At 32.0% G+C, this 62,422-nt stretch overlaps 3 protein-coding genes across 4 annotated transcripts; 2 read left to right on the top strand and 1 right to left on the bottom strand.

Annotated features, from left to right (window-relative positions):
• Window positions 1-8,134: 8,134 nt before the first annotated feature.
• On the top strand, window positions 8,135-47,539 carry LOC143062575 (uncharacterized). The gene is made up of 12 exons (XM_076234237.1): window positions 8,135-8,210; window positions 8,579-8,656; window positions 10,874-11,030; window positions 11,960-12,011; window positions 14,371-14,380; window positions 27,614-27,643; window positions 27,982-28,059; window positions 32,425-32,581; window positions 33,430-33,481; window positions 45,842-45,929; window positions 46,998-47,154; window positions 47,440-47,539. The coding sequence occupies exons 1-12, from the start codon at window positions 8,150-8,152 to the stop codon at window positions 47,486-47,488; spliced, it is 969 nt and encodes a 322-aa protein (XP_076090352.1). The 5' UTR covers window positions 8,135-8,149; the 3' UTR covers window positions 47,489-47,539.
• Window positions 37,908-41,053, top strand: LOC143064848 (uncharacterized protein KIAA1958-like). Its single transcript, XM_076237984.1, has 4 exons — window positions 37,908-38,360; window positions 38,876-39,133; window positions 39,681-39,827; window positions 40,169-41,053. The coding sequence occupies exons 1-4, from the start codon at window positions 37,958-37,960 to the stop codon at window positions 40,969-40,971; spliced, it is 1,611 nt and encodes a 536-aa protein (XP_076094099.1). The 5' UTR covers window positions 37,908-37,957; the 3' UTR covers window positions 40,972-41,053.
• A 5,438-nt stretch (window positions 47,540-52,977) lies between the features above and the next one.
• On the bottom strand, window positions 52,978-61,813 carry LOC143064854 (uncharacterized). 2 transcript variants are annotated; one of them, XM_076237996.1, is made up of 4 exons: window positions 61,752-61,813; window positions 60,397-60,483; window positions 58,175-58,331; window positions 52,978-53,083 (listed from the first exon to the last, which is right to left on the bottom strand). In XM_076237996.1, exons 2-4 carry the CDS (start codon window positions 60,467-60,469, stop codon window positions 53,044-53,046), a joined length of 270 nt encoding a protein of 89 aa, XP_076094111.1. In that variant the 5' UTR covers window positions 60,470-60,483; window positions 61,752-61,813; the 3' UTR covers window positions 52,978-53,043. The 2 variants fall into 2 exon arrangements, with proteins under 2 accessions (XP_076094111.1, XP_076094113.1); XM_076237998.1 differs by lacking the exon at window positions 61,752-61,813 and adding an exon at window positions 61,656-61,716.
• Between the last annotated feature and the right edge of the window lie 609 nt (window positions 61,814-62,422).

Genomic DNA, 62,422 nt, shown 5'->3' with positions numbered 1-62,422 from the left:
GCCAACGTAAGCCCAGTCTTCAAGAAAGGAGAAAGATACAAGGCATAGAATTATCGACCAATATCTCTGACATGCATCTGCTGTAAACTCATGGAACACATAATAACTAGCCATATTATGAATCATGCAGATCTCCACAACATTCTATATCCATTACAACATGGATTTCGTAGCAAAAGATCATGCGAAACCCAGTTAATTGAATTTGTGGATGACATCACCAAGAACATGAGCACAGGAAAGCAAACAGATGTTCTCATTATGGACTTTTCGAAAGCCTTTGATTAGGTTGGTCACAGTCTCCTAATGCATACACTGGAACACTATGGTAACCGAGGAAATGTAAATAAGTGGATCGCTAGCTTCCTGTTTAATCGAACACAAGCAGTAGTTGTTGATGGAGAAAGTTCATCCCATATTGATGTAGAGTAAGGAGTACCCCAAGGCTCAGTACTGGGGCTGCCACTATTCCTGTTCTACATTAACGACATGCCAGATGGAATTAAATCTACAGTCCGACTATTTGCAGACGACACAATAGCTTACCTTACGATATCATCGGACAAAGATTCACATGATTTACAACTAGATCTGGACAAACTTGGAATATGGGAATCAAAATGGAAAATGTCATTCCACCCTGACAAATGCAATGTTCTCACCATCAGCAGGAAAAACAAGACAATTGCTTCATACAGTCTACATGGTCAAATTCATGAGTCAGTCAGCAGTGCAAAATATCTAGGCTGCACATTTACATCCGAACTCAGATGGAATGACCACGTAAATAGCATATGCAATAAGGCAAATCGAACAATTGGTTTCCTAAAAAGAAATTTAAATATAGGATCAACTACAGTGAAGGAGAATGCCTATAAAACATTGGTACGTCCAATTGTAGAATATGTCAGTCCTGTATTGGATCCATACCTTAAGACAGAGACTGACAGACTTGAGATGGTACAAAGAAGTGGAGCTCGCTACGTATCTAACAAACATCATAACCACTCCAGCGTTAACTTGATGCTACAACATCTGAAATGGACATCCCTAGAACAAAGAAGGAAATAAGCGAGACTCACAATGCTATATAAAATAGAAAACAACAAAGTGGCCATGTCAAAGGAAGGTCGTCTAATACCACCGAAAAGAAGGACACGAAACATGCATGATAAATCCTTCCAAGTACCATCAGCATCCTGTGATTACCGAAAACACTCATTCTTCCCAAGAACCATCCGGGATTGGAACGCTCTTCCTCCTGAGGTCGTATCAGCACCGTCAGTCGAGGCCTTTAAAGCCTCGATGACAAAGCTGAATTAAATTTCTTAAATTTTGGGGGAGGGGGGAGGGGTGGTCGAATATGCGCACCAAACCATGGCAGAATAATCAGTCCGTTATTTGTGGCCAGTACCTGGCAGAAGCAGAAGAAATGACAATGTAAAACAATTCAAACCAGAAAACTAAGTTTGGATAACACTCATTAAAATTAACATGATTAAGATCTATTGGTCAGTTCTTCAGAGCTCTGATAAAGTTGAAATTTCTGCATGATAGGACTTTGAAGACACATGACAGGTTAAAATCGGACAGAACAAAGTTGGATGGCTACGTTTGAGAAGACTTCTAAGCACAGTTATCTATCATCAGTGGCCGTTATTTGATAAATATTTTATGTACGTGTGAGTTTACGAGTTAGAATATCTAGTTTATGCAATTATCGAAGTTGTACAAAAAGTAAATTGGGGCCATGCCGATTTATATATATAAGTGAACAGTAGCATTTTGCCAAATAAACATTAAACTAATTTACATCATTTATTTTCATATTCATGGACCATTAGTATGCAAAAACCAGTACAAGCTCCTAATGTTTTGTGTATTTACACGAACTTTCCTAATTATCGTATACAAATATGAATAAATAAAATGTGCTCTAAGACTTGTCTCTGCAAGTGGCGTCTCTAATGAATAACAGGTTGTAGCTATTTGATAATTATTTTAAGAATTATCGAATGAGTAGAATTAACATACTAGAGTAGCTGACTGAATTTAAACATCTGAGGAATTACATAATATGCGGTTGACATAGCGACAAATGAAGTCATGTTCTAAAGGTAAAAGCACTTCAAATCTGCCTTATCTCAAGTACTTAAATAATGTATATATATAGTACCATAACCCAAATTCCAATGTGTCCGAATCATTTCTACCTGGTTGGCCATATCTTTCATGACTTTAACGATTTACAACCTAATATACATTTTTGATAAGTTCTTGTAAAGTATTAGGGAGTAAAAGAAAAACTGTATGAGGAATGAATGAAATAATGATTTGTTAAATCAATATCAGAAACAAACTGGTTGGTGGTAGGAAATAATGTTTTATAAAGAAAAATGTGTTGCCGTATTGAGGAAAGGAAAAGTTTATCCGTATACGTAACAACGAATGTAATCTCTTGTATAGGATTTCTTGACTTTTCTTTAAAACTTCCATTGACAAAATACCTCCATTTTAAGACTAATTTGTCAAATTTTTAAAGCGTCGATCTTTCTTCAAAACACTGCCGTTCGATTTACATAACACTATACTATGAGTATACATTTAAACAATTGTTCTCAACAAAAAAAGAGTAAAAACTCGCCACATTTTCAGCAGTTTTTACGATGTATGGTACTAATTGTTTGTTCTTATCCAAGACATCCTTAGTCCCTTTAAACTTTCTTAATTACTTTTTAAAATGGCAGTTTTATAATCTGATTAACATAACTGGTAGAATACATTTGTTCACTCTGTCGATGCAACAGGACTCACTCTGTATGAAGTTCATACTTCTCATTGTTGTCTGCCATCTTTTGTTTATCTGTACCTGGATAAGTTTTGATTGACTGATCAACTGCTTTTCGCATGTTGCAAGATCTTAATTGATACACAACTTTATGATTTTTTAATTTAATTTTAGATTGAACGAACGCGTTGATTTTTCTGTCGTAAATTGTGCATTTAACTTTGGTCGAGCACACGAAGTCAAGTGGGAAACGCAAACGACGGAAACAATCCAATTTTGGGGTGCATTAATTGTTAGTCTATGCATTTTTCAAATCTATGCAATTCATAGCCACAAAACAAAAATCACAGGTTTTGTTGAGGTGTACAAATCGAGAATGTAAAAATATTCAAATACGAAATGTACAGACATGGATTTCCATAATAATTCAACATTTAGGAGAATTTACATCAGAACAATGACCAACTTATACAAAGTTTGTGAACTAACATGTGTTCAAAGTCATGATTATCAAGTTTTCTTGGTCACGATTTAGATAGATAATCAGCATTACAAAATTATTCATGCGACCGAAGTTGTAGAACTTTTTCGTATGGAACTAAATCCCACGTTTCTTTGTAGTTTGAATGGTATTTTGTTAACCTATGGTCATACGAAATCGTTGTTATTGCCATTAGATTACGGACTTTTCGTTTAGAATTTTCCTCGGAGTTCGGTATTCATGGTATTTGTTTTTTTTTCTTCTCATAACAATCATTTTATTCACGTTTCATTGTGAGCGCGTACAAATAATGATTTTTACCTAAACTGACCACTCTTACTTTTTGCTTGAATATATTTATTAAGAATTTAGTATATACTTAAGACCATAAAAATACTCGCATGAAACACAAAAGAAAACAAGACCGCCGAAAGCTCTTTCATGTTACATTTTGTAATAAGTTTTAATACTGAAACGTTTTTATAAATATTGATGATTAGTAAGCGGATGTATATATACAATTCATTACATATCATTAACTTTGTTGCTTTGCGAATAGTTCACTATGTTTCAAATATCATAGTTAAGTCACATTGTTATCTTTGTTAATCTAACATTTTTCAATAGGCACACATTGCGCTCCTTCCTTAAATATTGTACTTGTTCTTGTGCTGTTATGAATCCCAGTTTATGGCAAAAGTCAGTAAGAACCCGTCTAAATGGCATATATATATTGAATTGATAAACAACATGTCAAATATGATTCTGCTCATAGTAACAAAAAGTGGCGGAAGATACCAACGGACATTTAAAACTCGTAAGTCGAGAGAAACTAGTTTCAATTTTGTGGGAAAATACATTATGTGATACAAATTTTACCCTTTCCTATTGATACAGTGACAATAAATTTTGAGGTGCTATATACTGTCTTGATTCTTTAGCAGTCTCCAACGTTTAAATAGCTCACCGATTTAGACTAGCCACACCTGCCCCAGGAAATTGATTCCATTTGTCCGGATTAGGATACATTGTTTTTCCGGCTATCTTCTCCTACAGTTTTTGAGATACATCTTCAGTATTTTGAAGGATGTTCATACACATAACCGAGATGTGCATGACTGCATGACTTTGAAATCTTTTAAATATTTTGAAAATGACAGGAAGTTGGACTTTTTGTACTAGCTGCATAAAGAGATCATTGTTTGTCTCCTCCTATACAGTTACATCATCATACAAAGTGTTAAATTTATAATTTCCTAGCTATGGTCGGAGGGGCATTTATAATTTCCTAGCTATGGTCGGAGGGGTATTACAATTTATTAATAATAATAATTAATAATTTTATGTTGTGTGTAAAGGTCACTGCTTGTCAAATCTAAAGTATATGAAACTATAGTCATGCATATGACAGGGCAGAAAGAGGGGATAGTCAATAGATAGTTATTTAATAAATTAATACGATATAAAGGCAATATTAACTAGATTTGTAATTGCTAGCAATAACGGTTGGCACCCTCGCCCCCTTATTGCCAGGCTAGCGGCAGCCATTTTGAAAATTTCAAAGTCAACGAACGCTTCTAGACATGTTTATTAACATTGTTGTAAAATTTCATCTCGTTTGGAGCATTTTGAAATTTTTGAAATTTTTGCTGTTTCCATGGTAACAGCTACTATTTCCAAATTCCCAAGACAGGTGCCACTTTGGGACATGCCACGTAATATATCAATAAACTTTTAATAGATTTGATCCTATATTCCTTTAGAAAATAAAGCTTTAATGTATTTTCCCATAGGGGCAATGTTAAACTTTCGCCCTGTTTCCATGACAATGGCGGCCATTTTAGAATTTTAAATATTGTCGGCACATCAGGGCATACCAAGGAACATTTCCATAAAGTTTCATCCAGTTGGGTCTTACAATGAAAGATTTGGAATTTTGATTTTTTTTCACATTTTATCAGTTTCCATGGCAACGGCAGCCATCTTGGACCATTCAATAGCTTCATATGGGGGGGGGGGGTCCTCATTATAGTAGAGTTCCATCAACATTGACCCAATTGATTCCGAGAACTAGCGTGAACAAAATGTGTGGAAGAAGATTAATAAAAATAATAATAATAAAAAAAGAAAAGAAACGTAGAATAACAGTATGTCCCCCCAACTCCGTTGAGGGTGCCATAATTAATTCTGTCAATGAAAAATATTTCGAAAGGACACCAGCTGGGATCTGGCTCATATAAACAGAAGAAGACAGACAGTCACATCAGAAAAGACAAAGTATACAAGAGACAAGAGCAAGTCAACAGAAATATACACAAAAAATAAGATTAACTGAACAAACCGAGTAAAACAAGAAGGTGAATTTAGATTAAAAACGAAGGGTTTGTTGTTCCTGTGTCAATAGTGACAGATGTCGTGTTGCTGATACCAAGTGCAAATCATGTACCCAGTTATGTTTAGCTATAAGTCACATTACATGACGAAATAAACGAGGAATGCAATACAGAATTGTCCTTAGAAGAATATCTCATTCGCATATTCAAAGAATTGATGATAGTTCGAAAGGTTTGTTTGTCTGTGCCAGTAGAGTAGAAAAACTGTGCAAATACATTAAATGTATTCACAAAGAATTCATGGCTTCAATGAACATTACATTGAAAAGCAAATCTGAGAACTTAACATGTTTGGATTCGATACCTTAGCTTCGTAGAATACAGTACAAATAACGGTACATTGCCGGCTAACCTGCATGTTCTACAAGGGAATTGTCAAATTGATTGACACATATTCTGTCCACAGCTAAAGAGGGTTTTCAGAAATACTGTAAAACTATTATCTTCAACGTTTGCAGTCCTTATACAACATCCTTTGCTTTTGAATATTCGGTTTGAACCTTCCTGATGAAGGTAAATCAAGAAAAGCGACTCTGGCGCAAGAAATTTATAACGTGCTGTTTTCATTTTTTACAACACTGAGTCGATACCTTTGCTGGTGGACTACTAGTCCCCATCATCTCAGTAGTCAATACTTCGACACTGACACGAATTATAACAAATCATTTAAAATTGCACGTCTATAAATTTTGAAATTATACAGAAACTAAGGTTTGAATTCCCTCATGCAAAGTTGGCCTTTGATGGATTTGGCTGTTTTTTTTTCAAATATTCGACTTTGAGCGTTCCTTATGAAGGTAGATCAAAACAAGCGCTTTGGACGCATGAAATTTATAACGTGTTGTTTTCATTTTTTACGCGCGTAGTGTAATTAACCATATATGGATTCTAAAAAAACTTCTGTATAATACTAAATCTCGATCTGTCTCTGTAACATATTTATCAAAACTTTTGATTTCCCAATCCTGTATACCAGTATAACCCACGTGAAACAAAAAAAAAATCGTCTAAAAGATAAAATCCATAATGTTTTACGGTATAAAATTGGTAGCATACGCTATCCATTTATTACTTTGTGATATAACACGACATATATTGTTACAAATGATCAGTATGCTTGAGTTTCGTATTTACAACATATTTGTTGAATTAGGAGGTAGACCTTTTCAAAAAATTGTCGGCAGCCCTATGGGAACGAATTGTGCGCTTGGCCTTGCCGACTTCTTCTTATTTTTATAGAGTCGGAGTTCTTTCAGACACTTGTGAAAAACAAGATCAAAGAAGCCAGATATATCATTTAATTTCACATTCAGATATATTGATAATGTTCTTTCCACTAACAATCCAACTTTCTGACTGGGTTTTATAAATATATCTATAACTAGAAATTAAACAAACAACAGAGACAGCTTTCTCTGTCTTATGTTTAGACTAATATCTCGAATTTGAAATATGCGGTCATCTCAATACCAAAATCTATGACAAACTAGACGATTTTAATTTGAAAAGATCAATTTCCCCTATCTTAGTTGCAATATACTAACTTAACCTGCATATGGTATATATATTTCGAATCTCATTCAGTATTCAAGAGCTTGAAGCTGGTACTCAGACGTTATAAAACGTCACTAGTGTCTGAGCAGAAAGTTGATGAGCTAGGGTTATGTCAAAGAACGTCTCGTCCTTTTTTTCGAAAGTTCATCTGAATATACTAAGACCTTGTTGATAAATATTCTGTATCAACTTCACAAATAATACAAGATGGTTTTTGAGTATAGATACTAGGTATTGACGTTGTTGATCATCTTAACAACGTGTTGTAAAGTCCTTTTAATTTGTCCTTGTAAATTTTTGACTTTTCCTGGTTAGCCCCTTTTTTGGTGACATCTTTTGGACATTGTTCGGTACTTTTTTTTGTATTCTTGTCTTTCATTTTTGCTTATGTTCTCTATGTCTTTGTTGGTAATTTTTTTGTACAGTGATTAGGATTATAACTTTGACTGCTATGCCCTTTTTTGACATTTTTTACCTATCTAGTCTAATTGGTTTGTTCACAAAATTTTTAATATAAATATATCAATATATTATAATTTTATGCGACTGTCATACAAGTGAGAGGTTTAGCTAGCTATAAACCATGTTTAATCCACCATTTTCTACGTAAGGAAATTCTTGTACCAAGTCACATTACTACTCTAACTGTATTGAAGCTATAATAGTTAAATTGTTGAAGATTTAAACACTGCATTATCTTTTATTTGACCTTTGCTTACACTATACAAAAACATGTTTTCTTCAAATATCTAAACCAAATTGTTTTTGTTTTCTTTAAATCTTTTCAGTTTTTTTAATAATGAAGTTTGTGACTTCAAATTTTCGAATCAAATGGAAATGTTACCGAAATGAAAAGAAGCTGTGCAATGATAACCACCGAGAAAGGCATGACATATTATATTCTGTAATCCAATCTGAAAATGGTCAGGATAAATGGCCAACTGGGCCAAACATAGATTTAAGCCATTTGAACCTGTACTGGACATGTCTCAAGGTAAACAATTAGCATAATTAGCATAGATAAAACCTGTCTGGTGGTATATATAAGGGTAAATGATCAATAATAAGTGTACTTCACAATCACTCCTGAAAAAAGGTAAATATTCTAACTATTATAACTGTATTTTGTAAATAATAAGTTCTGATTAGAAGAAATGACAAAAAAAAAAGATAGAACAACTTGCAATAAAGTATTGAAGTTGACAATTTCTCTTAAATTTATTTCATCGTTCTTGTCATTTATGATGTTTGCTTGGTGTTATTGTATTTAAACTAGTGATGGCAACGAGTACTCGAGTTTAGTCATCGGATACTCGGTTAAGTGCATTTTTAATTCATTATCATTAATCTTTTTTTCAACAGTCACTATGAAGATTGCATTCGCCCTCTTAGTAATTTTACCTATGGCATTTTCCATGCCAGAAAAGAGATTAATTCTTGGTAAGTAATTTCTTTATAACCGTCAATCGTCATATAGTACATCAACCAGGCGTCATATTAAATCAAATTCACATACGTTCAACAAATAAATCCCAGAACGAAATCAGAATGGTTCGATTGATTTGTATTTTAGATATCTAATCCCTTTTTATTTATTGAAAACACAACTAGGACAGTTCCAAAAAAATTCTATCACTATTACATCAAATCAAACAAAATGTATTGCATAATATTTTTTGACGCATTTTTGACACCGTAATTCTATTTTTTCCATATCTAAGCAATGTAAGGCATATTAGGGCTAATTCTTATATAGTTAAGGAAAAGAATTTAGATATAGAAACACCATTTTTATTTATGTGTGCGTTTGGTCTAAACGCATCTATAATGAAGTAACATATCTTGTGTCTATGTAATGAATTTACCCTCACACTTATTGAAGTCTTCAGAAGCATCATGTATTAGTTCTATCTCCAACCAAATTCCATTCCAATAGAAAAGCATTCACCACTAGTCAGTGATATAATTCAACGATACGTATACTTGTTTTCAAATCTTTGTACTTTTTTGTCCGATTTTTATTGAATATAATATAGATATTTCTTCAGACAGATACACAATTGCAATATGAGAATATAGAAAAAAAAATAAGGAAAAAGAAGTGATGCTTTTGCGACTGATATAATAAGCAACTCCGGTTTTTGGTCTTTCAAGGCATTCAGAGATAAACAAGCTTACTAAACAAGAAATAAAATAAAAAACTTACACTAAACAAATGATATTCCTATAGTTTTTTTTATATAAAATAGTTCAATGCAGAAATAAAACAGCAAGAAAATAATAAAAAAAAATGAACCAATCTTTGTTGAAAGTAATTTTAGTTTACATTTTAATCAAATTAAGAACTTCCCTCAAGATAAAAATTATAAAACTTTCACACAACATATGATAAAGGCAACAGTAGTATACCGCTGTTCAAAAATCATTAATCGAAAACAAATCCGGGCCACCGCTCGAAATCGAGGGAAAGACATAATATAAACTGGAAACTACGGAAAAACATAAATATTTAACTGCAACAAAAACAAACGCCAACATACATTGAACGAAATATTTCATAACAATTGCCATATTTCTGACTTGGTACAGGACATGTTAAGAAACAACGGTGGGTTGAACCTGGTTTTATTGCTAGTCTAACCTTTTGCTTATATGACAATGTTAGAAATACGGCTAAAATGACAATATTAGGTGACAGGAATACAGTATCAATAAATGCAAGAACATTTAGGACGGAGAAATACATAAATCATAATATAATAGTACCTTACAACATGTAAACCGCAGAATAACAACGGACACCTCCCATGAATTCCCGACAGTACACCGTGACACCACTATAGAATTATAAATTGTGCGTCCCACGAATGTATCAACACCGGAAAAAGAGACGTTTTTTGGTTACGTTTATTCTATCAAATCTAAATTCCTACAAACAGAAAAAATGAAATTGAATTGTAATAGCTGATTGATTATCTTAATGTTCACATAAATGTGGAAAATAAAAATAAAACTCAAACCCACCAGTCTTACAAAAGAAATATTTCAACTAAATATATAGTGCATGTTGGATGTTTGGTATGAATATCGAGACATTTTGTTTAGCAATACGAAGTCACATTCAGCAAAATAGTCGTTTTCGGAAAAAGGTCACGTTCTTTATCGTGCAGACTAGACAACTTTTATTTGTATAGGAAGCAGTTAAACTTACTATGACTCCGATTAGGGTATAATGCTTTCGATCCCAGTAACTATTATTATTTTTTTTTAATGATAATGATGATTAGATTAAAAATAAAGATACATTTAAATTAATATTAAGATCCAACCAGTATTTTTATATGAAACTAAGGAGCTATGATATTGTGGACGACTCGACTATAAACGAAAGAACAAAACAGTGATAGTACAAACTTTCACTTGCACAACTGAACGGCTTTTATTTTTATGACAACCTGAGAATCTGACTTTAAGTTTCGGTATTAACTTTACTTATCATTGTTTTTTTAACGTCCTTTTTTTTTTAGTGTTAATCATTGTAATGTACAGTTGTTATCCTATGCTAAGCTATAACTTATACTGCAACTATCCCGTTGTTTGTACACATACAAGTAGCAATGCATCATACTGAAGGATAATGTGAAAAAAAAATTTCAGATAGTTTATTGCAAGGAGCTGAACTGAAAACTTTAGTTGATGGAATAGTTGGACAATTGGGTTCAGATGCCAGTGAACAAGCATGCGAAGCCGAATGCCACACACTCATCCAACAAGATCATCTTCTTCAGTTTGGATGTCCACTTATATGCAAAAGGTACTGTTAAATGTATTATAGAATTTAAACTGTGACAGCAAATTCGTTGGACTGTAAATTTGGTAATCATCCCAGCTAAACGGGTACTTATTCCAACGGGAAAAACCAGCTAATTATATACGATGCAGTATTAATTATATAGCGATATTGTATAACTGGAAAGCATGAACAGTTATTTGTAGTTTTCGCCAAAATAACTTTCACGCCGTAATTAATTAGAATATGAGCAACTGTCTATTTTAGTTTCGTTTCAAAGAGAAATACTTTGTTCATAATGGCAATTATTTAAACGTTATTTTACCACTTTATTTATACATAAAATTAAGATATGCAAGAATAAAAGAATTTGTTTTAACTAAACAAAAAATATCGGTATCTTGTCCTTGAAATCGGATTCTTTTCTTCCTTCTCTAAATCTGAATTTATCTAGTGAGAATGTATGCCCTATGAAATCAATACCATATCAGGCAGAGTAAATGACTTCAAATATAATTCTGAATCAGTTTACGCATTAAAATGTATTAAAAGGAAACGTGTATTTTGCAACAAACTTGTGCATGCAAGTTAAGCATGACTAATGACTAAACATTAGAAATAATCAAATTCTGGTCATGATTAATAAGAGTATAACTTTAAGAAATACTTTGAATAAATATCAGTTTGCTCGTTGAGACTGTCGCATTGGACTAATAAAGGTTACCCAAGCAATTAATTGTATCAGTTATTTATGTTTATTTTTGGAAAAGACTGGGAAAAAATTGTTCTACACAAATATTTATAAACAAACACCATTTGAATATAGTAACAAACGTGTCGTTTTTTTTGTGTGGAAAATGTTTAGTTTAAATAAATCGTATACCTAACATTGGGAAAACCCTATCCCTTTGAATAATGATTGATATGATATTTTTTAACTTACTCTTTTGCAGTCTCCAAAGCTTAGCTCATCGATTTGGACACCCCACAGATGCACCCACAGCTGCACCATAAAGATACTCATTTTGCTGCAATAAATTGATATTATGTGTTAACTTGTGTTATTATTCAGTCATTCGATATCTGTGTGATATAACTGCCTAAACGATCAATCGACGAAACATGTATATGATCATCCGTCGGTCTGCAATGAACTGTCGAAGCATTGGCAAAGGACATCGATATTTATTTGGTGGCAGGGTTTTTCTCAGTTTAACACTCCCTTCACAAGAGAGAGTTATGTAACTCCAAAATCAATGCGGCTCACACAGAAATCATCAAAAATGAATGAAAATAAATCAACAGACAAATGAAATCCACCTAATAAAATTGAAAATGGAAATGGGGAATGTGTAGATATAATTTTAGGGATGGCAACGAGTACTCGAATACCCGGGTACTCGCTCGGAAGGCCGAGTACTCGAGTACAGTTTTAGTACACGGATACTCGTGTTGCCTGTTATACATCTTGAGATATTTCTCTTCACATTTCAACTCACTTTTCTGTTGAAATATACCCTTCGTAATACTAAATAAAATCAATTAACAACATAGATATGTTTATCCAGAGCCTACTATTTGTTTTAGTAGTACCAGCAACGTCCTTTCCTTTCAAATGAATGTTTTCATGTGCACTACTTGTAACAAACAATAGAAAGCCAAACAGTCTTTCGTCTGAAATTGTTGACCAGATCATATTTCTAAACAAGAACCAAATCAAGTGACCTGCAGTGACCCTACGCAACTAATTAGAGACATTTTTAACGGTGTTTTTACACGGATCGACACTTTCATGGATTACTATTTAACTCACAAGCCGTAAAACTTACCTTTGTTTGTAAATCAAGACTTCTATGTAAACGTGATTGGTATTAAATGTATATTTGCATAAATTTATTTATTCTGTATTTGAAACTTAATTATAATTGTTTAATTTACAATTTAAAGAAAGGCGAAAGTATGAGAGCGACATTCAAACCCAAAAGTCAAAAATAAATAAAAACGTCATGGCTAAAACATAATAGAAAATAAGACAAACGATAACAAAAAAAAAAAAACCAACCAAAACACAGAAAAAGTTAGACTGAGTAACATGAAAAAAAACCCAAGTAGTTTGAAGTCCATTATTGTTGTTGACATCTTAATGGACAAGTCGTATTATAAAAAAAATACCAACTCCACAGGAACAGATGATACAAACGAAGTCTACTTTGTCAGACTTTATATGCAAATATTTTTTATTTTATTTGAATTTCAAAATGGTTCATGAACACGTACACAAACAATAATTGCTATAAGGATAGATTATTTGTAAAAACGGCGATCGGTAATTCATTGTTTGACACAAAAAAAAAAAAAAAAACAGAGGAGCAAGCTATGTTTGTACTACGTTTGTCTTATATTTATGTAAGGTATTAACAAAAACACTGCATCCCACCTAAAATCTAAACTTTTAAATAGACGTTTAAGATTCATCCGAGTACTCGCGAATACTCGAGTATCATGACCGAGTATCCGAGTATTAAATTTCAGATCTTTTGACATTCCTAATTTTAAAAGATAACAAACTTTGAAGAACGTTTTTTTTTTTTATTATTTGATACATCGATTGTTAACTAAGTATCAAACGTCGTGTGAATCTTGTAGATTTTTACGTCAAGTTTTGATAAAAATTGAGGTAACATTATTTTTTTTATATGCAAAACATTGTGTAATGAAATGTACACAATCAGGAACCTGTTGTTCATTTGTTGTCGTGTGTTGATATGTTTAAAAGTGTTTCTCGTTTCTCGTTTTAAAAAAAAATATTACTGTTGGTTTTCCTATTTGAATAAATTTTTATTGTTTTATACACTTTAAATGTTATTTTGGAGCCTTAGTTATAGCTTGATTTGCGATGGATCAAAAGCTGTTGAAGGCCGTACTTTGATCTACAATTTTACTGTTTACATATTGTGACTGGGATGAAGAGTTGTCTCACATCTCCATAATGTTTTTATCTAGAAAAGGGGATATTTATCTTACTTGTTTGTCTATAAAATAAACCAATCGATTACACTTCATGTACGTGAATTCGATTCCCATATACCCACTGTGTCTCTTTCAAATATTACGATATTGCGCTTTTAAACTTTAATCTAAATTTTAACCACTATTTCTAAATGGGAAATATACTTCATTTAAGAAATAATTGATGCAAGCTATACTCTATTATAGTTTTAACATTGGTAGGCAATATATATGTGATTATCGCTAAAATAACACAAATGTAAAGCCTACCCATATTAAAACTACAATAAAGTATAGCTTGCATCAATTATTCGATTCTGATAAGGACAATTCAAGTCATTAATTTCTATTTCAGATGAGTATAAGTGTAGCGCGTTTAAAAAAAATTTCTACACTATTAGATAAAAAAACAAATGTATTGCATAATATTTTATAACTCATTTTCGACAGCGTAAATCGTTTTTTTTTCGTATCTTAGCAACGCGACGCATATTTTTGCTAATTCTTATATAGTTATTGAAAAGTAATAGAGTTTAGATATATAAACACCGATCTACTGATATCCGCGTTTGGTCAACACTATTTTATGTTATTGACAGAACGCATGGTGGAGATAACATGTCTCATGTCTATTTAATGAATTTACCCTTACGATGATTAAAGTCTTGAGAAGAATTGCGTATTAGTTCTATCTCCAACCAAATTCCATTCCGAAAGAAATAGCATTCACGATTAGTCAGTGAAATGATTCAACGATACGTATACTTTTTATCCGATTTTATTGAATATAATATAGAAACTTCTTCAGACAGATGCAAATTGCAATATAAGAGCAATATAGTAAGGTAAGAACAAAAAGGAGTGCTACTATTGCAACAGATCTTTCTTTCTACTGCGTTGGATTTTGGTTTATTAAGACATGCAGAGAAAACAAAAAATGGACAAACTTTGACAAAAGTAATTTTATTTTAAAATCATTGAATCAAATTAGGAAATTCACTGAAGATAAAAATTACAAAACTTTCACAGACCATATAATAAAGGCAACAGTAGTATCTACCGCTGTTATAAAGTTGTAAATCGAAAAAAAATTCAGGCCACCAACCAAAACCGAGGGAAACACATCATATAAGAGGGAAACTACGGAACAACAAAACAACAAAGCAGCGAAAGTACAAACTTTCACTTTCACAAATGAACGGCTTTTTCATAACCGGAGAAACTGGCTTTAAGTTTCGATATTACCTTTCTGATCATTGTTTTTAATGTCTGGTTTTTAGTGTTATTCATTGTAATGTATAGTAGTTATCTTATTCTAATAATTATGCTGCAATTGTCCTGTTGTTTGTACACATACTAGTTGCAATGTGAAAACAGAAAATTTATTGCGAGGAGCTGAACTGAAAACTTTAGTTGATGGAATAGTTGGACAATTGGATTCAGAAGCCAGTGAACAAGCATGCGAAACAGAATGCCACACACTCATCCAACAAGATCATCTTCTTCAGTTTGGATGTCCACTTACATGTAAATGCAAAAGGTACTGTTAAATGTATTATAGAATTTAAACTGTGACAGCAAATTCATTGGACTGTAAATTTGGTAATCATACAAACTAAACGGGTCATTTATTCGAACGGAAAGAGAGGGGGGAACTAAAAATTATGAGGCTTGTATAGGGTATATTGGGATACGGGATATTTGCCATTTTAATTTTAGGGATATGGGATATTTGTCCTAAAAGTAAATGGGATATGGGATATTGATGCATTTATAAGGATATTGAATTTTTAATATGGAAAAAAAATGAGTGGAATTTAAGTTAAGTACAGAAATATTTATGTCTAACTTAATAAAATTGCCCCAAAAAGTTTAATATTAAAGGTCATTTTAGTGTTTTGTTGATTTTTATTGAGTTTATGGTCGTTTTATTTAAAAGTCATCCAAACCCAAGCGAAAAGTATTGATCTATTTTCGATATTTATATGCTCATATGTACTGATAATTTTAAAAGTATTTGTTTTGCTTTCCATACTTCGTTCCTTATTGTTAATTTTCCTTTTTTGGATGGTGATGTTCCTTTGACACTATCTTACGATGTTTGTATATCACAACTCCTCCGCTACATGCCCGTGTCTGTTGTAACGTTTTGGATTTTAATGAACGAAATCTATGTATTACTGGTAAATTATTGAGTCAGGGATTTCGTTACCACAAATCACTTAAAATCTTTACTAAATTCTAGATTTGGTTTTGAAGTTTGGTTCTACCTGTAGAAAACTTATTTCAAACGGAATAGCACATCCTCATTTTTACGGAGATGTTGTTTAACGTGCCATTGGATGCTGGATGTGTAATGATTGATAATTTAGTCTCAGATTCAATACTTTTTATTAGCTGTAATTGGTTTTGAACTAGCTGTCAGTAACTGCGAGTACTCTCAGATCTGTACTTAGTGTCTTTTTGTTGATGGGATGTACAAGTACTCGGTCACGTCCACTCTCTGTTTTTGTTAGATGTATTTCTATTGTATCCATCTGATGAGTTAAGTCTTTTTCAACTGATTTGTATAGTTCGTTCTTATAATGTATGTTGTACTGTTACACCACTGTCCCAGGTTAAGGGGAGGGTTGGGATCCCGCTAACATGTTTAACCTCGCCACATTCTGTATGTATGTGTCTGTCCAAAGTCAGGAGTCTTTAATTCAGTGGTTGTCGTTTGTTGCTGTATTACATATTTATTTTTTTCGTTTTTTTTATACATAAATTATGCCGTTAGTTTTCTCGTTTGAATTGTTCTACATTTGTCATTTCAGGACTTTTTATAGCTAACTATGCGGTATGAGCTTTGCTCATTGTTGAAGGTCGTACGGTGACCTATAGTTGTTAATTTCTGTGTCACATGGTCTCTTGTGAAGAGTTGTCTCATTGGCAATCATACCACATCTTTTTTTATATTATATGCTCATATGCATTAATAATTTTCTTGAAATAATCATAGATTTTTGTTAGATGTATCCATCTGATGAGTTAAGCCTTATTGTTGTCAATGTTTTTATTTATTTTGATGCTTTATATGATTACAGGATATTTTCTAGTGTTTTACCTCTTATTTTTTACGTGGCGAGGATCTTCAGAGGTCTCCACGTTTCACAGATTGCTCTGATTTGCAACGGCTGTTTTGCCATATCAAAAAGTAGATATTTTGCCGTATAAACTATGTTAATAACGAATAATTACTAAATAATCAATGTAAATTAATATATTTTCTTTCTATTACTGGTGTTATGAGGAAGGAAATTAAAAAAAAGTAACAAAAATATTGGGATCTATGTAATTCATAAAGTTCAAGATCACAGAGTCAAATGTTGTGTTATTTCTTTGCAAATCAAGGCTGTGCAAATTTTGCCTGCTGTAAAAATATTGCAACAGCTAGGTGTAATGTAGGTACATTTTATACATTAGCAGAAAGCTTCCTTTTGTTCAATTTTGAGTTATTGAACTTGCATGCTGAATATCCACTTTTTGATATGGACGTGCTCTGACGTCCCACAGTCTCAGCTTGTCTGGTAAAACATCCGTTGGATGTCAGAACAATCTCGGACAAGAGACAGGGTTGAGTCCTTCTGTTCTTTCCAACATAGGTTAACGTGTAGGATGAAGTTTCTTATCAACGAAAGAAGAATGCTATCAAAATGAAATTTTACAGTCAAATGCATCACGGTTTGAACAATTAAAAAAAAAAGTCTGAAATTAGACCCTTTAAACTAAATTTATCGTTAAGATCACATAAAAAGAGATTGTAGTTACGTTCGTTATACAAGGTTCTAAGATGGAACACTTCATCTTTTGGACACATATATTCTTATTTAACACTGAAAGTATGCACTGTAAATTTCCTTTAACACAGTTTGTTTTCCCAGTCAAAATGGTTGACGTTGTGATGATGAGGAAAAAAATGGGCTTAAGAATGAATTTATAATGTTTTTTTGGGATATTTCAAAATAGTTTTAGGGATATGGGATATTTGTAAAAAATATTTATTGGGATATTAGGGGTATATATTATAGGGATACGGGATATTGGGATAAAAACTTATTGGGATATGGGATATTGATACCCCCCCTAAACAAGCCTCAATTATCAAGTAAAATCTATTCAAAGATAGTGTCAAGCTGAAAAGTTGAACAGAATTTACTCCGTGAATTAGAATATAAGGGACTGTCTATTTTAGTTTCCTTCCAAAGAGCAATATTTTGTTCATAATTGTTTGAATGTTATTTTAGCACTTTAAGTGTATATGAAATTAAGATATGAGACAACTCTTACACGGAGACCAAACGACATAGAAACTAACAACTATATGTCACCATGCAGCCTTTGATAACAAGTAATACCCATTCCGTATAATAATCAATAAAAGGCCTTGAAATGAGAAATGTTAAAAAAATCAAACCATTAAACTAACTGCCTAGTTTAAATATAAAACAGATTAACTAAAAATAAATCTGATATTCAGAAACAAACTACAACAACTAAGTTACTGACACCTGACTTTGGACAGACATATGCTCAATGTTCTACACAAATATTTCAAACAGATACAAACAAATACCATTTAAATATATTAACAAAATTTTTGTGTTTTTTTGTGTAAAAAATGTGTATTAAATCTTATACCTAGCATTGGGAACACCCTATTTCTTTGAATAATGATTGATATGTTTCTTTTTCTTATTTGTTTGCAGTCTACAAAGCTCATCGATTTGGACATCCCAAAGCTTCACCCACAGCTGCACCATAAACATTCTCAAATTGTTGTAATACATTGATATTATGGGGTTAGCTCATGTTATTATTTAGGTGAAATCTGTTGAAGGCCGTACCTTGAGCTACAATTTTCACTTTTTACATATAGGGAATAGGATGGCGAGTTGTCTCATTGACACACATACCACATCTTCTTATTTCTTTATCCACAAAAAGGGATGCATTATATTTCATAACTTGTATGTCTATATAAAAAAAAATCGAACAAACGGTTACATTCAAATACGTATAATTGATACCATATTACTAGGATGTCTCTTTCAAATATTTAAGATATTACGCTTTTAAACTTTGATCTAAATGTTTACCACTATTTCGAAATGGGAAAAACTTCATTATAATATTCTAACGACGAAATCTGTTGACCGTCAATTGGATTTTTTTTACAGAAAAAGTTACATTATCAGAACAAAGATGCATTTAAAATTGTTCTCTAGTCTTATTGTTTCTCTCGTCTAAATGTACGGTCATACATGAAATTACAGTCTGTTTTTTTGATTAATAAGAGCATTTTCAATATTAAGAAAATGAACATTATTTTAGTTGATAAGCTAGACGATATAACATCGTTTATTCCATTAGATACCATACCAAGCAACAACTCTCTATCAATAAAGTCCTCATAAAAAAAGTAAAAAAAAAAAGTTCAAAATTGTATCAATTGGAATAATCATCTTCATATACAGATGATGGCGGAGTGCTGCTGGCTTTAAATAGATCCCCAAGTACCTATGACTTTTGATACTTTTACTGAAATTCTCCAGTCATTAAATCTTTACAAAATTCTTTCTGCGACAATTTACATACTTTCAACCACGCTCTGAATGCCCGCGATTTCGCGGTTGTGTTCTAGTAACATTTCATTACGGATAAATAATACCGAACCAACCGTCATTGTCAAAGTTGAACTAAGGGTCTCTGGAGCCGAGAGGTATAAGTAGTTTTTCTATTGTACCACTAGTCCTTTAACGCTGTGAGTTTGAACCTTGCACGTAACAATATTCGACTCCAATCTCCTCACAAGGATTGTGAGCTCTCCTACAGAAGGTCGATAGTTCTATTCCGGCACTGCGGCCACTTTCACCAATAAAACCGACGTCCAGGAAATAACAAAAAGTAACTTGGATTGAGAGTTGTCTCATTGGCACTCATTCCAAATCTTTTTATGTCTATATAACACGATTTTGACCGGTTTTTTGGGGGCTATAGGTTGAGTACTGATATAATTAAATTGTACAAAGGTCCGTTAATGAAATTATTATAGGTCTTTCCACTTTTCTGTGGAAAGACCTATTGTATTTATTCTGATTATTCTTTTTTATTTGTCTTTCCACCTTTCCTCCACTTTTAATTCTTGCGTATAAATTTATTTTCGCAAGATGTCGCTTAGATGTTTGGTTTATGATATCGAACAGTTTATGCGCATTTGAAATGCACCGAATACTTTTTTGTGTTCCTTGTGACTGCATCTCCTCCGTAAGCGTAAAAGTTTATTTTATGAAATTGTTCTTTCTATCCTTTGCATGATTTGTCCTAGTTTGATCGAAGTGATTTGAACACTCTATATGAGATTTTTCCCCCTTATGCATTTGATATAAGTGATATGCATTTTTATCTTTTAAATAATAAGTGATAGAGACCTAGGATCTTTTAATTTGATGTCATTGGTCCGAAAATAAGAAAATAAGGTCAAGGTTAGAGGTCAGAGGTCAAGGATATATTTAAAATTTTATTGTTGGCTTATTTTCACTTCTTTTCAGAAACCGTATAAGATATCGACAACACATTTTTACTAAATTATAAGTTGCAACATAGCGTAACACATAATTTTGGTTGAAAGAGTACGCTAACATTAAAGTGGAGTTTTCTCCCTTCTTATATTTAAAATCAGGCATAAAGTGATATAACTCATTAACCATAAATCTTTACCACCTATGGACTTTTGATTTGAAGCCCTTTTTATATGACCTTGAAATTGAGCTCAAGGTCATAGGTTAATATGATATTCTAGATTTTAACATTTGCTTTTACCTCTTATGTTCATGCTGTTTACAAGTTGTAATGTTGTACAAATTATAATTTGTACAATGTTTTTGTACAAGTTATCAGTGTTTTATGAACTGCTTCACACAAATGAATGATACAAGCACATAGTCTTTTGTTTCGCAGGTTTCTGTCATATTTTCACAACTCCATCATACAATTTAATACTGATCATTGATACAAAAAGCATTATAAGACCACAAATGACTTTTTATGGGTAGGAATATGTTATAAGGAGAAAAATAAAATTAGCATTTAAGCCACTTAGGTATCCTCATTTCCAGTTCGAGGACAAGGAGACTAGCACTAAATGTTAGGTTGAAGTATATAAATTTGAATTTCAAACATTAATCTAGTACATTTTAGAAGATAGACCTGTATTACCTCGTACAAGAAGGTATGTGTCAAAAAACTAATAACTTGTACAAAATCCCTGTACAAATCATAATTTGTACAAACGTACATTTTGTTCACAACGTATACATGATAAAGCTTAATAACTTTTTGCAATACGCTGCAAGCCACTTGACCATGGAAAAGTGGAAATGACCTTGTGTTAATCGGAAGTAGGTTACTTTTTCATTCATCTAATGTAAAAGTATATTGAACCATATATTTTTTGAATGAGTATCAAGTAAATTATCAAACAAACCCGGAATTAACAATTTATCTCCCTTATTTAGAAAAATATGTCTACAAACCATATATTTTGGGACGCAGTGAACAATAACCTATCATTTGACGCTGAATATGATATTTTAATAGTTCTATATCAAAATAGATCTTAATGGGTGGAAAAACCTTCAATTGTTCTCTGAACAATTTGTTACAATAGGGTTTTATTTTTTTTCTTTCCAACAAACTTGTTCCTGCGATAAATTTTTGTTATGCAGTATGTCTCTTAGAATTTTTTTATACTATCGAACCGTTATTGCGCTTTTAAGACTGACCCTGTTTATTTAAACACTTTTTATTGTAAGAGCTATCTCCTCAAACACCGTTTTTCATGTGTGTGCATCTCCTGTGCATCCGTAAAAGATTACGAGACAATTATTTTACCAATTTGCTAGATATATCCTCATGATTTTCAAATAGTTTTAACTAAACCAAACGTAGACTCTTTATGAGAGTTATTTCCCCTTGTGTAGTTGCAATTGTAACTGGTAAACCAAAAGCGATAGAGACCTAAGCCTTTTGATTTGAGGTTTTTCGTCTAATAAAAAGAAAATAAGGTCAAGGTCAGAGGTCAAGGTCACATTTTTTATTTGGCTCTTTTTCACCTCTTTAAAAAGATATATGTTATAAGATGAGTTAAACCTGTTTCAACTGATTTTTATAGTTCGTTCTTATGTTGTACTGTTTTACCACTGTCCAAGGTTAGGGGGAGGGTTGGGATCCCGCTAACATGTTTAACCCCGCCACATTATTTATTTTTGTGCCTGTCCCAAGTCAGGAGCCTGTAATTCAGTGGTTTTCGTTTGTTTGTGTGTTACATATTTGTTTTTCGTTCATTTTTTTTTATATAAATAAGGCCGTTAGTTTTCTCGTTTGAATTGTTTTACATTGTCTTATCGGGGCCTTTTATAGCTAACTATGCGGTATGGGCTTTGCTCATTGTTGAAGGCCGTACGGTGACCTATAATTGTTAATGTCTGTGTCATTTTGGTCTCTGGTGGACAGCTGTCTCATTGGCAATAATACCACATCTTCTTTTTTATAACATATGTTCCTAAATTGTTAGGCGAACATTGAATTGGTTTTCTCTCGCTTATATTTAAATTTACAAATATGGTTAACTCATTAACCATATATAATTAAAATCTATGGTATTTTGATTTTAAGTCTTTGGTTTAATGACCTTGAAATTAGGCTCAAGGTCATAGGTATATTTGACGTTCTTGATTTTGACCTTGGCTTTAACTTCATGTGTATACATGATAAAACCATTGGCTTTTTGCATTTGGTACAAGCCATTTGACCTTGAAAAGCCATCCGGAAATTATCTTGTGTAAACTGGAAGTAGTTATGGCACCCTCAACGGAGTTGGGGTGACGTATTGTTATTCTACGTTTCTTTTTTTCTTATTATTATTTTTCTTCCACACATTTTTGTCCAGGCGATTTCTCGAAATCCAAAGGACCAAAGTTGATGGAACTTTTTTATATTAAGGACCCCCATGTGCAGAGTTGCAGGAAACATGGAATGGTTCAAGATGGCTGCCGTTGCCATAGAAACGAAACAAATGTGAAAAAATCCAGTTTTTTGTTTTAGTGAACTGTTTGGATATGCTTTAACTCAGAATCATTATATTTTTATACAATGTAGGTGCCCACTATATACAGGTGTTGGATGATTTGGTACTCATTGGAACTACTATGTTGCCATGGAAAATACACCAAAAATTTCAAAAATATCAAAATGCTCAAAACTTAATGAAACTTCACAGTAACAATAAGCAACATTGGAAGATGTTGAATTTGGCGTTGGAATTTCTAAAATATCTGTTGTTACCATGGAAACAATGCAAAAAGGTCAAAACTTTGAATTTTCACAGAACATTCCAGAACATCAATGTTAAATTTATTCTAGAGACTTTAAATAGTATATATGATTATAGAGGGAAAAAATTGCAGCGGGGTTTTAACTTTGGAATATTCAAAATGGCCGCCGTTACCATGGGAACAGCAAAATTATGAAAAACTTCAAAATGCTTTAAATTTAATAAAACGTATAACAAATTTTGCCTAGCTTATGTAGACTTAACTTTTGAGTTTTTTTTTTTAAAAATGGCCGCCGTTGCCATGGAAACAGCAAAAATTTCCTGAATGGCTGCCGCTGGCCTGGCAATGGGGGAAGGGTGCCATCCGCTATTGCTTGCAATGGCAAATCTAGTTATTATTTGTAATTATTTAATGTAAATCAATATTGAACCATATATTTTTGGAATCAGTATCAAGTTAGCTTTAAAATAATACAAAAAGTGACCTTTTTCAAACAGAAATGAACTAATTATCCCCCTTATTTAGAAATAATGTGTAGAAACCATATATTTTTGGAATCAACATTCTTTAAGCTATCATTTGATGCTAAACATGACATTATAAAGCGAATTTCAATACTTTCATATCAAAATAGATCTTTACCTGTGGGAAAGACCTTCAATTGTTCTCTGAACAAATACTTTTTAATTATAAGATCTTTTCACATATCTGTGGAAAGACCTATTGTATTTGTTTTAATTATTATTATTATTTTTATATTTTCTTGGGCAAATTTCGTTCTCGCGTGAAGTGTGTGTTTTGCAAATATGTCGCCTAAAGAGGGGCGAAAGATACCAGAGGGACAGTCAAACTCATAGATCGAAAATAAACTGAGAATGCCATAACTAAAAATTAAAAACACAAACAGACACATAGTATTTCACATGACACAACATTGAAAACTAAAGTCTTAGCAACACGAACCCCACAAAAAACTGGGGTTGATCTCCGGTTCTCCGGAAGGGTAATCAGATTCTGCTGTACATGTGGCACCTGTCGTGTTCCTCATGTTTTTACCAACCCGGTAAATAGTCTACTTTTGTAGGTCACATTCATGATAAGGGAAGGGGATTGTAGTTTCGACGTAAGGAACATATCCGATATCATCGATCTGTAAGTAACCAACTTGACGACCCTCTGTGAAACAGTTATTCCATAACAGCCAACAAACTCATGATGGCGTCCGTAAAAAATTAAAATATTTCTTACAAAGTATCATACAGTTTATGCGTTTTTAAATTTATACCCTGCTAAGCCGACGAATATTATCTGTAGGAGATATCTCTAAATTCACTGTTTTTCAAGTTCGTGCATCTCCTTCATTACAAGAAAAAAAAATATCAACAATATTCTTTCTCTAAATTGTTCGTTACATACTCAAGAAAATTTTGGCTAATTTGTATCGAAGATATTTGTTCAAATTCTATAGGAGCTGTCTACCTTTACCAAATAAAATTGTCGCTATGATTTTTTTATCTCATAAACCGATAACCTTATAATCCTTGAATCTTTTTATTTGAGGTCCCTAGTTTCTAACATAGATGATGTTGAGGTCAAAGGTCAATCTCAAATTCTCAGTTTTGACTTTTCCTTGTTTTTTCGTTTTTTCCGACAATTTTAAAGATATACATAAAAGACCAAGTACAAAATGTTTGCCTTATTGTAATGAATATATGTTACATTTTTTCCCGAATGTCTAATTATAGGGTTACTTGATTAGAACTTCAACTTTGTTCATTGTAAAGCCATATGACCTTCAACAAAAGGTTGGGTGACATATGACCTTTAACATATGGCTGGTAGACATATGACCTGTAAAAATGACATCAGGAAATGACCTTGAGAAAAAAGAAAGATGCCATTTTTGCACTTTTTTCATGAAAAAGTACTCGGAATCCATATATTGTGAAACTTAAATACTTTAACTTATCAGTAATGACTAGAAGTGACTTTCGATAAACCGAAAGTGGTCAATTATATCATGGTTTACAGACAACAGTATATTGAAACTAAATATTTTTGGAATCACTGTAAACGAATCTATCAAATGAGTGACATTTTCCTCACCGGAAGTAGCACATTATCTCCCTTATTTCACTGAAAAGTATATAGAAACCACATATTTATAGCATAAGTATGAAGAAACTTATAATTGGATGCCAATTTTAACTTTTAGGAAACAGGAACTAGTCTTTTTTCAATGACTTTGAAAAATTATCTGGAAAGGTTTTTAATTTTTCTAATATTCGTTTTGACATTACTGCCTCTCTTATTATCTTTTGGTATGTTCATCTTACATGTTTTAAACCTTGTTTATATCCTTCCTTATTGAAGCTATGATAATTTGGTAATTAGCGAACCTATATCCACGCTATTATTTACATGGAGATTACTGATTATATGTGCTAGTTTAACTTTTTTTTCTTCAAGATAATAGACAAAAATAAAAAAAAAATGGCAAATATGTAATTTAAGGGCAATCAATCTTATAAGAGGTCGTCCGATATATTTTGTTACCAAATCGACCGTAGGTAGATCTCATCATTTAAAAATTTCTTCACGTGCAAAATTTTCACTATCAATAGCGGTTTTCAAGATATAAGATTAAATAGCGTTTTATTCCTGTGTTCTACCTTTGATGTCTGGTCATGTTTGTCTGCAGACGAACTCACCGGAATCATCATTTAAGCTAGATCATATAATGGAACATATGCTGTCATCTCAGTTACATAATCTATGAAAAACGAGACGATTTCTATTTTTGAAATTATCCCCCAATCTTAGAAGCAATATACCAACATCACCTGCTTATGGTGCACACATTTCCAAACTTATTCGGTATTTAAGGGATTGAAGATGCTTCTAAGACTTCATAAAACGTCACCAGTGTCTGATCAGAAAGTTGATGAACTAGGGTTATGTGAAAAAAAAGTCTCGTCCTTTTCTCCAGTAGTTCATCCGAAGTGCCAATTTATGGTTGATAAATATGTCGTATCCACTTCACATATAATACATGATGGTCTTGAAGTACAAATACTAGGTATTGACCTTGGTGATCATTTTAACTACGTGTTATATAGTTATCTTTTGTTTGTCTTTGTAAGTTATTAACCTTTCCTGCTTTGTCCCTTTTTGGACGATATTCTTTTGACGTGAGTCGGTACTTTTGATGCATATCGCTAATTTGTGGTCATTTTTCGTATTCTTGTCTTTCATTTTTTATTATGTGCTTTGTTTCTTTGTTGACATATTTTTTTATATAGTGATTAAGTTTATTACACAATGTTGTCTGCTGATCCCCTATTTTTGACCTATTTACCCATAATGTCTGTTTGATTTGTTCACACGTTGTTGTAAATATAATGGAATTTTATGCATCTGTCCTAAATGTTAGAGTTTTAGTTAACTATAAAACCAGGTTAAATCCACCATTTTCTACATCAGAAAATTCCTGTTATTAATAAACAATATGACAGTTGATTCCAATCGGTTGATGTGTCTGAGCTTTTCATTTTGTCATTTGATAAGGACTTTCCGATTTGAATTTTTATTTGGTATTTTTCGTTCGGTATTACTTTTTGGGTACATAAGTATATTAAAAGCGTGTTCCTGTACTCTTAAAATTTGTTTATATTCTACCGTTATTGATGCTATCAAACGAAATGGTTAAATTGAAAATTCAAACACTGCATTAGCTGTATTTGGCAACACTTTTAGGAATTTTGGATTCAATGCTCTTCAACTTCGTACTTTATTTGGCATTTTTAACTTTTTTGGATTCGAGCGTCGCTGATGAGTCTTTTGTAGACCAAACGAGCGTCTGGTGTATATATAAAATTTATACTATATGGTATATTTGATGAGTTTATTTATATTCTATTGATCTATTATCAAAATATGCTAAACAATCTTTTCTTCAAATATCTTAACCAAATTGTTTTTGTTTTCTTTTAAACTTTTCAGTCTTTTGCAGAATGAAGTTTGATACTTCAAGTTGTTGACCACTGAAAAAGGCATGACGTATTGATATCCTGTTTACCAATCGGAAAATGGCCAGGATAAATGGTCATCAGTTCCAAAAATAGATTTAAACTATATGAACTTGTTCTGAACATGTCTTTAGGTTTACAATTAGCATAGATAAAACCAGCCTAGTGGTATATATAAGGGTACATGACCAATAAGAAGTGTATTTCACAATTACTAACTTAAAAGGTAAATATTCTTCGTATTTAATACAAAATATCAAACTACTATGGAACTGTTTTTTGTGCATTAATTATAAATGAACAAAATGGTCGAAAAGATAGAAAAACTTGCATTACAGTATGGAAGTAAACAATTTCTTATAAATTATTTCTTCGTTCTCTTCATTTATAATACGCCAAATTTTTCTAATTGTAGTTTTTTTTTTTAAATATGAACATACCACAAAAATTCTTTTAAAAGTTAAAACCGACTGCGATTAACATATTGTCTTTAAAAAGTTACCATAATGAAAAGCGCATGTTTGTTTTTTTTCTAATTCATTATCATTAATCTTTCTTAAACAGTCACTATGAAGATTACATTCGCTCTCCTAGTAATTTTACCGTTGGTATTTTCCATGCCAGAAAAGAGATTTCTTATTGGTAAGTTATTTCTTTATAACATTCAATCGTCAAATTTACTGTTTGCAAAAGTATAAATTATTCTAAATAACAGGGATGTTCTGGTACCTAACAGAAAACCCTGGCCGTTTTTGGCACAACTTTTTTGAACTTTTGGTCCTCGATGCTGTTCAACTTTGTACTTGTTTCGGCTTTCAAACTTTTGTACTCCCCACGGGTGACTGGGGAATAGAAATATGGTCACTTGGTCTTCTTCCGACTGGCAGTAGAACGCTTGCCGAAGTGGGGCGTCCGTTTGGCTGTGCGGGATGTATCAAGTTCGCAGTCACGTTCGGTCAAATTGGGGACGTTAAATCCGATGCCTCGTGTACGGAGAGTGTCACGCTCTTTGCACGTTAAGAACCCTTGCAAGAACTCTTTGAGGGATCCGTAGGTGGCCTGTTGCAAGGCAAAATTTCTGTCCCTATCCAATATACCCTAATTTTCCTGTGGCAGTCCAAATTTCCCCAACCATCATCCCAGATCGCCTCTATTGTGACAATACCTATCTATTGTATTTATTGTGAACTTGTTCTCGTCCTGAATATGCATGAAATATTTGCCACTGGACGTTAAGCAACCAACAATCAATCATCAATCAATCAAACTTTTGTATCTGGGCGTCACTAGTAAGTCTTGTGTGGACAAAATGCACTTCTGGCGTATTAAAATTTTTTAAACTTGTTGCCTTTTGTTAGCTATTATTCGTGTGTTTCTTTGTCAATTGTGTTCTCCTTTTTATTTATGTTGTAGTCCTGTAATATTGTGTTGTCATTTTAATGTTATATTTCACATGACCATAAAAGAGGGAGGTTTCAACCCACCATTTTTTCCTTTAAAAATGTCCTGAACCAAGTCAGGAATATGGCCAGTGTTATATTACAGTTCGTTTCTGTGTGTGTCACATTTTAACGTTGTGTTTCCGTCGTGTCGTTTGTTTTTTCTTATTTTTGAGTGTGAATTCACATTACTATAAGACGTGCCACGGTACTTATCTATCCCAAATTCATGTATTCGGTTTTGATGTTATATTTGTTATTCTCATAGGATTTTGTCTAATGCTTAATCCGTTTCTGTGTGTGTGTGTGTTACATTTTAATGTTGTGTCGTTGTTCTCCTCTTATATTTAATGCGTTTCCCTCAGTTTTAGTTTGTTATCTCGATTTTATATATATATATATAAACATCAATCCAACAATGTTAGATCTCTATATATATAGTATATTAATCTGACGTCACATACGTTCAACCAATACATCACAAAATCTGAATTGTCGGACAAATTTATATTATTTATAACTGTTGACGTAAGTGTCTTTTGGTTTTATGAGTCTTTGTTTACTCCTTGGTTTTGATTGTTATTGTCTTATATGTTATGTATCTATTCACCTTTTGTTATTTGATTGAAATCACGACTTTGACAGTTTTACAAAAATATTCCACAGCGTAATCCTATTATTTTACATATCTAATCAACAAAAAAGCATATTTCCCGATATGTTCTGTAGTTATACGTGTGAGTATTACTTGATTTATTTCACTTGACTGGGCGGTTTTAAAACGAGTCTCTCATCATTGACAAGTCCATCTACTGATAGGTGTTTTGGGATAAAATCATAAATGAAGTGTACAGTTATGGTCATTGTTAATTCGTTTGGAAACACTGATAGGTGATTAGAAATCAATGATATTTATAACGGCAATCTTCCTTATCACACACATCTTTAAATAGACTGTCCTTATGCAAATTAAAATTTAAACTCCGCCCGATCAGTTGAAATAACATTGGTAATAACATAGTTTAAACTTATAAACACTGAATTACGTATATCTGCGTTTGGACAACACTGTTTATTTTTTAAATTAAAGAACGCATAGTGCCTCATGTCTATCTAATGAATACATCCTCTCAATTATTAGTGTCTTGAGATGTATTATGACTCTATTAGTGCAAACTCCAACCAAATTTCATTCCAATAGATTAACATTTTTCATAATTAGTCAGTGATATGATTCAACGATACGTATACTTGTTGTCAAATGTTTGTATATTTTTAACCGATTTGATTAAATATAATTTAGTAATTTTTCCAAGCGGATACACAATTGCAATAAAAGAACATTAAGAAAAAAGAGTGCTACTATTGTGACTGATATAAAAAGCAACTTCTGTCCACTGTGTTGGTTTTAGGTTTTTTAAGGCATGCAGAAAATTACAATCTGACTAATCGTACACTAAACAACTGAGTTTCCTTAAAAAAATTAAAATAAAATAGTGAAATCCAACAGCAAGAAAAAAAAAAAAAAATAACCAACTTTTGTTAAAAATAATTTATTTTAAAAATCATTTACTGTTGATTCATTTATTTTCGTGGGTATCAATCTTCGTTGATTGATGAAAACTAGCATTTTCGTGGTTATCTGATTTCATGGTTTTGTCAATATCAACATACAACGCCTATATAAAACATTTTGATTCGTTGATCATTTGAATTCGTGGTTCGTATGTAGCCAAGAAACCAACGAAAATTAGTATCCAACGAATAATAATGAATCCATAGTAATCGAATTAAGAACTTCACTCAAGATAAAAAACATAAAACTTTCACAAAGCATATAATAAAGGTAACAGTAATATACCGCTGTTCAATAGTCATTCATCGAAAACAAATCCGGGCCACCAACCAAAACCGAGTGTTACACATCATATAAAAGGGAAACTACGAAACAACAGATACATTGAACTGCAACAAAAAAAAAAAAAAAACCGCGCACACTTACATAGAAACGGAAAATATCATAACAACTGCCATAATACTGACGTGGTAATGGACATTTTAAGAAAACATAGGGTTGAACCTGGTTTTGTTGCTAGTTTAGCCTTCTTCTTGTTTGACAATGTTAAAAGTACCTCTAAAATGACAATATTATGTGACAGGAGTACAGTAAAAATAAACACTAGAACATTTAGGACAGAGAAACGCATAATAAATAATATAATAGTACATTGCAATATGTAAACCGCACAATACCAACGGACACCTCCCATGAATTAACGACAGTACACCATGACACGACAATAGATTGATAAATTGTGCGTCCCACGAATGCATCAGCGCCGGATTTAGTGACGTATTTTTTGTGACGTTTATTCTATCAAATCTGAATATCTAAAAATAGAGAAAAAAAAATGGAATTGAATTGTAAATGTGCTATTTTATGGATTTTTAATCTTCACAAAAATATCAAAATGAAATAGTGTTATAATTGGTGTAATTATTTGTATTTCCATACCATGTTGGGTTTTTTCTTCTAAATCATATATAAACAAAAATCCCGTGGAAATAGTTGCTTTAAAATAAAAATCATATAAATGAAAAAGCTGATTGATCATCTTGATTTTTACATACATATACAAAAAATAGAACACACTAGCCTTACAAAAGAACCATACAACTATATATATGAATGTTGGATGTATGAATACCGAGACACGTCGTTTAGCATTGCGAATTCACACTCGGCAAAACAGTGGTTTTCGGGAAAATACCACGTTCGATACTTAGCAGATCAGACGACGTGTATGTGTATAGGAAGCATTACAATTATCAAAGACTCTGATAAGGGGCCCAATCCTTTAGATAATAGTATCAATTATTTCTCAAAAAAAATGGTAATAATAATCATAATAAAGATTAAAACTAAAGACACATTGAATTGATGTTAAGATCCAACTAGTATTTTTATATGAAACCAAGAAACTATGATACGGTTGCGAATCGACTCTAAACCAAAGAACAAAGCAGCGAAAGTACAAATGTTCATGTTCACAAATGAGAGGCTTTTATTTTTCACAACTGGAGAAACTGGCTTTAAGATTTGATATTACCTTTCTGATCATTGTTTTTAATGTTTTGATTTTTAGTGTTAATCATTGTAATAAAATTGAGAATGGAAATGGGGAATGTGTCAAAGAGACAACATTTCGACCATGGAGCAGACAGCAGCAGAAGGCCCTCAATGGGTCTTCAATGTACAGTTGTTATCTTAATGTACAATTGCTATCTTAATGTACAGTTGTTATCTTAATGTATAGTTGTTATCTTAATGTACAGTTGTTATCTTAATGTACAGTTCTTATATTAATGTACAGTTGTTATCTTAATGTATAGTTGTTATCTTAATGTACAGTTGTTATCTTATTTATACAGTTGTTATCTTATTTGTACAGTTGTTATCTTAATGTACAGTTGTTATCTTATTTGTACAGTTGTTATCTTATTTATACACATGCAAGTAGCAATGCACCATACTGTAGAGTAATGTGAAAACACATTTTATTTTCAGATAGTTTATTTGAAACAACTGAACTGAAAACTTTAGTTGATGGAATAGTTGGACAATTGGGTTCAGATGCCAGTGAACAAGCATGCGAAAGCGAATGCCACACACTTATCCAACAAGATCATCTTCTTCAGTTTGGATGTCCAATTATATGCAAAAGGTATTGTTAAATACATTTAAGTAGAAGCAAATTTATTGGAATGTAAAAAAAACCTACTAAAACTATTAAGTTTAATCTATACGATGCAACATTTTTTATATTGCGATATTGTATAACTGGAAAGCATAACCAGCATTAATTATATTTATCAAAATAACTTTTACTCTGTTAATAAATTAAAATATAAGGGACTGTCTATTTTAATTTCATTCAAAGACAAATACTTTGTTCATTATGGCAATTATTTGAACGTTATTTTAGCACTTTATTTATACATAAAATAAAGATATGCAAAAATAAGCTGTTTAAACTTAATAAAACATATCGGTATTCTGTTCTCTTCCAAATCTGAATTTATCCAGAATTTATTTCCCATGAAATCAACAATATATCAGGCAGAGTATAGGACTTCAGATTTAATTAAAAGTTTACGCATTTCAAAAATGTAAACGGAAACGTGTATTTTGCAACAAATTTATGCATGAAATTTCACCACGACTAGTGACTTAAAGTTAGAAATAATTAAGTTCTGTTCATGAATAATAAGAGAATAATTGTATTTAAATAATTCAAATAAAGATCATTTGGCTCGTTGAGAATGTCGCATTGGACTGATAAAGCTTAAGGAAACTTAGCAACTGATTATATCAGTTATTTATGTTTATTTTTTTAAAGGACTTTACACTGATATTTCAAACAGATAAAAACAAACACCATTTAAATATATTACAATGTCTCGTTTTATTGTTTGGAAAATGAGTAGTTTAAATAAATTTTATACCTAGCATTGGGAAAACTCTATCCCTCTGAATAATGATTGATATGTTTTTTTACTTATTCTTTTGCAGTCTCCAAAGCTTAGCTCATCGATTTGGACATCCCACAGATGCACCCACATCTGCACCATAAACATTCTCAAATTGTTGCAATAAATTGATATTATGTGTTTTTACTCAGCTCATGTTATTATTCAGTCATTCTATACCTGTGTGATATAACTGCCTAAAAGGTAAATCCAAGAAACATTTATATGATCATCCATCGGACAGCAATGAACTGTCGAGGCATTGGCAAAGTATGGAGATATTCATTTTGTGGCAATATTTTTCTCCTACGTGTGATAGTTTAACACTCTACTCACAAGTAGACACCAAAATCGAAACAGCCCACACAGAAAACAACAAAAATAAATGATAATAAATCACCAGACAAATGAAATCCGCCAAAATTTAATAATTACATCAATATTAATGGAACACAAACTCTGATTGAAGAACATTAATCCAACCATTATTTTGTTTTTGAATTTTGTATCTGGCGACTGTGAACTGAGTAGCAAATCGTCTTATACATCTTGTAGATTTAAATGTATCTTTTTTTCTAAATTAATATACCTATATTTTTGATACGCCAAAAAAGTAAAATAACAAACAAACCGAGCCCTGAGGAATATTCAAAAAATTCAAGTGCAATGGTTTATTCTTAAAGCAGAAAAGCGCTTTGAACGCAAAGAAATTATTAAACGTGTTGTTTTCAATTGTTTACAAGCTTATAATTTTATACGTCAGACGCGCGTTTAGTCTACATAAGACTTATCAGTGACGCTCAGATCAAAATAGTTAGAAAACCAAACAAGTATCAAGTTAAACAGCATTGAGGATCCAAAATTCTAAAAAGTTGTGCCAAATACGGCTAAGGTAATCTATGCCTTTGATAAAAAAATCCTTAGTATTTAGAATAATTTATACTTCTGCAAACAGTAAATTTATAAAAATGACTTTATATTTGATTATTATGCCAACAACGAAATGCTGGCTACTAGACTGGTGATACCCTCCGGGACGAAACATCCACCAACAGTGGCGTGGACCCAGTGGTGTAGTATTCAAAGGTAACAGGCTTATAATTGTACTAAGTCAGGAACCTGTTGTTTAGTGGTTTTCCAATTTGAATTGTTTTACACTTGTCTTTTTGGTGCCTTTAAAGCTTGCTTTTCAATAGCGCAAATTTACAATTTACAATTTGTACTTTTTACATATTGTGACTTGGATTGGGCGTTGTCTAATTGACACTCATACCTCATCCGCTTATCTCTATAGCCAGAAAAGTGGATTTTTTTCTTTAATCTAAGTTGTTTGTCAATTAAAAACAATCGAACAAACGATTACTTGTTATGAACGTAAATTCGATTCCCAAATAACAAGTATGTCTCTTTCAAATATTTGAGATATTGCGCTTTTAAACTTTAATATAAATTAGATCAAATAAAGGTCATCACTCAAGAAATTTTATGGTCGCCATCATGAGCTGATTGGCCATTATGACAAAAGTGTGTCAGCAATCATATCTGATATTCTTCCTCAGTCATAAAAACCTTCCATCATTACCGAATAATAAATAACACGACGGGTGCCGTATACGGTACAGGAAATGCTTACCCTTCCGGAGCACCTGATTTCACTCCCGGTGTTAAGATGAGTTCGTGTTGTTTCATTATTATTATTTATAACTGTTGTTGTAAAAAGTAAGATCACAAAAATACTGAACTTAGAGGAAAATCAATTCAGAAAGTCCATAATCACATGGCAAAATCAAATAACAAAACGCATCAAAAACGCAGGGACAAGAACTGACTTGGTACAGGCATTTTCAAATGTAGAAAATCGTGGATTAAACCTGGTTTTATAGCGCTAACCCTCTCACTTTGATGACAGTCTCGTCAAATTCCATTATATTTACATTGATGCGTAAATCAAACAGACACAATAAATAAAATAGTCAAAATATGGGTACATCAGTCATCATCGTATAACAATTTTAAAAGGGACAATTTAACAGAACACAAAAACATCTACAAACACATTCAATGATTTGTGTGTCTGACGTCAGAAAATATTTTTATACGTCATATAAATTTGTCGTTCAATGTGCATGCAAACAATTTTAAAATTTACATAGGTAATGTTAGTATGTAGGGTTAATAAATCAAAAGTATGTAAGAATAAATATCAGAAATAGACCGAGATTGAAAATAGTCCAAAAGTTGTATATAGAATTTATTAGAATCCACAAATAGTTAATTCCACTATCAGTCATCACCGTATAACAATTTTAAAAGGAACAATTTAACAGAAAACAAAAACATCTATCTACAAACACATTCATTGAATTGAGTGTCTGACGTCAGAAAATTTTATACGTCACATAAATTTGTCGTTTAATGTGCATGCAATCAATTTTAAAATTTACATAGGCAATGTTAGCATATAGGGTTAAAAAATCAAAAGTATGTAAGAATAAATTTCAGAAATAGACCGAGATTGAAAATAGTCCAAAAGTTATATACAGAATATATAAGAGTCCACAAATAGTAAATTCCACTACGCGATTGAATGATTTTGACGTTTATGGTTCAACGTATTTTGTAATTCATAATAGAAATATATTATAATGACATAAACTAGAACAATATCATACTGACGGGATCTTTTAAAGTACAGAGTCACGTTATAAGAACCAAAGAAATACAAAAAGTCGCATATACAAAGCACGACACCAAAAATTGAAAGACAATACAAACATATTGACGAGATGTACAAGTCCCGAGCCACGTCAAACGGATATCACATAAAACCATTCAATAAATGTCCTTTGGTTTTTTGAGTCTTTGTTTACTCCTTGGTTTTGATTGTTATTGTCTTTTAACTACTACTACCAGATGCGAAATACTTCAGTAAAAGATTCTAACGACGAAATCTGTTGATCGTAACTGGGATTGTTTTTAACAGAAACAGTTACGTGCTCGGAACATAGATGCATTTTACGATTATCGAATGTAATTTTTGTCTCTCGTCTAATTGTTTAAAGCAATACAGAGTATTCTTATATAAGAAGTGAAAGGTCATACATAACATCACAGAGTTTTTTTTATTTATAAGAGAAGTCTCAGTATGAAAATAGTGAACATTATTAAAGTTGATAAGTTAGAAGAGATTACTTCCTTTATTCCTTTAGAACCCATAACAAGCAACAACTACCAATAAAATCCTGATATTTTTTTTTAGTTCGGGATCGTTTCAATTGGAAGAATCTGCTTCATATGAAGATAATGTTGGATTGCTGCTGGCTTTAAAAAGATTTTTTCATAGAGGATAAATAATATGTTTGTCTTAAAGTAAATCTCTGTATTCATCTTTATTGTTAATGTGTAATTGAGGGTCGCTGTGGACGAGTGGTATAAGTAGGTTAACTATTGTTTCACTGGTCTTTTTACACTGTTGTTGTGAGTTTGAACCTTGCATGTGACAGTTGCGTTCGATTTCAGTCTTAATTGAATATGATTGTCAGTTCTTACATCTTAAATCTACAGAACACGTTTTTGTCTTTTCTTTTTACTCTAAGTTGAGTACTGATATGTGATAGTATTTATTTGTATACAATTAAAAAAGAAGATGTAGTATGTTTTTCTATGAGACAACTCTCCACACGAGACCAAAATGACACAGAAATTAACACATATAGGTCACCGTTAGGCCTTCAACAATTAGCAAAGTCCATACCGCATAGTCAGCTATAAAAGGCCCCGAAATGACATTGTAAAACAATTCAAACGAGAAAAACTAACGACCTTATTTATTTAAGAAAATGAACGAATTTCCTTGTTGTTCAGACCACAAGTACATGGTTTTGTACGACCTTACTTTCGAAAACCAGTAAGCTATGATATACATTGAAAGGTATGTTGAATTTCTATGGAACTCCACAGCTGTATTATGTGGAACTCTGATATTACTTGATACAGTTTTGTCTTTACTTAATATGGGTGTTGACATTACGTAATGATGTTTTAATATAACTCAATATGGAAGTCATTTTTTAATCATATTTCAATATTACACGATATGGTTTCGTTTGACTTGATATAGTCATTACTCAATATGGTTCTGTCATTACTCGATGTGGTTTCACCATTATTTAATATTATTAACCAGTTAGTATAATTATAAGCTTAACTGTCCTATCATTATAATAGGTGTCAATACATTATTTTACCCAAAATAGTCACCCCGGTCCATTATGACTTTTACCCGGTCCATTATGACTCATATCCGGTCCATTATTGATTTGTTGCCAGTCCTTTATAAGCACGTGCAATAATGTTGAAAAACCAAAAAAAAAAAATGGCTGACATCAGTGTCCGCTTCGATTTCAATTTTATGTTTTGAAAAGATCTGTGCAACTTTTCTGTGGAATTACCTACAAGTCCAGGACTGCGTAACTTCTTTTAGCAACATTTTGCGTGCTATATTTAGAACCGGAACTTTATAGACGCAGACGACAAAAATATCGGACAGATACGCCAAGAATGGCGAAGACATGCTTGATGTTTTGTCTCATGACATAATGAGGTACGAAATGCTTGCAGAGAAGGAGACGTTCGACGCTCTTACCTCCGTCCTGCAAGGGGAACAATCCCATGACAATGTCGAGCTACATGAAATCGAAGTAAACCGCTTGAACAATGACAACAACAACAATGACGAAGGTGATCCGACGGAAACACACGAGCAGCGTGACACAGGAAGCAGTAGATTTAGATCAGTTTCCAATGAGGACACAGACGAATTTCTCAGGAAAAATGTAAATAAAAACACGGACTACAAAACAAGATCAGATGTTAAAACTTTCTACACCTGGGCACAGCAAGTAGGAGAGTTTAGAGAGCTGCAGATGATTCCGTTTAAGGAACTAGATGCTATTTTAGCCCGCTTTTACTTAGGTTAGTTTAAAAGTTTTTTACTTCAACTTAAAGACTCCTAAAAATATGTTATTATGGTAATGATTTTTGATAAAATAGATTTGTACATGCTTTAGCCAGCTTCGTGACGGCTTACGGATAGGAACATGTATACTGAATTTTTTAGTCTGTCCAATATCATTCAGGACATCTTGTTTATATTTTGTAATATCAGTCTGTCCGTCCTATACTAACTTTTGAATTTCAGCTGAAGTTACGCTTGTATGTAGGCTGAATCCTTGCAAACAGCTAGTCAGATCTTCATTGAATTTTGTACACTCATTCAAAATAAGAAAATTAAAATGAAAATTCAATACAAGTTAACAATTTCATAGCACAATTTACCGTGTGAGACATCTGTGTTTTCTTGTTGATATCAATTGATTTTTGTATGATACATGTATATTTTTTGTATTTCATGTAAATTTTGTACATACAGAGTGAGGATACAGGCTGAATGGGGTTAATGTTCACTTTTTTTATGTTTCTATTTAAAGGTGTAAGGAACAAAGAGGGACAGGAGTATGAACCAGACACGCTTACAGGATTCCAGAATAGTATTGAGAGACACCTGAAAAACAATAAAGTTGTAGTGGATTTGAAAAGAAATGACGATTTCAGCCATTCAAGAAAGGTGCTCGAGGCCAAAAGAAAGCAATTGAAACAAGAGGGAAAAGGGAATAAAAGAAATAGAGCTGAACCTATAGACACACAGGAAATCCAAAATCTTTATGACAAACAGCTGCTTGGTTCAGGTACCATTAATTTATTTTTACAAATGTACATTTTTGTACATCACAATAGATACTGAATATTGGATTTCAATATTTAAAAAAACATGGTGCTATATCAATTTTGATGAAAGTTTTGGAATATAACAGATTTAGTGTCATACAGGAGACATTGTACTGCATTTGTACAAATAGCATGAATATAGTTTTTGATTTTCCTACAAACATGACAAATGAATGTCAAGATAAATTAGGTTAAAAAATTAAATGGAATGAAGCTAATTAAAAAAATTGTTTTGTTTTTATATCCTGTCACACAAAGTGGCAAGGTATAATGTGATTTCATTTGAGTGTCCGTCTGTCCATCCGTCTGTCCCCGACGGTTTCCTGATGATAACTTGAGAACAGATTGACCGATTCCAATGAAACTTTGTACTGTTGTTAAGCATGATTAAAAAAACAGGCTAAGCTAAGTTTGAATTTCAGAAAAATCTGTTTACTGGTTTCGGAGTAAGACCATTTAATCTCTGGATAGTGCCCTATTTTTAAATTTATCATTGTTTATTTTCAGCTAATCCCACGTCACTACTAAACACAGTCTGGCTCAACAATGGTGTTTTCTTCGGATTCAGAGGTCGTCAGGAGCATGCATCCCTCCTTCTTGGAGACCTTACTATGAAGCAAGACTCCAATGGGAAAGAATATGTGGAATTTAATGGTTAGTTCATAGCACATGTTGTGCACATATGGTACACAAAATTTTCATTTACATTGCAGTTTATCAGAGGTAATTTTAATAACTTGTTGGGGCATATAATTTTATTCATGTCTGTTTCTCCTTACGCCTGATACAAATTTTCATCTGACATAAGCTTTTACCCACATGTTTACGCTTATTTCGTGCAACTGTCTGTTTGTTTGTGTGTCGTTAACACACAAACCATTAAAGTTTTGTTCAACAACAATAATAAACTGCTATCTATTTAGCATAAAGTGTCATTCCAGTGTCCTAATGATGTTTGATATTGAAAGCATGTGTTTGTTTTTATAATTTTTCAGAGAGAACAACTAAGACGAGAACTGGCGCCAAGTCGTCTGACTATAGAGCAGTAGCACCTAAAATGTTCGAACAAAAGGAAAACCCAAACTGTCCGATAAAAATGTTAAAATTGTACATCAGCAAAAGACCAGCAGATCTTCAAAATGACCCATCATCCAAGTTTTATTTAAGACCTTTGGACAAACCTAAGGAAGATGTATGGTATTCACATCAATGTATTGGGAAGAACAAATTGGGGACTATGATGAAAACTATGGCCGAGGCCGCACAGTTATATGGCCGTAAAGTCAATCATTCAACCCGTAAAACTTTTCCAACCAGTTTGTTACATTCAGAGCGCCCACCTACTGAAGTTGCCCAGCTAGGCGGATGGAAAGGAATCTCGAAATTCACACACTATAATTTTCCGTCTATGAAACAACAAGACCAGGCATCAAATATCATATCAAATGTTGTCATTCCTCCATGTTCCAGCAATCAGAATGAAACGGCACCTGAGAATTCAGATAAGGATACCAGTGACTGTCCTGAATATGATATTCACATTGTTTCCTCTCAAGAAAAAACTCTTGATATTCATTATGACAAGGAAAATGATTCAGAGCTATCTATGTTTGAAAAACCATCTCAGGCTTCTAGCATTGTTAACAATAGTAAAAGTAACATGATTGCCAATAGAAAAGACTGCAGTAATCCATTCAGTATTCTAACTGGCGCTGTTATTAATGGTGGAGTCATAAATCTAAAAATATTTTCTGGGAAGAGGAAACGGGATGACTTTTCCAGCTCTCAAGAGTCTTAATAATTATCAGACAAGTTCCTAATTCAATCTGTATTTGTTGTCCTTGTTGAAAAATTTTGTTATCAGTAAATAATTAAGAAAATATACAATTCCATTTTTATTGCCTCAGAACTGGTTAATAAAAGTATTAAGAAATGGGTAATTTAATAATGGACTGGTTATATATCCTCAGTCCGTAATAACGGCCCGCGGATTACTGTAATGGCCCTCGGCGTTGCCTCGGGCCATTACAGCAATCCTTGGGCCGTTATTACAGACCTTGGATATATAACCAGTCCATTATAAAATTACCCATTTATTAATACTATATGGTTGTGTCATTAGTCAATGTGATTTTAACATTACTTAATGGGTATGTGACTTAACGTAATTTAGTTTTTCATTACATGATGTGGTTTTGTTATTTCATAATGATGATTTGTCTATTCTTTATCTGGTTTTAACATTACGTAATGATGTTTTAAAATTTGACGATTTTACACTACTTGATGTGTTTGTTTCATTATTTGATGTGGTTTTGTCATTCTTTGATGTGGTACTTTTATTCTTTGATGTGGTTATCCCATTACTTGATGAGGTAAAACCACGTGACCAATTCGGAAAAAAACTGTTCTATTTTTAGATAGTTTTCCATGTTGTATGTGCCTTGAATGATCTAATCAGTGTTCCAATTAAAATTTGGGTTACTGTTTGAGTTAAACTTTGAGTTAGTTTTCGAATTCAAGTCATGCTTAGAATTAAAGTTCTAGTTAGCATTGAGTTTCGAGTTGGAGTCACATTTAAAGGCAGAGTTCTAGTTACGACTTTGAATTTGAGTCACTTCTTGAGGTAGAGTTTGAGTAAGATTCGAATTTAAGTCTCGTTTAGATTAATTAAGATTTCGAGTTGAAATTCGAGCTATTTTATATGTCGTTTTTAGTTCGTAATTATTTTTTTTTATCGCGGAACAAGGACTTTTGCTCGGGCTTCCGAAAAGATGGCTCCGGGATATGCGTACTAAATAAACAATGTTGCAGTATGCAAAACGCAACATAGGAGTTGAGATAAAGTTAGATGTGGTGTGATTGCCAATGAGACAACTATCCACCAGAGTTTAAATGCAGTGGATGTAAGACATCATATATAGGCAACTGTACAGCCTTCAACACTCCGTATAGTCAGCTACAAAAGGCCACTATGCACTATGTGAAAAAAAATCTATTTTCACTATGTTGTTTGTGTAGTGTGCTTTGGATAGGTATTGCCTAAGTTAATGCTAATCTTGCTTGTGTTTATTAAAGCGTTACACATTATGTGCTCGAGTTGTACCTTTTTAAATCTTTTGAACTTTTGTCGCTGCGGAGCAAGACGGATTATTGTTTTTACTGCTGCTGCTCGAGATTAAGATATTGCTGCTGCTGCCTGCAGTGTATTGTTATTTGTCATTGTTTTGATATGGTTTTTGAAATCATCCCACACACTATCGATATACTGCGAAAAAAATCAGGCTTTGTAGAAGAAGCGAAGAAAGGTACAAAAATATTGATAGTATAGCATGATAGAAGGACATGAATATATCACATTAGTATCATTTTAATTGTACATTGTATTTTTCCCGGTTATCAAATTGGAAAGAGAAAAAAAAAGATAAGATATGTCGTTGTTTGGTGTTTCTCATATTTTCAAAAAAGTTTTTTGTTCCTTGTCTAATTCAGGCCGTTGCTTTTCTGATTTCAAATCTGTTTAAATTTGCCATTATATAGTTTTTTATAGCTGACAATATGGGAGGGTTTTGCTTTTAGTTGAAGGTCATGTTTACATCAGTGTCGTTTGGTTATAACATGAATTTACTCAAAGAATGCAAATGGATTTTTTTCTTTGATCAAAAGATCTAAAAATTTCAAGTTAAAAAATCTGTAAACCAAAAGTTATTGGTTTTAACGTTGTCATTTAAATGTTGTCCTCTCATGTAATGTTGTAATTTTAATGTAACATTTAACATTGCCATAAAAGCGGGAGGTTTGGCATGCCACAAAACCAGGTTCAACCCACCATTTTTTCTTTTAAAAAATGTCTTGAACCAAGTCAGGAATATGGCCATTGTTATATTATAGTTCGCTTATGTGGGTGGTGTTACATTTTAACGTTGTGTTTCCGTTGTGTCGTTTGTTTTCTCTTATAGTTGAGTGTGAATTCACATTACTATAAGACGTGTCACGGTACTTTTCTATTCCAAATTCATGTATTTGTTATTCTCATCGGATTTTGTCTAATGCTTATACCGTTTCTGTGTGTGTTGCATTTTAATAATATGTCGTTGTTTTCCTCTTATATTTAATGCGTTTCCCTCAGTTTTAGTTTGTTACCCCGATTTTGTTTTTTTTTTTTTCATCGATTTACGAGTTTTGAACAGCGATATACTACTGTTGCCTTTATTACAAAATTCAATATGAAGCATTTTTTTTAAATACACCACTTTCTGCGTTCGTGGTCATAATTTACCTTCAAGCACATAATATGTTTTTCGTACTTTTCAAGTAGACATATTTGAATTTATCTATAAAATGCGTATGTAATTCAATAAATAAAAATGCAAATGTTTGCAATACATTAACATGTCCACAATATATATCTTTATTTCAATTTGCTGTGAACTCGTGATTGCAACCAAAAAATTAATTATAAAACGAGAACTAGATAGCAGCAGAGAAAGTGAGCCGCCACCAGATTTACAATACTTACTCACTATTGAATAATGTATCCTTAGAAACCAACTAATTAGTAAATACTAAAAAAAAAAACATTATTTCAGGATGTCCTTGCATATGGAAATGAAACCGTTGTTGTAAGTAATACATTCATGCTGACGACCCTTGACACTAAAGTATTTTCAGAGTGAAGGACAATGATACAATTGCAAATGTCTACTAACAAAAACATTCAGCTATTTTTTGTATGGTCAATTTTCATTTTCCGCGTCGTTACAGTGCATCAATCTATTAAGGTTAATGAACAGTAAATGGGCTATGTTGCAGATTTTGATAAATTTTTGCATGCTTTCTTTACAAATATTCACCCATATTGAAAGAAATCAATCAGTAATATTTCAGATAATAAAAGAGATAAATGCATTAGTTTTTCGATTTTCAGGTTTAGTTCATCCATCCACAGTTGTATGCAAAAAATTCTAAAATCTTTAACATAGCCCATTTACTGTTTCTTGACCTTAAAATTCACTTCTAATCTTTGTTCTATTACACGATAAGCATGATATAGTGGTGTAAGGGCACATAGCTTGGATTATAATTAGCATAGATAAATGGTCATAAGATGGTATAAAAACCCACAATTTCCAAAGCACAGACACTTATTTAATTTCGTCAGGTAAGACACATATCTTTAGTTGATTTAACCAGCAGCAAACAGAGTAATACTGATTATTGTATTAAAAATATGTCACAAAAAGGAGTACGCATTTGACAATATTATCACTGATCTTGGATTATATATAAATGTTCGATATAGGTATAAATCATGTTTTACAGTAATGAATATTCTATCTAACTCAAAGCTAAAAAAATGATTTAATACTACAAAAACAGTAATTGTTTTTGTTATATACGTTATGTAAATATTCATATATGTTCAGTATATACAAGAACCGTTTGCCTTTCTAGTGTACTTAAGTACATATCACACATATCACACAAATTAATAATATATCACACATATTACACAAATCCTTTATAGTGAGTATGTGTACTAAGGTTTAAATTGTTGGGACCAAACACTGTACTAAAGCTAAAGTAAAACCTACCATGAACAATAACTTTAACATAATACGTGATAGTATGATCGCATGAATCGAAATATATAATGTTCGTGACTCTTGTTGGCGGAAAAAAACAACATTTATTTATTCAAAAAAGAATGGCCAACGTAAATACAAATGTCTTGTGTTAGGGAGGGGTGAAATGCCCTTTGGAAAATATCTCTTTGAATCAAACAAAACATTCTTTGAAACTGACATTATCATGATGCAGGATCTTCTGAAGAAGACTGAAAAGAGGCTATTTTCGTCCTTTAACATCGGTTTTCGCTATATTTATGATGTACTCTCACTAAATAATTCAAACTTTGGTGACTATATTAAACACATCTATCCCATCGAACTTGATATAAAAGATACAAAAAAGAACCAGCTAAGTCTACGTCATACCTTGACTAACACCTAGAAATTGACAATGAGGGTCGGTTGAAAATAAAATTTCTATCCAATTCAAAGCTTTAGGAACTGTAATTAGAAAAAAAACTTCGTTTTTTCACAGAAAAAAATGTTGATAAAATACTTACAAAACACTAATCGTATTTGTGAAATACGTTATGTAAATATTCATATATGTTCAGTATACACAAGACCCGTTTTCATTTTTAGTGTACTTAAGTACAAAAATATATGAAACAGCATTTTTTTTATAATCTCTAAATTTATAAACGGACATTCCGTTTGATCAGAACGGACGTTAGCTGTTAGAGCGGTCAAGCTACGTGTTCTTGTTTTGTATCAATATTGCAAATTAATTACAATTTCTGCAATATGCTTTTTGTTGGCTTCGTAGGCAGATATGATAGTTTGTACAATATTTTATGGTAAGTTTACGCCATTAATCAAGCATATGACAAAAAACAAAGGTAGCTGTAAGTTTTACTTTTAAACCTGGTTTATTGTGTTCAACTTTGATCAATCGACAAACGATCAAAAGTTTTCTTGATCTTGATAGTGTTAGATATTCATTACATATTTTCAAGGCAAAATTGTATAGTAAATAATTTCTTGACATGATTAAAAATGATATATTTATTGTAAACTTTTCTTTAAATATTCTTTTAGGAAAAGTCAAAAACAATGAAACTCGCATTTGCTTTATTGTTGGTTTTGCCAGTAGTATTTTCCATGCCAGAGAAGAGACTACTTCTTGGTGAGTATTATACAGTTGATACAGTATATTTTTTATTGAATAAATCTGTAATTTTTTCTAGCAATACAGTGTAAGTGTTTGAATAAAAAAAACTCATCAAATATACCATGTTTATAACTTAGTTAATACTCAAGACGAACAAGTTCCAAAACAATAAAGATTCTGACAAAATTATAAAACAGAAAAAAAATGTAGTAGAAGTTTAATGAGTGCGGTTGTTTAGATTTAACACTAGGGTATACAATTTATCAATAAGGAACGCTTCTTAGACGAAATTCGTCATGTGGTATAATTAGGGGTGTACGGAATTTTACACCGGTGTTGCAAATACATTCCCCTTTCGACTAAAGAAAACAATTTCATTTTAGGAATGCGTATTCATTTATCAACAGTCAATATTAGTTGTCGTTCTGTAATCAGGAGTGTAACATCAGTGTAAAATTTTTGTACACTCCTGATTACATGTATACCAAGATAACTAATACTGACTGTTGATAAATGAATACGTATTTCTAAAATAAATTTTAATTCTTTATCGTTAGGGATTTTTGTATTAGATTTTTCATAACAGTTTCATTTTGCAATAATAGATACATTGAATTACAGTTTAGAGTTTTGAACTGACTTAACTACGGTTACACAAATAATTAAATTGTTAAAAAAAAAGAAGGAAAAAAGCTTCCCAATGTGAACTTTCAAATTCTATGAAGAAACATAAAAAAGCGCCTGCATATGAGGTACACATTTCCCAGTTGATACGATACTCCATAACTTTAATTTCCCTGATAGAGGGGTGTGATTATAAGAAAACTATTAAACCTGGAGTTTCAAATGCAGTAGTTGAAATCATCCAATCGACACTTTAACAAACAACATCATTTAATTGTTTTGAAATACTTGTCAAACAGATATCGACGGATATATTCCAGTTGACGAACCCATTTATCTCTCCCTCTTTGTCGAATGTGACCTTTCAATTTATACTTATCACCGGGTTTGTGTTTACATGAGAAACACAACGCCATTAGGAAACGTATCAGTGACATTCACTTATTATCTCTATTACAGATACCGTATTCAAAGGAACTGAATTGAAAACATTGATAGATGGGTTGGTAGGAACATTAGGTACAAATGCCACAGAGCAAGCATGCGAAACTGAATGTCACGTACTTATTCAACAAGATCATCTTCTTCAATTTGGATGCCCGCTAGTATGCAAAAGGTAAGAAATCTTTGATATTTACAAATTTTTTAAACAAAAAAAATGTAAATACAATTTAATTACCGCCTTCAAATGTTAAGAAATATATGATAAATACAAGAAGATTGATCATCTGAATCATGTGTTTGACTGAATAATTTGGTCACATTTAGAATGAAAATCGATAAATCATCAGTTAAGAAAATTTAAATTTATAAATTGGAAAATATCTGCATATTGATCTTTTTATACCCAATGAATATTATTCAATACATTACGTTTAAACGACATATTATTATTTTTTAGTTTCCAGAGCTTAGTTCACCGTTTCGGACACTCTACAACAGCTGTGTAAAGGAGTATATACCAACAATTGTTTAATATTAAAACTTATGTATAAATATTATTTAATTTATGTTTTTCTTTAACAAATATACATGAAAAGTAAAATCACAAAAAATCTGAACTCCGTGGAAAATTCAAACGGAAAATCCATAATCAAATGGAAAATCAAAATTTTAAAACACATCAAACAAAAGGATAGCAACTGTAATATTCCTGACTTGGTACAGGCATTTTATTATGTAGGAAGTGTTGATTAAATTTGGTTTTAAAGCTAGCTAAACATCTAACTTCTATGACAATCTCATCAAATTCCATTAAATGAAACGATTTGATGGCTTGTAAATTAACTGATAATAAGTATAATGAGAAATGTTATCGTACTTTCCTCTAATATACAAAACAAAGTTTTTTTTGTATTTGATGCGGACTTCTTTCGTATACTTTTGCCAGACGCGAAAAACAAAAAACACAAATAAAAAAAATCAAAATAAAAGCAAACCCAGTAAATGACGAAGCGGGTAAACAAGTAATAGCATTACACATATATATATATACAACTCGTCTAAACATCAACCCAACAATGTTAGGTCTGTAAATTTGATTTCGCAAATTTTTTGTTCTTCCCTCGCCGGGATTCGAACCCATGCTACTGAGATATCGTGACACCAAATCGCCTGCACTGTAGCCGTCCCGCTAGACAACACGACCAACTGGGCTTCAATAATAAAGCTTTCGGTGGCCGTATGTTACCTTTCCTCGTCAGTTTTAATCTAGCGGCGTACTACAGTACATGGTATATAAGGCATGGAGATGTTATTGTTACAGATCAGCTCAATTATCTACAGTAAAGGATCCTACAAATCAATGCAAGATACAGTCACAGAAAACAGTTATATTAATAAGTACGTCTGAGTCAGTCACAACTCTACAACAGATTTATCCATCTCAGTAGCATGGGTTCGAATCCAGGCGAGGGAAGAACAAAAAATTTGCGAAAGAAAATTTACAGATCTAACAATGTTGGATTGATGTTTAGACGAGTTGTATATATATATAATTGCGGTTTTTATCCAACGCAATCATAGGTTTTCAATTTAGACTCGTTTATATATATATGTTACAGGGAATTTGTGAAATCAGGGATTTTGTAAAATCACTGAAATTTCAGGGAATTTGTAAAAGCACTGAACTGATTAGTGGTTTTATAAAATCCCTGATTTTGACTAGTGATTTTACAAAATCCCTGAAATAATTAAGATCTTTTTTACAGATTCACTGATTAAATTCAGGGAATTTAATGTCTGTGTCATTTTGGCCTTTTGTGGATAGTTGTCTCATTGGCAATCATACCACATCCCTGAAATACAAAACACTGAAACTGTTAGTGATTTTATAAAATCCCTGATTATATATATATACAACTCGTCTAAACATCAACCCAACAATGTTAGATCTGTAAATTTGCATTGTTGGGTTGATGTTTAGACGAATTGTATATACATTATGTACACAGCCATGTATCAACATCATTGATGGCGATCCGATGGATAAATCTGTTGTAGAGTTGTCACTGACTCAGACGTACTTATATATATATATATTACAAGTCAAAAAGGGTACAACATCGCCATATAATAACTATAAAATGAACAAATATTAGATATTTCGGATAACAGATATCCTTCTTCAATAATAGTACGATGTCAAATGAATCATGTCAATATACCCATTATTCACTACTGCTGTACAGTATGGGGTCTTACCACAAAAGCTAATTATAATCTGGAGAGGAAACATAAGCTCCAAAAACGTGCTACAAGATTAGTTTTATCTGTTTCTTTTGATTTTCCATCAACAGTAATGTTTAAAAAAAACTTGCATGGATGCTTGTCCTGATCTTTATAATTATTGTCTGAGGTCGACAACATCAGGACTTCTCCATGTACCAATACCTAATTCTGATTTTTTAAAAAGAACATCTAAATATCTGGTCTTATTACCTGAAATAATTTATCTAATAATATTACAGAGATAGATAATTTAGATACATTTAAGACCAACTGTTCAAACTATTTTCTAACTGAACAGAATAAAGATGCACGAAACATATTTTATTTCCTACTGAATGCATATGTACTTATTCAATATATAAGCTGCTATATTTAACTGTATTATGTAGTTTATTTTGTGTGTATTTTCTTTTCTATTTGTATTAATAGTTTTTGAAGGCCTCATGGAGGATTAACATGTAATTGTTAAATGTGTTACCTTCGTCAGATAAAGAATTTTATTACTATTATATAAACAAACTGAGACACTATCAAAATCTTGAAATTTCTACAATTTAAACGAACATCACAGACGCTGGTATAATTTTAAAAGTTCCAAACACGACGCAATGACAACAAAGATATCCCAAAATAAAAATAATTATTTGCGATGTGAACTGACACAACTGACAGAAACTACATATTTAAGCCTCCAAAACGAATAGCAGTTTAATAATGTGGCAAAATAAGTAAAATTTTATTTATTAAGGTAAAATAATTGAACGTGGCTACGTACTTATACATCCATCCAAATAAATGGAGCCCTGTAATAAAACTGGTATAATTTAGAAAAATTAAACTGTAAATCCAGTGCGGAAGCCGGAGTTACTGGAAACAAGTGATAGTAGGTAAACAATTTTTGAAAAAAGGGATGACAGGAAAATGAATGACTCATTCTATGTTTTTTCATTTATGCCCTCTGGGGAAACTGTCCTTAACTTTCTTATCCAAAATCTTTCCCGAGCGACTCTGTTGACCTTTGACTAACCCTCGTTGTGGTCTATGATTGTGATGGTAAGGTTTTTGAGATCAGCTTGGGTGTGCCCAGGTGATCTCAAATGACGACTTACGGGTAGGTCGGGCTTGCAAGTGAAGTCACTTCGATGACCATTCATGCGTTTGTTGAATGGCTGCTCTGTCTTTGCCAACATACTGCATGCCACATCGAAACTGAAGGAGGTATACAACATTCTGGGTTTTGCAAGTTACATTGCAAAATATAGTGTACACAGACCCAGTCGAGTGGCAAGTAACTGTTTGAGTATTTAGTATTTGTTGACAAGTCAGACATCGTCTGTTACCACATGACTTGCACCATCCTGCGGTTGAACAGCTTTTATTTGAGGAGACGGCAGCTCTTACAAATAAGTCATTCAGACTTGTTGGTCTCCGAAAAGCTAAGACAGGAGGATTGGGAAAGATCTAGGATAATTTAGGATGTTTGGCAATAATTTGCCAATTGGCACGGATCAAACGTGAAAGGTTAGTAAAAGCTGGATTGTATGTTAGAACAAAACGGAACTATTTTGCTGCTCTTCTTTCGTTTGTATTGTAACAGGTCATTGCGGCTGTTATTGTTAGCGCGCAAACCCCTTATCTGTGTCCAATTTCTTATAACCTCGTTTTGTCAAAAATCCGCGAAGTTCCTGTAACCGTTTCGTGACAGCCTCCTCAGAGAAGCAAATCCGCTTTATTCTGAAATCTTGACTATACGGGATACTTTTTGTACAGTGTTTGGGGTGACAGCTTTGGAGAGAAAGGTACTTATGTTTTTCTATAGGTTTACAGTAGAGGTCTGTTGATATGACACCATCCTTTATAGATGTAGTGGTGTCTAAGAAAGACATTTTAAAGTCGGAAATTTCATAAGCAGATTTAATTTGACTGATGGGCGTTGTTTGCATGTCTAATAAAATCATCCAGTTTATGTTGGGATTCAATCCATTTCATGCCAACAACATCAATGAAACGGAACCAAGACAGAGGTTTGGATAAAGATGTTGAAAAAAATTGTTTTTCTAATTTGCCCATGAAAATATTAGCGTAGGACGGTGCCATTTTCCTCCCTATCGCTGTCCCGTTTATTTGGAGGTAATGATCACCATTGAAGGTGAAATTGTTGTATTTAAGGACCAGAGTAAGCAGCTGGACTATATATATAGTGCTGTATTAAGACCCTTCTACAACGAAATTTGTTGTACATGCACATGTATAAGAATTGGGGTTTTTATCCAACACAATCGGTTTGAACGTAGTTTTCAATTTAGACTTGTATATATAACTTGTTGACATATTTTAAAATCTTTTTGCAATTTCATAGAATATTTTGCGTAAAAAAATGAAACAACATCAAACACACACACACACACACACACACACAAACAAATTAAAAGAAATGTCACCCAATTTACTTAGTTCTGCAAAAAAACTGGTACAAGACTATTTGAGAGCATATGATCAAAACGAACTAGATATAACGGCTAGATTGGTATCATGTCGATTTCGCCAAGAGGAGGTATAAAAAGTTAAAACGCATTAACATATGTTAATGAATTTCGAATTTATTCGAAAAACTATCTCATATCTATTGAACCAGAAACGATTTTCTAGCTAAATTTCTGGTTGAAAATTCAGTGACAGTTAACCAGCAGCTGTACTTAGTAGTACGAAAAACACAAATATTACAATTTTCGTAAACTTTATTTGTTTTTGCAATATGAACAAAATGATATCTTGGAATGAGAACAATAAGATGGCATGCAAACTCAAAATATATACCAGAAGACAAATAGAGGACAACATACAGTCCTCAACAAAAAATACCGAACTTAAATGAAAATTCAAAACGGAAAGTCGTTTATCGAAATGCAAAATCAAACGATAAAACTCATCATACGAATGGAAAGCAACTGTCATATTTTCTTGTGTATAAATTTGTGGTTTAAACCTGGTTTTACAGCTGGCTAAACTCTCACTTGAATAAATAAGTAATTTATAAATACTACACCGGCTGTTAGCAGAAATAAAAGGTAATATTTCGTATCCAGTGAGTTTTTTTAAGGTAGTACACTTAATAAATAGTAGTACCGGTAATATAAGCATGGCATACATTGGATATGCAATGAATAGACTTATAAGGTTTTTCTTAAAATATACAACCCAAAAAAACCAAATGCAATAATATCAGCCATTTGACCATTCCGAAGATGACTCCTTTCCTTTGTCACATTGCTGATACTATTGCATTTGTTTTTGTGGCGATTTATATGCAAGAAACTTTTAATGCATATGTGACATACGACAATTTATTTGTAACATTTTTTTTTTCGGGGACACGTTCAATTTCATGATTTAAACTTTTTCAGTGGCCAATATATATGTTTTTTTTACATTAAATATAAACAGCAGCTCCCTCCCGTTCATTGCAAAACAATATCTTATAGATGCTATGGTAATCAGCTGAATATTTTTCCTCTTTACTAAACAGGGGAAGAGGAACGACAATACCAATGGAAACAATAAAATAATCAAACCCAACACTATGGGCAAAAGTAAAATGCAAGCTAGACCAACCCCAATCACAATCCACTCTATAAAAAACAATTAAGAAAACGAAAAATCTCAAAACGAGGATGGGCTGATACAGAATAATTAATAAAAAAAAGCATGAGACAGTAAATATTGTTGATTTTATTTCGTTGATTCACACGTTGGTTGACATTGTCATATGAACAGCTTATTTTCCAGGTTCAAAGCGGTGAACCAAACTCTGGAAACTGTTGATATAAAATAAAAGATAATTTGATGAATAATATACAAGTGGTCAATCTGTTTGTAGCTGCACTGTGTTTTATGTTTTATATATATATATTGCATATTTTTTTCTTTTACGACATATGGTCTAGATAGTCATATGAATCTTGTGTATGCTCACATAATACTGGTTAAACCTATCAATGATGTGTTTGTACCTTGTCAGGCTATCCATACCATCTAAAATTGAGAATGGATATGGGGAATGTATCAAAGAGACAACAAGCCGACCAAAAAGTAGAAACAGCCGAAGGCCACCAATGGGTCTTCAATGCAGCGAGAAACTCCCGCACCCGGAGGTGAGCTTTACCTGGTCCCATGTGTTGATATAGAGTCAATTTGTTTCTCCAGTACTATCTGGTATTGGATGTTTTACTTATTTGTATTATCAACAGTTTCAGATTGTTTCACATCATTTAGTTAGTAAACGTTTCTTTTTCTTTTACTTTTAAATATAATAAACTTGGGATCTTTGATAAATTTTCATGATAATCACAATATTGGTAAATACAAACTTAGCAGGTTGATAAAATGATAGAACCTATTGCCCTTAGGCTTTATAATTCAGTCAGATTTGGTCTTAAAGTATCTGGGCTTTTCTATTCGGGCCTTGACAGGTTTTAAATTTCGTTATTCAAAGTTATATGTATATTATATTCATGCTGTACAATAGTTTTGTTCGCGTCAAACTATGTCTTATACTAACTATATTCAATGTATGTGTTTCACTACAAACCATTAAAGTCTGAAATGGCCTATATCTGTACTCGACTGTACTGATTTTTACTCGACCAGTCTGAATTGGTCTGACTTTTACTTGACATTACTCGACCTCAGTCTGAACCATACTTGACTGTACTGAATCGTACTTGACCCTTATCTTTGCCGTTGAAAATAATCTGAACTATTACTCGACCAGTCTGAAACAGTCTTAACCCATTCTCGACATGTACTCGACCTATTTTTCCAGTCTAAACCATACTTAACCAAAAGTCTGAACAATACTCGACCAGTCTGAACCATACTAGACCAAAAAACCTCTACTTTTTTAACTGTTAAAATAAATTTCTTTTTAACTTTTAACTGAATATATATATATATATATATATATAACAACAGCCAACAAAATTTATAAAAAAAATTTAAACTTATAAAAGAAATATATCTCTGATTATATTTAGGATAAAAAATATATATATATTATATATAGCTTATTTGAAAAAGGGATAAAATTAAATAAATAAATAAAGTTGTTTTTCTGATTAGTGGTGAAGTATAAAGTATAACCTCTGCTTGGGGGCAAACTCATAAATAAGATCACACCTGGCCAGAGGTATTAAATTCTAAATAACATTGATTCAAAATTGCAACATCTTGTTTAAATTAAATAACAAGGCCTTTCGAATATACATGTATGTACTAGATAAGTAATACACGAATTAAAGAAAATAGGGCTCTCTTTTTACCTGTAAAACACACATGTACTGAGGTAATAAGAACATATTAAAGTGCTTTATGTATGCCATGTTAATTTGACAAAAAAAAATACTTAAATTAATTGAAATATTTTTTTACTGTTACTTTGGAATACATTTCCTTTTTTAAAAAGGTTATCAAGGATTGCTATGGAAATTCTATTATCATGATTATATTAAATTCCTGGTTTAATAAAACAAAACAATTGGTCCGAGAACACAATTAATTCGTAGTGCATTTCTTTTAGAACATAAATGAAAATAAAAAAAATCCCACCTGCGCTTTCTCAATGAAATTTTTACAGTGTGTTGAACTACTTTTGGGACAAATTATATCAAAAATATAGAAAACTTCATCGCCTCTAACTCAAAATATGGACAATTTTGTGTTTAGGGTGTCTTGAAATCTTTTGACAGCTTCCGAAGTGCTAATTTTTAACCTTTTTCAGCTGGACCAAATCACTACTTTCCTGTAAAATTCTGGACCCAAATTTTTTTACAGTGTAGTTTCACCCCCCTACTTACAATTTGAGGCATTAAACATGGAGAAATAAATTTGGAAGGGGTATAAAAATTATTGGCAAGTAACCCACTGTTAACACTAGGGACTATATTCGTGAACAACGAAAATCAAGGGACGACAATTGTGGTCTCGGACCTAATAGGATAGAAAGAGTTGACAAATCTTAAAAAAACTTGGTATGACCAAAGCTTAATAAATTATAACACTGCTTGCAAAGTTTCATAACAATAGGATATATATTATAGACAATATGCTAAATTCTATACTCATCTTTGCGTGTTTAATTTTGACGTTAAAATTGAATAATTTCAACTATCAACATTTTGGGCTTTGAAAATTAAAATATTGCAAAAAAATACTTTTTAAATGCCCTAATATATCATTTATTATGTACTAAAAGCAATAGAGTACTCATTTGATATATCAGACTTAGCATAATTATTCAAAAGTCAAATTTATATCAGCCTGGGCCTAAAAATTGAGGTTTTTCAATGAAAGGGGGCCTTACATGAAGATGTAATATTTTCCAGCAATTTTAAATTTGTGAAGCTTTTAGGTTATAAATAATCCTTACATATGTATTGAATGTACTTTAAATGGAAAGAAAAGTCACAAATAACATATCATATTACTTTAAAAGGGTCTTAAGCCAAGTAAGACTGGAAAGAAATAAGGGTCAATTTAGGCCGTGCCACATATTTACATTAAAAAATGCATATTGAGGCTATAAGAAATAAAAAATTGTGTCTTTTTTATCATTTCTATACTCATGTGACATGATACAACAAATCTGAGCACAAAAAGGCTCTTGCAATTAACTTTTCTTACAGACAGTATGGTATGATACAAAGATTTTTGCCTTTTTAATGAAAAACTTGAATGCAATTTTAGTCTCAACAGGCTTATATCTAAACCACTTGCTATCCTACAGAAGAAAAGAAAGATATTATGTGAGATGGAACAGGTACAATAGACATTGCAAAGTGCTTTTGATACAAATTTAGTGAGGTCTTTATTGTGGACTTCAAATTTTATGTACCAAGAACCCCACTTTTGACTTCATCCAAACAGGGCGTTAAGACAAGGGTCATTTATACAACACATTTTGTACATATTGTCTGAGATAATGTTCTTTTCTGTAGATTCTGAGTTCATAAACAAGCAAAAGAACTAGATAAAGGCATAGAAACACAAGTATTGACACATGAAAACCTGTCAGATAAAAAGTCAGGATGCCATGTATGCATCATTATTGAAAAAGCCTTAAAATGCCTATTTTGACCATAAAATGCCAAAATTGGTCATTTTTGCAGAAATTCTATAAAATAAAAGTGTAAATCCTTTAGTTTCATGCTATTTGACAAATTGAAACCACCAAATCATTTAGGGAAGTTGCCAAAGTACAGATTCTATATTTACAGACTTCACCTCTTAGGTCCGAGAACACAATTAATTCGTAGTGCATTTCTTTTAGAACATAAATGAAAATAAAAAAAATCCCACCTGCGCTTTCTCAATGAAATTTTTACAGTGTGTTGAACTACTTTTGGGACAAATTATATCAAAAATATAGAAAACTTCATCGCCTCTAACTCAAAATATGGACAATTTTGTGTTTAGGGTGTCTTGAAATCTTTTGACAGCTTCCGAAGTGCTAATTTTTAACCTTTTTCAGCTGGACCAAATCACTACTTTCCTGTAAAATTCTGGACCCAAATTTTTTTACAGTGTAGTTTCACCCCCCTACTTACAATTTGAGGCATTAAACATGGAGAAATAAATTTGGAAGGGGTATAAAAATTATTGGCAAGTAACCCACTGTTAACACTAGGGACTATATTCGTGAACAACGAAAATCAAGGGACGACAATTGTGGTCTCGGACCAATTAAGCTCTCATTTTTTTTTTAAATTTATTAAGTTGTTTTATATACTATTTTTATATATCTTAATAAAAAAACATTCACTCAACTGACACCATAAATCTATACTAGGCTTAAGTAAATGGTGAAAATAGTCCAGTTTCCATAAAATACTTCCGAAATATTCATAAAATTTTGAATAATATTGAAAATATAAGTCACAACTCATTTTTTTAGATTATTTGATCAGCTTGTTTTAATTATATTTTAAAAGTTGATATACATTATTATGTAAGTGTTGATCAATATTGAGTTGAAGTTATATTATAGTTGATTATTGTGAAATTTTAATTTCAATACTGTATTGAATACATTTTTAATTTCAAGTTGTTGTTCAAATTTCATTTTTATTAAAAGAATTCCTAAATTGATAAAATTCAGTTGATAGATACAAAGAATAGGTCTAAGTTGGTTCAGACTTGGTCGAGTATGGTTCAGACTAGGTCGAGTATGGTTCAGACTAGGTCGAGTACGGTTCAGACTAGGTCGAGTACGGTTCAGACTCGTATAAAATGGTTAAGTACTGGTCAAGTACACATTCAGACTGTTAAGTATGGTTCAGACTACAGTCGAGTATTATCAAGTAAATCTCAGACGAATTCAGACTGGTCGAGTAAAAATCAGTACAGTCGAGTACAGATATAGGCCATTTCAGACTTTTAATGGTTTGTAGTGTTTTGAATGCTTGAAGCATGAACATTTATTTTTTATCTTCCAACATACATACCAGCCCTTTTCATGAATATGACCTACCAAATTAGACTATTTACCGGGTTTGTAATAACATGAGCTACACGACAAGTGCCACATCTGGAGCAGGATCTGATTACTCTTCCGGAGCACCTAAGATAACCCCCAGTTTTTGGTGGGATTTGTATCGCTTAGTTTTTAGTTTTCTATGTTGTGCCTTATATACTATTATTTTTCTGTTCGTCTTTTTCATTTTTAGCCATGGCGTTGTCAGATTATTTTTTATCTTTGAGTTCGTTTTGTTCCCTCAGGTATCTTTCGCCCCTTCTTTAGTTACATTGAAAAGTTGGGTTGACAAAAATATATAATATTTCTACATATTTTCCATGATAATATAAAACCCCTTTTTAATGATAAGGAAATGATAATAGCAATATAAGTTTACCTCTTACAAACCAGTGGACATCCGAATTGCAGGAGATGATCGTGTTGGATGAGTGTGTGGCATTCAGTTTCACATGCCTGTTCAGTTGCATTACCACCTAATGAACTAAATATATCGTTTACTAGTTTTTTCAGTTCATCGGTTGCAAGTAAAGTATCTAAAATGAGAAAATAATTTGCAAAACCTTCCAAAACTGTTAATAACATAAATAATTTGTTTGGTTTCCTTATTATTAAATAACACAAATACCAAAGATATTCAAAACGGAAAGGCAAAATAATAAACTTAAACTCATCAAACGATTGGATACTAACTGTCATATATCAGACTTGGTACATGCATGATCTTATGTAGAAAACGGTTGGATAATTCTGGTTTTATAGCTAGCTAAAGCTCTCAGTTGTAAACCGACCATTATCCTCTGTAAGAACAAACATTTCTAGATTGGGGATTTTATAGCTTGAATTTGAATTTTTAATTCTACATAAAACATTCAGATTCTTTCAAATAGTTTTTTCAATCTGTTTTGACAGATATCCATCATTTATATACTAATTTGCCAAAAAAAAAAATAATAATAAAAAATTCGGAAAATATCAAGAAACAATCCAATCTGATCATGTCGAAGAAAAGTTGACAACAACGCTATGGATAAATACGAGATATGATAGAATTATGAACAAGTAAAAAAACACAACATAGAAAACTAAAGACTGACCAAACTAATCCCAACTTAATCATGGGTTACTGATCCAAATGTGGTACCGGGCAAGACCGTACCGGTCATGTTGCTCATCAAGTACTGATTCAGAGATAAGCCGCATTCGGTAATGTAACATTTGAGCACCAGAGGACAGAATTGTGGTTCAAACAATAGAACATATCTGTGGTCAACTGTTATACGCAGATATAACATAACGGTTGGCCAACTCCTGATAGGGTTGATGTCAACTTTACAAGATAAAAAACTAAATATAAATGTATACTGAAGAAAATTAATTTATATACGCAAGTTAAAACAATTTTTGTTTAATAAAAGCTACCTTAATTTACCTTTTTCTTAAATAACGATATATTTCGAATAGCATAAGGTAAACATCCCTATAACAAATTAACAAAAATTAGCTAGTTCAAGAATAATAAAATATCATTGAACAATCAACTGAATTTAACATAACAAGATGTTTTTGTTACAAATGGGTGTTAATAGAAGCATTTCAATTAAAAAGCTGTCAGAACGAAAAAAATAATCTTGCTATGAAACAAAATTTGTTTTTATTCCATGAAATTTTTTACTTAAATTTTTTAAAGAAAGAAAAAAAAAATGCGTTGTATACCCAAGTTATCTGTTTGCTCAATAAGTATCGATATGTTAAACATATTGCAGTAAATGATATTTCGCTAAATAAACATAACTTGCGCATTTATAAAATATAGATATCATTTGAACTACATACCGAACCAGGGAATCGCGGAAATTCTTTCCAAATCTTATGTTTGAAACGTGGGAACTCTGGTCGAACCACAAAAAGTTGAAAGAGAAAGACACCAGATGAAAAACTTTGTTTTATACTTTAGAATATCTTCTTCAATCTTAGAAATGAGCCTGTGTATGCTTTAAAACCATATTCGTCAGTCATATAATAATTTAAGATTTTTTTCAGTGCAGTTAAACACTTTCAATCACTTGATATTTGACTGACATGCAAGTGAAAGGTTCAGCTAGCTCTAAAACAAGATTTAATCTCCTTTTTTTTATATTACTAATGCCTTAAACAAGTCAAGAATACGACCGTTATTTTCTTTTGTATTTGATTTGTTTGGTTTTGATTATGCCAATTGATAGGGGACATTTCGTTTTAATTTTTATTAAAGATTGGTATTTTTGTCATTTTACTATTTTGTAGGCGTAATACTACCAAAACAGTACTGCTTTTACCTCATAAAAAAGAACAAATAATGTTAAAAAATCATCGAGTTTATAGCATACAAAATAGAATCAACTTTTTTATAAATAATATATGTCATAAACGCTTTTCTTGATTTAACTTCGCCCGGAACATTTTGAAATTTTGTGAAAGTCCCTGATGTAGAAAAAACGAATCGATTGTAGAGCTTTAAGACCAAAATAAACCTAAAATCAGAACAAAAGTTTATATTAGGTCAATTTTGCGTACATAAGTTGACACCACTGTATAGTTAATAGGACCATGAACACTTACCAAGAAGAAGTCTTTTCTGTGGCATTGAAAACACTACTGCTAACAACATCAATAAAGCAAAAGCAAGTTTCATCTTCAAGTTTTTAACTAAAAGTAAATAACAGTAGTTCAAGTAAATGATAACCATTTGAAAATATAACCAAATAAACTGTACAATTTAGAAATATCAATATCGGTCCTATTGCGGAATTAAATTTGAAGTTATCAAGTGATTATCAATTTCTGAGAAATTATCATAAAGATCATACGCTCACGAGAAATGTTGCGGCAAAAAGTAATAACGGAAAAACAGAATTACTATATAACATTATCATATCTCGTTAGATAAATGAAGTAATGGCAACAGCGAGCTGTTGGAGGTTTGAATGTTTGTACAGGAACATAAATCCCAAAAGGACCAACATCAATTCTCCGATAACTATATGTAGCAAGATTAGTATAAACACAAAAATGACACATAACAAAATAGATTGGTATGCAGCATAGCGTATTTACATCTTTGAATTATAGTCCCCTAAAGTAGGACCTTATTCTAACATAAACTTTGTGTTCGAATACATCGAAAAGGTCGCATATATGTACAAATAAATGAAACGATCTATTTTTTAAATTATAAGACAATATTTTGGTAAATGTATCAGTTAAAATATAAAAAAGAAGATGTGGTATGATTGCCAATGAGACAACTATTCACAAATGACCAAAATGACACAGACATTAACAACTTTAGGTCACCGTAGGCCTTCAATAATGAGCAAAGCCCATACCGCATAGTCAGCTATAAAAGGCCCCGATAAGACAATGTAAAACAATTCAAACGAGAAAACTAACAGCCTTATTTAGACATGAGAAGACAATTAGAAAAAAAACTAAGAATATAGGAATGGTCATCTTTTGTCGTTAAACATTGTGGAATTATTCTTCCTTTAATATTCTTTCTTTCCTTTTTTTTAAATTGTAATGAAAGAGGATGTGTTATACATTTTATATGGAAACATGTAAGTTACAAGAATTTGTTGAAGAGTAATACATGTATAGGAAAGTTAGAAATAATCTACCTGCATAAACAAAAGAACTGTAAAACGTATGTAAAATATGAGAAGAACAGAATATGATTGTTTTATTTATTGGTACTTATATATTGAATCAAAGGATTTCTTTTGTCTGTTATAAATTTTACTTATTGTTGAGATATTTTTGTTTTAATTGAAAATGCATTCATAAGTCAAATATGTTTCGGCTCATCAAAATAGCCTTACCATAAAACTATGTGTAACGAAACATGAGACCGACTGGTTTTAGTACATTTGAACAAATGGCCTGCTGCATAGACAATACTTATGATTACGTCTTACCTGCTTGTAATGGAATGTGGTGTGAGAAATTATGAACGCATGCTTTGTCTTTTATAGTATTACAAACCTTTTAATATCGATAACCTTTAAAGAACCTAGCACGTATGTACTTACACCTATAATCCTGCAGACATTCCACTTAGTGACATTGTCTGTAAGCATTTAAATGCTTTTGCGTATTTGTTTTTTTTTTATTCTACAATGTATATTCTTGTTTTTGGAACCTCATGCAGTACAAGTCAGACGGGAAGGTTCTTGGACATTGGTTATATCAAGACCAAAGAAATAATCTGGCCGACATGTTTTTAGAATCAGAATTTAATGAGGAAATGTTTAGAATTGATAGAATGTTTTATGGCAGAACGCCGATAAAACCAAATTCCTAAGATTTCAACTATTACAATATGACTTATCACATCCACTGACTTTGGACAGACAGGTATATACGATGATTGAGTATTTCTGAAATTTTCCGTTTATAAATTTTATTGATAAAGCATCTCGAAACGGAAATTTTAAATAGCGTAATAAAATAAATATTTCAAAAATTAATAAACGAAGAACATATCATGTACAACAGAAGACAATTTAATGCTTTAAAACCCCATCTTACATAATCGCTGTAAATCGTAGAGAAAGGGATAGATAAACTCATAATCGATGCCAGGATT

Source organism: Mytilus galloprovincialis, chromosome 2 (assembly GCF_965363235.1).
Source record: "Mytilus galloprovincialis chromosome 2, xbMytGall1.hap1.1, whole genome shotgun sequence".
Lineage (NCBI taxonomy): Eukaryota > Metazoa > Mollusca > Bivalvia > Mytilida > Mytilidae > Mytilus > Mytilus galloprovincialis.
This window is presented reverse-complemented; position numbering and strand designations above follow the sequence as displayed.

Bases quoted from the DNA above. Each gene is read 5' to 3' on its own strand.
- LOC143062575 (XM_076234237.1), top strand. From the start codon at position 8,150: ATGGCCAACTGGGCCAAACATAGATTTAAGCCATTTGAACCTGTACTG. The intron at 8,657-10,873 runs GTAAGTAATTTC...AAAAAATTTCAG, and splicing joins AGAAAAGAGATTAATTCTTG to ATAGTTTATTGCAAGGAGCT. The intron at 11,031-11,959 runs GTACTGTTAAAT...ACTCTTTTGCAG, and splicing joins TGTCCACTTATATGCAAAAG to TCTCCAAAGCTTAGCTCATC.
- LOC143064854 (XM_076237996.1), bottom strand. From the start codon at position 60,469: ATGAAACTTGCTTTTGCTTTATTGATGTTGTTAGCAGTAGTGTTTTCA. The intron at 58,332-60,396 runs GTAAGTGTTCAT...TTCTCATTTTAG, and splicing joins ACAGAAAAGACTTCTTCTTG to ATACTTTACTTGCAACCGAT. The intron at 53,084-58,174 runs GTAAACTTATAT...TTATATCAACAG, and splicing joins TGTCCACTGGTTTGTAAGAG to TTTCCAGAGTTTGGTTCACC.
- LOC143064848 (XM_076237984.1), top strand. From the start codon at position 37,958: ATGCTTGATGTTTTGTCTCATGACATAATGAGGTACGAAATGCTTGCA. The intron at 39,134-39,680 runs GTACCATTAATT...GTTTATTTTCAG, and splicing joins CAAACAGCTGCTTGGTTCAG to CTAATCCCACGTCACTACTA. The intron at 39,828-40,168 runs GTTAGTTCATAG...ATAATTTTTCAG, and splicing joins AGAATATGTGGAATTTAATG to AGAGAACAACTAAGACGAGA.